This window comes from Aythya marila, assembly GCF_965140915.1.
Source record: "Aythya marila genome assembly, chromosome: 1".
Classification (NCBI taxonomy): domain Eukaryota; kingdom Metazoa; phylum Chordata; class Aves; order Anseriformes; family Anatidae; genus Aythya; species Aythya marila.
In genome coordinates, this window is record NC_139042.1 from 193226546 (window position 1) to 193297315 (window position 70770).

The 70770-nt window shown below is 41.0% G+C and overlaps 4 protein-coding genes across 12 annotated transcripts in view; 2 read left to right on the forward strand and 2 right to left on the reverse strand.

Moving 5' to 3' along the window:
- Positions 1 to 1974: 1974 nt before the first annotated feature.
- Positions 1975 to 4491, forward strand: EFCAB10 (EF-hand calcium binding domain 10). The gene is made up of 4 exons (XM_082781393.1): positions 1975 to 2881; positions 3126 to 3290; positions 3557 to 3641; positions 4139 to 4491. Exons 1-4 carry the CDS (start codon positions 2293 to 2295, stop codon positions 4173 to 4175), a joined length of 876 nt encoding a protein of 291 aa, XP_082637519.1. The 5' UTR covers positions 1975 to 2292; the 3' UTR covers positions 4176 to 4491.
- Positions 4492 to 4612: 121 nt separating this feature from the next.
- On the reverse strand, positions 4613 to 14569 carry RINT1 (RAD50 interactor 1). The gene is made up of 14 exons (XM_082781259.1): positions 14248 to 14569; positions 13655 to 13850; positions 13244 to 13485; positions 12854 to 13027; positions 12627 to 12776; positions 11303 to 11459; positions 10659 to 10769; positions 10250 to 10475; positions 9430 to 9567; positions 8518 to 8717; positions 7495 to 7709; positions 6690 to 6870; positions 6488 to 6606; positions 4613 to 5325 (listed from the first exon to the last, which is right to left on the reverse strand). The coding sequence occupies exons 1-14, from the start codon at positions 14265 to 14267 to the stop codon at positions 5109 to 5111; spliced, it is 2346 nt and encodes a 781-aa protein (XP_082637385.1). The 5' UTR covers positions 14268 to 14569; the 3' UTR covers positions 4613 to 5108.
- A 404-nt stretch (positions 14570 to 14973) lies between these two features.
- Positions 14974 to 36227, reverse strand: PUS7 (pseudouridine synthase 7). Of its 5 annotated transcripts, none has more exons than XM_082751509.1 (18): positions 36144 to 36227; positions 35227 to 35395; positions 34271 to 34349; positions 33201 to 33594; positions 31230 to 31332; positions 31019 to 31120; positions 30021 to 30165; positions 25426 to 25537; positions 24062 to 24139; positions 22262 to 22390; positions 21899 to 22024; positions 21562 to 21623; positions 21248 to 21408; positions 20258 to 20384; positions 19676 to 19777; positions 17056 to 17185; positions 15922 to 16013; positions 14974 to 15462 (listed from the first exon to the last, which is right to left on the reverse strand). In XM_082751509.1, the coding sequence occupies exons 4-18, from the start codon at positions 33563 to 33565 to the stop codon at positions 15326 to 15328; spliced, it is 1971 nt and encodes a 656-aa protein (XP_082607635.1). In that variant the 5' UTR covers positions 33566 to 33594; positions 34271 to 34349; positions 35227 to 35395; positions 36144 to 36227; the 3' UTR covers positions 14974 to 15325. The 5 variants fall into 5 exon arrangements, with proteins under 5 accessions (XP_082607635.1, XP_082607636.1, XP_082607638.1 ...); XM_082751510.1 differs by lacking the exon at positions 36144 to 36227 and adding an exon at positions 35845 to 36024 and having other exon boundaries at positions 35227 to 35392; XM_082751512.1 differs by lacking the exon at positions 36144 to 36227 and adding an exon at positions 35845 to 36024 and having other exon boundaries at positions 31248 to 31332.
- A 16921-nt stretch (positions 36228 to 53148) lies between these two features.
- The window catches only part of SRPK2 (SRSF protein kinase 2), a 146897-nt gene continuing 129275 nt past the window's right edge, over positions 53149 to 70770 (forward strand). For 2 of the 5 annotated variants that reach the window (XM_082766982.1, XM_082766981.1), the window contains exons 1-3: positions 53150 to 53170; positions 53275 to 53359; positions 57762 to 57840. Coding sequence is in view for 3 of the 5 variants with exons in the window: in XM_082766981.1 (XP_082623107.1) it covers positions 53299 to 53359; positions 57762 to 57840 (140 nt within the window). In the remaining 2 variants the exon portion in view is untranslated. Of the gene's footprint in view, positions 53171 to 53274; positions 53360 to 57565; positions 57651 to 57761; positions 57841 to 70770 lie in introns of those variants that run through there. The other 3 variants (XM_082766979.1, XM_082766980.1, XM_082766983.1) reach the window with 3 other exon arrangements.

Here is a 70770-nt window from a genome sequence, read left to right on the forward strand (position 1 = left end):
GTGGGGGTTGGCCTGTTCTCCCACGTGCCTGGTGACAGGACGAGGGGGAATGGGCTTAAGTTGAGCCAGGGGAGTTTTAGGTTAGATGTTAGGAAGAACTTCTTCACTGAAAGGGTTGTGAGGCACTGGAACAGGCTGCCCAGGGAAGTGGTGGAGTCACCATCCCTGGAAGTCTTCAAAAGATGTTTAGATGTAGAGCTTAGGGATACGGTTTAGTGGGGACTGTTAGCGTTAGGTAGAGGTTGGACTCGATGATCTTGAGGTCTCTTCCAACCTAGAAATTCTGTGATTCTGTGATTCTGTGATTTGTTCAGCTCTAAGGTAAGGTTAAGAGGGGGAGAGTTCAAACTGCTCTATTCAGCTACATAACGGGTGAGTGCCAAGATTCTCAGAAGAGTGCACCAGACTCTTCGTGATGGTGCACGACAAAAAAAAAGCAATAGGTGTAAGGTACAGCAATGAGAATTAAACACAAGGGAGGAAAATAAAAATAAAAATAATTTAAAAAGGGCCTTTGTAACATAGACGAACAACAGAAGAGGGACCAATAGGTGTTGTGGAATCATCTCAGAGACTGTAAGAACTTGATACGGAGGTGAGCAACCTGATCTCAGCTTTGAAGTTAGCCCCAGGTTTGTTGGGTTTTTGTTCGTTTGTTTGGGGGGCGGGGAAGGGGAAGGAGGTGACCCAACAATCTCCAGAGGGCCATTTCAACCTAAATTATTCTGCCACTCTATACACTAATAATAACAATAATACAATAAATAAATTTATCAAATAAGTAAAAGGGTTCTGGCTGTTGAGATTATTAATACCCAGAAACTTGGCATTTCTGCTGTTAAGCACTTCCCTCTATAAATGTAGTGTCCTCTGATGAAGCATTCACTGGGATCTTGGAAGCCCTTGAGGAACAGCAGAGGAAAACACTACACACGGTGGAAGGGTAGAGCAGAGGTTTTCCAGAGCATCTACAGGAGCAGCACAGCCCATTCACTGCAGCTCCCCCTGTGCTTGCTGATGCCCCTGGTGAGAAGAAGCAGTGGCAGGTGAAGCACCCAGCATTAACAAGCCCCCTTCTTATTGCTCCTGTCTCATCCCACAGCCCTAGACTTCTACCTTCTACAACCTGATTTGGAAAAACATGTCCATTGATTCAGTTCCTCAGTGAGCCAAATACTTCTGCAACCAGCTTCACGTCTGACCTGCAGTCCCTGTTCCTCTTTGTCAAATCTTTTAAGAGTCTTGGTAGTTTATCCAGTCCTTTACAGTTAGGTAGAAGGTTTAAGTTATTAGTCATATTTTGTAGAATGCTCACCTTCTGTTATAGCAGATATTAAATCTTTTAACCAAATTTAGTTTTAAATAACCAAGACACTTTAAACACACAAAAATAGATGTGAGCCTTGCAGTTGTGATTGAAACTTAATTAGCAGCATCGCTATAATGGAACCAGGAAACTTTCAGATGTTTTGTCAAATCCTGTTTTTTTAGTCACCAGAAATTTAATTCCTCATACAATAGTCCATGTGAGCTTCTCAGATATTATCCTAAATTATCACACATTTAGAACCCTCATTTAGCAGATAATATCACATGAACTGTGGCTAATAAATCCCCTACACGACACATTATCTTTTCAAGGAAACAAATTGTGCTTTCTTAACAGTGAAATTAATTTTAAAAATACATACATTCCTAGTAATAAATCAAACTGGGGTTTGCTTTTAGTGATTTTTGGAACCGTTCCTCATAGAAACACACTTCAGCCTGTTCCTGTGTGTTTATGCTTAGAAGTTCAGCCTTCAGCATGCGTTTCATGCTGGTTATCTTTGTTGACCACTGAAGGAGAAACTTTGCCAAACACTGTTTCCCTGCCCCAGACACTGACCTTTACCTACCTTTCTCTCCAGGTCGTCAGTTGTTCCTTCCCGTCAAGTCAATCATCTTCTTATGTTCTCATTTTCAATAGGTTTTCTGTCATTATTTCTCCCCTGCTGGCCGGCTCAGACACTTGTTTGTACTCCTCTGCACCTCAAACTACTCTTTCTCCCATTGGTCTTCTTTAGGGGGGAAAAACAGCAAACAACAGCAAACTTTGCTAGTTCAAAATCTTCTGAAAGGGAGTAGAAAAGTGAAATGCAGGAATGGGTTGGGTAACCATGAACTGTGTCTTTTTTTTTTAGTGGGACATTCTGCTTCATTATCTTTCTCCTCACAGTGGGTAGCACAGTAGAAAGGGTACTTGATGTCTCGTCCCTGTTTGCACGGACTGTGCTGCAAAGCGAAGTAAAAATGTTTAAATCTTTCTCCCTCATAGCTGCTACTCATTGCTTTTGCAGGCAGGAGGGGGACTTTTCTGTGGGATCTTGTAAAACCCCGTTGCAAACGGAGCGCGCCTGCGATGCCGCGGTTATCTGCGCTGAGGGGTTGGCCTTCTGCGGCACCCTTTCCCTTTCTCCTGACAAACATCTCGCAGAGCTGCACCGCAGCTCGCCAAGCGCGGCAGACAGGCGACAGACCCGATTTCCCGCAGTTTTGCCGTGTAATTTTGGGCTGTTGTCGCCGGCGGGCCGCCGCTTTCAGCCCTCCGCCCTGAGGCGGCGCCGTTCTCCCGCCTTCCCCGCGGCTGACGGAACCCGCCCGGGGGCCCCGGCGGCGGGCAACGGAGCAAAAAAAACCCCAAAGGTGGCGGCTGGGCGGCTTCGTTCTCGAAGCTTCTCCCCCTCAGGGCCAACGGTTTTAACGGGCGGCGGCTGCGAGGCCTCCCCTGGCAACGGCGAGATGGCGGCGGGCGAGCGGGGGGGCCGCGACTACCTGGAGCGCCACGGGATCCCCGAGCTGCTCCGCCGCCTCAGCGCCCTGCTGCTCTACCACCAGCCCGGTGCGGCTCCCCCGCGGGGCCAGGGTGGGATTTGGGGGGAAAAAAAAAAGGAGATTTGGGGTCTTTAAGGTGGTGGCCGCTGGGAGAGATGCAGCAGGGGACCGGGCGGGGGTGCTGAGGGAGAGGAGGAGGCAGGAGCGGGGTGAGGGGAAGTTGGTGCTGGTGACTTGGTGCCTTTGGAGAAAGACCTCGGTGGCTTGGTTCCCTTGAAGAAAAAGACCTCGGTGGCTTGGTTCTGTTGCAGAAAGACCTCGCCAGTTCCTCATCCAGGTGCTGGAAACAGTGAAGGCCGGCAGGCAAGGCGAGGGGACATACCCGTGCCTGATGGACGAGTCCAACCTGGTTGCCATGTTCCAGATGCTGGACGTGGCAGACCTGGGCTACATCACCCCCGCGCAGTACCGAGAAGGTCAGTCCAGCCCGGACGGCAGTCAGCACGCTCCCCTCTGTTCAAACAGTTTTGTTAAAACAGTTTCAAAAGAATTGCATTAAAACAGCTTCAACCCCATCTGTATGTATGTAAAAGCATCAGCACTTCTGACCACACAACCTGGACCTTGGAAAGTTAAACAAAGTTACTTATGTTTGTTTTATTTTTTGTTTATTATATCTAGGCCACTTTCAGATGTTATTTTTTTCAGATTTATATAGGAAATTCTGTTTCCTTAACTTTAGCTCTTAAAACCTTGGGACTGAGCACAGACAACCTGCACGTTGGTGATGATGAGAACGTCACACTGGACACGTTCAAGGAAGAAGTGTAAGTATAATGGAACGGGTATGTGCAGAGTTGCTATGCACAGATCTTTTGCTGTGGCTTATGTTTTATTTACAAAAGCATGTCATTAAAAGACTTACAGGTGGTTTAAGCTTACCCGCTGTGCACTGAAAGATTTAAACAGGCACTATTGCTCTAGCCTGATGGGTTTGCTCAGCACTTCCCTCAGCCATCTCACATTAGGACCCACACAAAGCAGGCCTGTCAGATTTTCTTCCCTACAAGCAGCCATCAGCTAGCCCAGGACTGAGAGCACTGGTCCAGAAACGTCAAGTACTCGAGCTCCACTGTTGTTTCTGCCTGATATAGCAGAGGTAGTAACACATAGCTGAAACAAGCTTAGAATTTTTCAGTACTTTCTCATTGTTACAATATGGTTCTAGGGAGCATATTTCGGTAACTGTGACAATCACTGAAAGAGTACTAAAACTAGTTATCCTAACTTATCTAACTGGGCATTATTTTACTTTTTTTCCTAGGAAGAAAAGGTTGCTGGAGATTTGGGCTGTGTATTAGATGGAACAGCGGTATGCTCTATGTATTAAAAATAGGCATTTTGCTCCATTCTTTCACTGCTGTGTCAGCTGCGAACAACTGATTTTAAACAGTGCTCTCTTCTCTTTTTTTCCTCTCTCTTCCCTGTAGTAGCAATCAGCTGAAAAGGACAAATGACAAAGATTTGTTTACATTTACCAGGGACTTGAAAGGTATCTTTTGAGAACTGTCTTTCTTAGTAAGATTATTTTGTTAAAAATAAGTAGAAACCTCTTTAAAAAGAAAAAAGTATCCTAGAGTCTCCTCCTTCAGCTAGTAGCTTACTTTGTTAATCATTGGTAATGAGACAGCAAATAAAATTAATTTTAAAAGTTGTGACAATACTTTTTTTTTATATATATATAAAGAGGTTTAAAAATCAGTTTCAGGAAGAAGTGTTCATGGTTGAAAGATAGCAGTGCCAAGTAACATAGCATTTATTAATTTTTAAAAGAGTCTCAAAAACAAAAGAGGTCTTACTAAAAAAAAATGGGAGAGACTTTGGGACAGAAGAAAAAAGAACATAAATATAGGAAACAAATTGACAAATTCCTTCATTCCATCCCAGGTCCTGCATAAGCATATTTTAGATACAGATCACCCATTACCTGTGATTTAGACATGTAAAAACGTGTTTAAGTGAGAGTGTCATAGTCATTAGTAATGAAGACTGTTAGCTTTTAAATGTAATGACCAAGTGGTTACATTGAAGTAAGACCTGTGCAGTTAGAAGCCAAGTCAGTAACATTTTCAAATAATTTAAGAGTATATACAATAAATGGTAAAGATTAGATCAAACCAATTATACAGCATACAGTGTTGAAAAAAAATAACACAACTATGTTGTAACTTACTTCAAACAAAAGCAAAGCAAATAAGTAATCTAGATCAAGTTATTAACCAATTCTGAAGTCTTTATTTTCCTGTATTTGGCCAAATAGCTCTCAAATTGAGAAGAATCTCAACATCCCGTTGAGCTAATTTGTAAACGCCAAGTTCATTTAATGCTGCTGTTGCTGACGGCTGGTTTGGCTTCAGTGACGCTTCATTTTCTGAGGCTGACTGTAGTACATCCTTCAGCAGCAAGGCAGAGCCAACATTCAAGTTCAGGATAATGCAGGCTTCTTTTATGCTATGGGAGGGAAAAAAAGTTATATGAATTAGTAAAAGACTCACCCATAAGATACACTTAATTTTGTATGCACAGTGACTAAGAAAAAGGCTTCCAAGGATTTCTGAAAAGGATCTAAGTACTGAACTGAAAAGTGGAAAAGTGCTGCCTAGCATACTTGGTCTTGCTCTCTTAGCACTTTGTGTTACAAGCACCAATATTTGCCATGCTTGGCTTGACTTTTACTTCTTAATTTTTCCACTAGTTTAAAAAATACAGAAGAGAAGTTACCATATAATTACCTGTCTAGCCTTCCCAAGCTAGGTTTCTAATTATCAACAGAAAACATTATTTGGTATATTTTTAAAAAACACTCCTTTACAGAAAGCTGCTAGAGTCTGAACATTTTCTCTTATTAATCTCATTAGAGAGCAAACAGATACCCTGCCACATTGTTTCTAGTACAACAGCCACATACCCACTACACATTACTTTTAATGTTCCTTTCTGCATCTCTTTTTTAAGCTATGAATACTACATAGGTATCGATTACCTTTGTAAAGGTAATGTGCTCAAAAAAACTAAGACGCTGCTACAGGAATATTCCAATTAAGAATGCCAATATATAACCTTCATCTTCAAGCGTTCAGGACTGAATAACACGTTCCATATTGATCTTTAGATGTGTAGTAAAATTTCTGTCCCAATTAGCCCAGGAGTTTAGCGTTGGACTCTGCATAAGACTGTCAGCTATTTAAAAAGACTAACCAGAAAGAAGGTTGCTTCTCACCAGCCAAAGCAACTGGACTGCTAAGCAGAAACATAGTTTAAAATAGCCTCAGGATAAAGAAAATTTGTTGTGCTGTAACTAAATCTTTGAGTAGTTTCTTTTGCCCCACTTTTTGAATTCTGCTTACATTCCCTAAGTTCATCTATCTGCGTGCAGTAGACATCCTCACTGTGCTAAATACTCCAGAACATACATCACAGTCAGTTGCTATCTGAAAACGTGCTGCAGAATCAAAACTTGGGCTGTTGTAAACACTGAAAGATGATCCACATACATGTAGTTCAAGTATTTCTTACCCACTCAAAACTGTAAAAAAAATGTTGGTGATACAGAAAACATTCATCTGGATGTTCTGTTCTGAAACACTAATGGATCAGAAGTTTGCCTACTTACTGCTTGAAGTAGTTTTCTGGCCTCTTACAGTAGTGTGAAAATAAAGGGAAGAGATTTCTACTCATGTCAAACTGAAGTTGTGCTGCTCCTCCTTCATTGAAGTGATTCGCCATGATTATCTGCAAACACAGAGGGGGGGATCTTCTGTTTAGGCCAGTCACCAACACCCGCACAGTACTGCATACACTTCGTAGATACCTACCTCCTGATAGATGAATGTATCCACTTTCTCTGCAAGCATTTGCCAGAATATTTTGAATAGCGAGTGACAGAGCTGCTGTTCCAGTTGGAGCAGGCGGTCTCTTAGGGTCAACAACATTGGGCAAGCTGTGCTCGACAGAGACATTACTGCTTGCTCTGCTTGAGACGGTAAAGATAGCCACCTGAAAGAAATTTCACTGTTATGACTTCGATGTGATAATTATTCATATTACAATAACTGAAATTGAAATTATCCTGTAAGGAAATCTTAGCCAGTTTCAAAACCTAAAGGTAATCATAGTCTAATGCTTTATTTTAATATCCTTTAATGTTAAGCTGATGCTTTAGTTATAAATCTGAACGTGTTTTTTTTCTTAAAAAAAAAAAAAAAAAAAAAAAAGCTAATCTATAAAATCATCAAGCAGTTGTGTTAATTTTGAAGTGCTTCAGAAACTCAACCACAAAAATTCAAGAAACCCTGTGATTCCGTGAGGATAGAAGCAGTAGTTACAGGCCATTTTTAATACTACTTGGAAGAAAGTAACTCTCATCTGAACTAGAGTGACCCAGCGTTCTTCCTAGGGTTTTCAAGACAACATGCCCGCTCACTGCAGAACTACTTTAGAAAGCATAACATCAAAACAGGCTTGAAGTGAGGATAAAAAAAATTTTCCAATACTTACTACCCTGTGCCTTTCCTATCCAGGAAACCAGTTTCTCTTATTAGCTATTCTTGCCTTTATTTACCTCAATGTTTTTAAACAGAAAATAATATTGGAATATGAGAAGAGAGCAAACAGAATCACCTCTCTTTTTTGTACAGCTTTGCAGCATCTGTGACCTCTTTGAAGACATGATGTACTTGACGACTCAACATATCTTGTTTCAGGCGCTCCAGGAGGTTAATCATCTCATCAAAGACAGAGCTCTCCATTGAAGCCAGCTGCCCCAGCTGTAGCTGGCTGACAGTGCTACTTTCTGCACAAACCTCCAGTTCAGCCTGCTGTAGCTGCAGGAAGAACTAGGGGAACAGAAGTAGACATAAGTACTAGCAAAAATCATCTTATTATTTGAACTCTGCGTTTGTACTTTAACAGACAGGGTTCTACAAAACATGCTCCTGACACGTTTATAAACGAAGTCTTGAAACTTAAAACATTGTCCTGATTCAATTAAAACTGTTTTAATCCTAGTAATGCAACTGATACGGGTCCCAAACACAACAGCAGATAGGTAATGGCATGTTTGCTAGTCTGACAATAGCAAGAAGTGGACTGAGTTGAATGTGACACAGCGGTAATGAAGTTGGTTTTGCTTTTAAGCACGTCAAGATACTTTTGTAGATGCAGCTGTACAACATAAAAGCTGCTCTCCTATCAAGTCAAGATTATCCTCTGCTACAGACAGTTTCCTGTCAAGACAAAAACAATTTGGAAGCTGCCCATCTCCCACAAAATGCTTATTTCTGCAATGACTACAGAAAAAGTTGACATACTACAGAATAGCTATGGTGCCACTGGGCTATTACAGAAAATAACTCTACCCAACACCCTGTTATCAAAGAGTGACTTTTCCAGACACCACCTGAACCAAGCTGTAATGCAGGCACCCACGCCAAATCCATTTAAACTAGCTCAGCATAGGGATAATTCAAGAAGCGTGCACATGCTACTGCAACACATGCACTTCAGCAGCAATACTATTAGTACTATTAGTTCTATTTTTTCCATAATTAATTCTTCTAAATACATTTACATAAATAGTGCTGAAAATGTAACATTTGATTATGAAACAAACAGAACTAATTTATTTTTAAAAAATTTACTTACTACATTGTCAGCCCAGTCTGCCAGCACTGTTGCGATATAGTTAACGGCATTAAGGATCGCACAGTACCGGAAGCCTAAAGAAGCTCTGCTCTCTTCCTTCATTACTTGAGTTAATCGTATCCTGAAATCATCAACTAGCTCCTTCTGTAGCCCCAGGAACTGCAGTTTTCTGGAAGCTGTTGGAAGGTTCTTATACCTGTCTAGAAAGACATTATCAAAATATTTAACGTTTCCCAGCACTGAAGAAAAGGTTTTGAACACGAAGCATTATGGTCATCTTTTTACATGATGTTACTCCTACAAAGACATCATACAGTATTTAATTTTTAAAAAGCTGACTTATTTTTAGCAACCTCAAGAAACTACTCAATGCAAAAGCTAAATATGTGAAGAAACAACATATCTGAGATTCCCCTCCCCCTCACGATTCCACTAGCATATTGCATCCTAATACTTTAGGAAATATGTTATCATACCACACCACCTAGCAATATCACGTGGCCCCTAAAGCCAGTCACAGTGTAGGATAAAGCCCTTCAATATACAAATAAGCACCTCCTGAAAAGGTACATCCTGCAGATTCAAGAGGAACGGCAGGATATTTTTCTTATTGAATTGTAACAAATCATATTCTCTCCATAATTAATGGGTTTGAATGTGGTAATTTGCAAATTATCAAATTTTTAAAAATGCATTTGAAAATACGTCACTACTAGCTCAAGATTATTTGTGCTAGATAATTTCCTGCTCATCTTGTATTTTGGACAACTTTTATTAAATTGTGAGTATCACAACTTTGCAAAGTTGTTATTTGCTGACTATTGTTGACACAGTAGATATTTAATAAATAATATCTGCAGTTTTTCTACTAGTCATTACGAACAAGAGCAATGTCCACAGATTGGCAGTTACCTGTTATAACTAACAACAGAGTCATAAAAGTTTCAGCGCAGTCTGGGACTTTCATTTCATCTATGTCGGTGATATCTTTGTATTGCGATATCCACGCAGCCTCGGATGAAAGCATGGAGTCCATTTTCTGAAGAGCAACTGAGCACAGAAATTGTAAATTGTTTTAGTATTTAATAATGAAAAAAAATTTCTAACAACAACAAAAAAACAACTCTAAAACCAAACAATATATAAAAATTAAATCTTTATCCCTAGTTAGTTAAAATTTACGTTTTCAGATGATAAAAAACTAGTGATGACTGGCTTCATGCAGAAGCAATTCCAATAACAGCATCACAAACGCAGGTATAAGAATTCTGTCAAGGCTATTTTTTTATTTATTTTTTTTAATAGTTGGCTTGTTCTGTTCCAATGTATTTCTTCTCTGATTCTCAAAAATTAATACCCTCGCTCCATTTCAATTTAAAGTCTATCCTTGTCTGCACACTTGTCTGCACACTCTGTCAAAATACGCAGGCTAGATCCCATACAGCTTGGGGACAACAGTCCTATAAACTTCAGAAGCACTATTAGAGCCAAACCATTTTTTAGTCAAAATAACTGCAAAGTATAAAAATATCACAGAATCACAGACCAGCTTAAAAAACAGGGCTGGACGCAGCATTAACCCCCGGGGCACTCCTCTCATTACTGACCTCAAAAATACATCTTTTGGCGTAGCCCAGTCCAAGTGACTTATCCTGTTTGAGAAGACTATTTGTATTCTGCACAATCAGAAAGAAAATGTGTCAAGGCCAACAAAATCCATCACAAATCTTACATTTTTTTTCCACTGTTAGCCACCTCTGGAAGCAAGACTCTTCTGAGAGAATATGCATGCAACTGGGAAGGGTGCTGAGGTAGCCATGAACACTGTAGAGCTCTCTCTCAAACTGAAGTACCTCATCCACAAGGTGACAAAAGAGGGCATCATCGTATAACAGGAATGGAATATCTGCAGCAAGCTTCTCCAAAATCAGCATTACCAGAGCACGAGAGAATTCAAGCTTTTAAAAGAAGAAAGTGAGTAAAGTATTAGAGATATGGACAAACATGGGCAAAAATGTATGATCTTAAAACTGTTACTAGACTCAGTTAAGTCTCACCACGAGTTTAGTGAAATCAGCAGAAGAATGCTTGTACAAATTGACTGTATAAATGCTTACATATAAAACACACAAAGTGCTTACCCCAGCATTCACTGAAGATCCTGCCTTGTCCAATATCGGCTGGATTTTGTCATCAAGGAACTTGGAGTGATTTCCAATCCACATAAGCACTTGTGTTAAATACCATTCAGGCTTATTTAAAAAAAAAAAAAAAAAAAAAAAAAAAAAAAAAGAATGAATCCCCTAACATATGTAATACTATTAAAAATGCATTGTATTAGCAACTGTAAGAGTGTGAATGTATTTATATTTACTCAAGACTGTTAACACAAACAGAGACTTGTGCAACTACAGTATTAGAAAACAGCTCTCCAAGTCTGCTGTAGATGTATTACAGCAACATTAACATTTACCTGTAGGAAACCTGCTTCAGTGACAATTCTCAGATAAAATACTCAAGTCTTTGAAGATAACTCATTACAAAAGCAGGTCAGTTTCCAACTGGCGAAGTGGACATCTCTCTGGCCCAGAGAAAATGTTTATGCCTCTGCAAGATCTTCACGTGTTACCTTGGCATCTGTCCCCACTAAGGGACACACAAGTACTGCACAATTTAAGAATCCTAATTTCAGAGAAGAAAGTGTCCAAGTGACACAATTTAAATACAGTAATGTATCTGTTGCTTAGAAAAATAAACAAATAAATAAAACTGCTTTCTTCCATACCTTGTTTAAGACATTGGTTGGTTTATTTCCAGTGAAATGATACTTGAATCTTTTCTGCAGAGGATTCAGCATGATCTGGATTGGAAGGATAATGGGTGGTGATGGGGGTAAGGAATACTTTTCTGGAAGCTGTTTAGGTTTGGTTAACAATTCATCGCTAAGTTTGACAGTCAAGGACAAATTTAAGTGTTGATTCCTCCACTGGTAAAATTTCAATCAAGTGGGTTTACAGGAGTGAACACCTTAGCTCTACCTTGTTGGCTAAAGGCAGTATTACACAAGGCATACAAGTCCTCAAATACAAACAACACTCAAAATGCTTCCGTTTTATAAGTTATGTTAAATAACTCTGGCTGCTAAGGATAATTTATTCAGTGATAGTACAAGTCACTGAAGTCAGTTTGATTTAGGAAACCAGAATCATTTAAAAAAAGAAAAAGGGAAGAAAAAACACCATCATCAATACCAAACCCAAGGGCTATCCAAGAGACGTGCATATTCACGTTTCCTAAAGAAGTATCAGACTCACAAGATTACTAAATGGTATTCATGATTTTCCACTTTGAAGCAACTGATTTAAGTGGCCCAGTCTCTGATAAAATTGTTACTGGCTCCAGGTTGCCCTGAATGACCTTGTTTCTTCCCGGTCCAGTCCTGCTGATTTAAACATCAACAAAAAAGCTACAACCACTCCAGGAAAAAAAAAAAAAAAAAAAAAAAAAAAGAGTAAAAATGGTTGTTTGAACTTCAGCTGTGCTTGATTTCACCCACAAACAAAATGAACAGGATGAGCAGCAGTGCCTTCTGACTTACCTCAGAGGCAAGTTACTATTTCTGCTCAGTTAAAATTGTTCCATTTTTTAAAATTCCCTTCCGAGACAAACATCTTGAGTTTTCTCTCTCTTCTTTCTGGGACTGCATATATTAAAGTGATTAACACAGATTTCAAGTAATGCTAGGAAATTAAAAGCATTAACTACGTCTAATTAAAAAAAAAAAAGCATCATCATTTGTATTAATATAGGTAATCTTGCTGAAAGTATAGAACGTAAGGTGTGCACATCATGAAGCCTGAACTGCAAGTTACCATGAGATCACTGGATCTGATGACTTGGAGTTATGATCCTGCTACTGCTAAAAAGAGGAACTTGAATTTTAACTGAAAACGAGTTTTAAATTCTTGCTCCGGCCACCTAGCATTATCTATATGTAAAGTACCTTATAATGTTAATACAAAGTAACATAAATTCGACTTCATTTTTGACTTTCGGGAGCTCTGAAATCCATTATCCTTACTAAAACACGCCACTATTTAAAAGGATACGAGGTTTGCAATTTCAGAAGCTGACAGAACAACGTCTCCAAATTGTTGTATATGTCAGGAGCATTGGCTGGAGCAGCAAGGCCAAATGCCTGAGACTGTGGTGGCCCCACAAATGGCCAGCGAAGCTGGGTCAGCACCTCTTCAAAGTCACTGCAACATAAAATATGTACCTTAGCACAAACCTACAGTACCACACAAAGGCGAAGCAGTGACAGTGCATCCCTTACCTTGACAACTTGTCCTTAAGAATTTTATGCCAGAATTTAACAGTGGATCTTACAAAAGCAAGAAGATGAGAACAAGATGATTCCTGAAGTTTAATATCCAGTTCTGCCATAAAAGCTAGAGTACTGGCTGCCTCTGGAACATTGTTGGTCATCAGATACTGCTGAATGTTATCACTATAAAATTCAAGAAAAGTTGAGGTCAGACATTCACTAAGAATCATTTGTGCACTGAAAAATTGAGATAAAACTTAATCTAAAATATTTTAATGAGACAAACATGGTTACCACTCTCATCATGTATATGCAGTGCTAAGCCCTGAAAAGGCTGTGTGATAACATTAGTGAGAATATTCTTAAAGTATATAAGATTTTAAAGTATACCAACTTTACCTTAACTCTTCTATTCGTGAAATCCATTTAAGATAGGACAGGTGCCGTTCAATCTCCTCTACTTGACTAATCAGCACACCAAGCTCCTCCATCCATGGCTCAGCTTTCAGTAAGTGGCTATCGATTGAATCAGATAGAAGAGCTTCTTCCTCTAGAAGCCGATTCAGGGATTTTTTAGAATCTTCTGCATTCTTCAAGGCCTTCTGAATTCTTTTAGGAACTTCAGATGAAACTGTAAGTACCTACAGTTACAGAAAAGTATTGAAACTCACATGAAAATATTGCATTATATAGAGCGGTATCTTGAAATTTCAATACTTTGCTTCAATTTAGTTAAATCTTATGACTGATTTTACTACTTAATCAGTCATAAGGCACATTCAGCATATTAAAAAAAGGGAATGTGCTTACCTGTTCTTCTAACTGCTTTTTATTTTCAGATAGCTTATCGATGAGGCTGCCCAGCTTCCTCAGAGAATCATAGTCGTTTCCAACTTCTCTTTCCACAAATTCAGAAACATAGTACGGGATATCGCAATGGTCTAGATCTCTCGTGACTTCTTTCTTTGTAACGTTAACAGTTGCCATGTTTTCTTTATCTACAATACTAATCATACAACTTCAGTTACTCACCGCTACGACAGCACTACCAGCTAGAAACCTCCCGAGGATACAAAGCTCAATGAAGAGCAAGGCAGTTCAACTCAAATAAGACGTTTAATAATGATCCTGCATTACACAAGATGAGATGTTAGCTTAAGTCTTAGCTGAGAAATCTTACTTACATGCGTTCCTCTGGTGGTTTATTATATATTAACTAATGAAGTGGGACATGAGTGTGACTGGAAAAAAGTCCCAAAAGCATGACTTAATAATCATTGCAAATAGTTCGGCATGTAGGTGGTTTCTACTTAGGTAAGTTAGAAAACATGGAAACGCACCAATAAATAAATAAATAAATAATTTTGTGAAGTAGAAAGAGAAACCACGATCCCCCTCTTTACCTGTTCACACACAGAAGCATCAAGTGCTGAGGGATTTATAACTGGCCAAGGCTCCGCTCAGGTCTGACGTTACCAATCATCGCTTCTTCTGCCAGAGCGACGGGGGGGGACACCCGTGAGGAAGCCCCGGCAGGGACCAACAGAGGAGCACGGCATCGCCTCGAGGAGCTCCACAAGGCCCTGGGCGACCCCACAGCCGGGGAGCCCCGGCCCGGCCCCACAGCCGGGGTGCGGGCACCGGGTGACCGCCACCACCGGGTCCCCGCCGCCGGTCCCGGGGCCCTCAGCGCCCCCCGTCCCCCTCAGCCCGTGAGGGAGCCGCGGCCGCGCGCCCCGCCCCGCCCCGCCCCTGCCGCGTCAGCGCCTCGCTGCGCAGCCCCAGGGCACACTGCGCACGCGCGGCCGCTCCCTCCCCACCCGCCCGCTGCCGCCTGAGGGAAGGGGCGGGAAGGGGAAGGGGCCGCCCCTGACGGCCCTGCCTGTGCCTCATGGCTCAGCCCCTGTCAGGGGACACAGCGAGGTGGTCCCGATACGAGGCTCTTCAGGGCGTTTATTCCCACTACCTGTTCTCGGTACAGTTATGGGAAAGCAGGAGAATAGGCACAGATATTTTCCCAAGGAGGTTAAAGCAGCTCTACCCCGTTACAGCCTTGCTGACAGAATCCTCGACCGCACCAGCACAAGCTTCTTTGAAGATATTAACATCTCCGTTCAGTTTCCTGATCTGTAATTTAATAGATCTTCAGAATTCGCAGAAACATTCACTGCTCACCGAAAAGAAAAAGTAAGCTAAACGTTCTTCCAAGTCTGAAATTATTATAAGCCCGCTTCTTACAGATGCAGCCGTGTTAAAGCTCAAGCAACGCCTTTATTCGTTCGTTTAAAAGCACCAGTCACTAAAACCTGTAATTATATTACAACCACCATCTTGTAAATGACTACTGAAGTTAAATGCTTGCACTAATAAAAACTTAAAAAAATACAAATCTCTTACTAGCAATCTTTAAGATTTGTACAGAACATGTAAATAGGAAAACGCTTTATACATGTTAAAAGCTAAGACATTTTAGCAGCCCATTCAGCGTAACCAGGTGGTGTTCAGTTGTGTCTGGTTTTTTATGCTCGTGTCCATCTTCAGAACTTCTCGAATTGCCATAGTAGCGTAGGTGGATGGGGGAAGGGAGAACTCCATCTTCAGTGCCCTGAACTTACCATCTGTTGTGAGAGGAGACACAAAGCAAAAAAAAGTTAAGAGCGTAAGTAAAGCTTATTCTGGATGTCATCTGAAGTAGACCCAAGTTTTCCACCAACCCCTAACTCCATAGAACAGCCATTACCACCACACTCAAATATGCAAGCCACAGTGTAACATAGAATTTCATAAAAAATAACTTTAAATAAAGGTTTTCTCACAGCAGAAATGATGTCTTAAGTACTTATTGGTAATGACGGTGATGTTTGTTAAGAATGGGGTTTTCCTTGGTTTGTGTGGGTGTTTGTGTTGCTTTAAAAAACAAACAACAACCAACACTAGGCTTTTGTTCCTTCAAGATTAAATTCCTAGCCCCTCTTCCTTTCTCCCCCCCTTCACCCACCTCCCAGAAAGTAGTGACAAAAGACTTTGTGACGAAATTTATTTTAAAAATTTAAAGATCAGCAAGAACACTAACTTACCTGTAGGAAGAACTGGTAATGGTTTTCCTTCCAACTTATCCAAATCCGTAGTAAATAATGGGATTTTGGGATCATCATATGCAACAACTTCCCTTTGTAACATACATAAGATTTATCATTACTACTATTATTCAGATTTGCCAGGTACAATCATACAACTGGGATGGAATGATTTTCTAATGAAATTGTTATGAAATATATCTTGCAATAACTGGTAAAGCTTTGTATAGAAAACTTGCCTCTGTTTGATGAAGGTTATCACAAAATAATGAACTAGTGAGAAATGACTTTGCATAAGTAACCTCTTTCCTCCCATGGCATATCAGGATTTCCAGCTATACAAGAAGTATAGTTCATGAAATTAGGGGAAGAATGGTGTAAACTCTTAAGAACACTTGGAAAGAAAATAAAAAGCATTCACTTTGAAGAAAACCCTCTAAACTTCTTTGAAAAGGCTTAAATACATATTTATGTATTCATATCACAGAAATCATTCCATATGTAGTGACTAGGCTGAAAAAAGTAACTAGGAAGTATATAAGCTTTAAATATCAATAGTATTTAAAATAAAATTAAATATTTGAGGTTTTTGACTCCCACCTAAACCCTCTATATTTTGTCTGTTTATCAGTGACGAAGTCTTTCTGCACATTTATACGGTTACCTGTTTAAAAGGTATTTATCTGGTTGCTGTGTGACAAGTAGGTTGTGTCTCTAATACAGTAATTTAGTATATTGAAGTGATATAGGTCTTTCTGATTGACACACAGTTAATTGGAGACCAACTTTCTCAGAGCAAGATCACAACAAATAACTATTTTGAATATTATCTATCATGGTTTCAACATGAATAATTATCTGTGAAGTGTTTAGGCAAGCCCTTGCAAGGAGAGCAACAACCAGATAGACATTTTGACACTAATGCATCTGAAAACCAGAGGACCACTGTAGAAATAAGGCTGTGGTTCAATTTCAGCTGTATAAGCAACATGAGGAAAGCACACAGATTTCTCCCTACCCATGCTTCAGTCTATACGTACATGCCATGGGTCAATCTGATGCTTCTAACTTAGTCATCCCACATAGACTCTATGCTGCCAATTCACATCTAAGTTTGTTTACTCTCCTACTTACCAATTGACATTCTGAGGTCGAATAATAATCTTTCTGTATGCTCCAGAAAGCGAATAATCTCTGATCTTATGCCTCATGTTGTTGATATCAAGGTTGTCAGCTACAAGCATTTCCTTGTAGGCCTCACCAACTGCAAGAGAAAAAAAATATTTCAATCAGCTGCACTACACTCTCTGATTAAACAGATAGCTTTCATAGAGCATTTCTTCCTTTGTATTTTAACAGTTTTCAGCACGTATGGTTATATACGGGTTAAACATTAGACAAAAGTTTCAAATTATATATTGCAAATCTTACTACCTACAATGTTTGCTTATACAACCTGAGTAGTAATGGCAAGTAACCAAGAATCTTTTTTGGCAAATCAAAATTCAAGCTGAAAACAAAACTTAAAAAATACTTTCGATAAGTGGAAGACGTGTGTAAGATGTCAGTGAAATGTCAACGAACTTCAGAAGACTAACCTCAGGTATATGGATTTTAAAGACGGGGGGGGGCAAAACTACCCCTTGTTCTATTTTTGAAAATGCAGAGACTGAGATGAGTCAAGGAACTTAGCTGATGGGTACCTGTAAGTAGCTCTGACACTGCCAAAAGAATGAGTAATTTTATTACAGTCTTGCATCCCTAAGTAAGGGTGTGAAGCGTTCTACACTAAGCAAAGACATGGACAACGGACACATAAGAATACCCTGCAGCTAAAATGCTGTCCGATGCCAGTAGTCTGCAGTGCAATTGTCAGCGTCACTTCCATGCAATGGGGAAGTTTGAACAGGAACAAATTAGGCTTCCCATGGGAAAATTCCATTAAAAATACACTGAATACAAAAAACTTTCAGCTTTTCTTTCCAATCTTTTAGTTCAATGTGGTTCAGCGCCATACATTGTAAACAGACCTTTGCTTTCCAAATGTTTCAGAGATGGGCTATGAATGGGATCCAGCTCTGAGACTCAGTTCTGGCAGCCAAAGAAAATCAAGATCGACCAGTCTTTTAGGGACAGCAAAGCACAAGAACAGTTTAACCAAATATTGGAAGACTGGCTGGGTTAAGTAGGGAATTTGTGACTAAGTTTGTATCTAAGAAAGAGATATACAGTAGGTGAAGGCTAGGACAGACTTCAAAGACGGGATATACAAGCACTGCCTAGGCACACGGGGGTGGCATTAGGAAAGCCAAAGCTCAGTGAGAGCCTTCTCTAATGAAATTATTACATCAGAGGATGAGTGGAGAGCCGTGAATGTTGCTCGTCTTGCCTTTAGCAAGGCTTTCAACACGTTCTCACAGCATCCTTGTATCCAAGGTTAGAACATCACAGTAGGTGGACTGCTAGATGGGTAAAGAACTGGTCCCAAAGGACAGTCACTGCTGGTTTGTGCTCCGCCTAGGAGTTTGTTACCAGTACAGTTCCTCAAGGAACTGGGACATGATATGTTAAATAACTTTGCAGCTCCTCCTCCATCAAGTTTGTGGACAAAATTAAACTGGGGGAACAGTCGATACACTCAAGGGCAGGACTACCATTCAGAGGGACCTAGGCAGAGGCTGGAAGAACGGGCCAAGAGCAACCTCATGAAATTTGTTAAGAACAATCCCGTACCTGAATGATTGTAATGGTAAAGGCTACAGAGTAACACTGCTGGCAGTTACTTGGGAATCCTGGGGGAAAGGAGACTTAACAGAGCAAGCTGGCAGCAACAAAAGCTACATCAGTAATAATGACTGCCCCTTGCTGGGCACTCATTAGATTGCACTCAGAATAGGGTGTCCAGGTGCAGGCACCCCAGTCCGAAGGGGACACTGATAGACTCAAATGAGTCTAATAGAGGGCCAGCCCAATGGCAAAGGGTTGTAGCATACACCTTGTGAGGAGAGTCCGAGACAAATGGGCTTCTTTAGCTTAGAGAAGACTCAGAGAAGACATTAGAGACTATTTGTCCTTGGAAGTTTCACAGCTGACAGGACAAAGTTGGCCTTGGTTTGACCAAAAGATTGGACCAGATGACCTCCCGAGTCTCCTTCCAACTGAAATGATTTCTACAACTCTGTCCCTTAATAATAACATAGGGTTTCATGCAGATAATTATAGATTGCCAAAACTATTCCATTAAAAACAATTTAAATCCAATATACCTTATATACAACAGATGAGAGATGCATTATTTTTTTTAGCATTAATACTTATTAACATTTAATTAAGCCAGATCTGTTTTTTGTTTTGTTTTGTTTTTTTCCTAACATCAAGCTTTTGGGTTATGTATTCTGTAAGTTTAACTTGTTTTGTAATTTAAAAAAATCAAGTGTGCATACTTTTTAAATGAACTTTTCACCAATTTTTCCCTTGTGCCAAGATAAATCATTTTGCCTCATTAGAAGTTTTCTGGAAAAACTATTTGCTAAAAAGAAATATGAAACGGATTTATGTTATAGAAATTATAATGAACATTATTATCATAGTGGGAGAGGTTGACAGTAGCGTACCTACTACTGGTGCACAGCTCTGAAATAGCTACTTTTTAAATGGTCAGGAAGGTTGCACAGATCTCACCTTCCTTTTAAGAGCAATCTTAAAGCAGATCTGCAGTTTCAGAGTCATTATGTAAGTCAACAGTCAGACTTACTTTTATGCTTTGGATAAATAACATCAAATCCAGGCAATGGCATCACAACATCATGGATGGTGTAGTTATGAACATCTTCTTCTTCAATGTGAACAGCTGTGGCTACAATCAGGACAGAAAAGTAAAGAGTTACCAGTATGGGTGCCTGTGACAGTTAACATTAGCCAAATTTAAAATGAGCCATTTGGTTGAAACAACCCTACTTAGAGGGGGCTAACTACTCGGTTTTATCTCCACTCTAATAGACGACATTTCCAAGAAAAGAAATAATGGTCTTCAAGGCTGTCAGTTACCAGTAGACTCACAGCCTGGTTTCCAAAGACTTTTAAAGCTGAATGAAGTAAGGACTGCTAGATAAGCAGTCCCCATACCACATATCAGGCATACGTGAAGGAGAAATATCATGGACAATCTCACCACAGCTAAATGCAAATCCAAGTGAAGAGAGTTTTGACTGAGTGCAGTCTCAGACTGCAGAGAAAGCAGATCTGTTTATGTGATAATGGATATTTGCACCTTGTTTTCCTATGAATTTGTACTACAAAGCATCACCAGCCTTTTGTTGTTGTTGTTTGATATTACCTCCTTTAAGTGTGAGATCTCCCGGTACAGCTTTAAGCCCATATTCTTCTATTCTCTTGCTCACCATGTTATTCCAGACATAACTCTGGTAGCTATGAATATACATTAAACGATTGTTTCTTGGTATCTGGAGGTTAAACAAAATGAAAAATCAGAAATACGTATTTTTAGGTTTTTCTGTTACTCATAAGCCAAAAATGCACATATTTGAAATGTTACCTTCTCCAGCAAAAGGACTAATAAAACAACTTTATATACAGACTTGTGGTTTTTATTTGTGATTTGGGAAAAAGGTATGTGAAGAAATAATGCTTTTATACATTTGAAATCCACTGTGAAAAGCACTGTGGTTAAATTAAAAATGAGATAAACTTTTTGTTTGTTTTTTTTTTTTTGTTCAACAGCTTAAACACATGGGGCTGTTAAAAAAAAACACACTGAATTCGTCGTATTCAACAGTCTGAAATCTTAAGTAAACTTTGCAGATATTGAGACATAGCATTATTCTAATTGTGTTCTCCATAAACAAGAAATTATCCCCAGCTCCTGTGCTGGGCCCAATAATTGCTGGTTATAAGCTATCTTTTCCAAAGATTTCAACTTAATTACAGAACTTGAAAGTGATAGTGAATCCACCTCCCATACAAAGCTGCTTCATTAACATATTATCAGTTTGATTTATACTTTTTAAGCAACAAGAAGAAAGATCATACTGAATTTCTACAAAATCCTCAGTTCTGTATTACACACGGTTACTAAGTGTAGCTGTATTGCTTCCAATTTAAAGAGACCGTTGTATAAATTGGAGAGCTCATTATACATTGATTGCAGATGTCATACGTTACCATCAGCAGTACTTCAAGCAGAAACGTAGGATAAAGATTTTACACTTAGAGCGAGAGATGCCTGATGAGAGTATTTCTAATTCATCATGATACCATGAAAATAATGTTTATTCAAGTAAATAGCCCACAGCACTTTTACACTCACTATGCCAAATGCAGAGATTATGTTCTTCATTCCATACTTTAAGAGTCCGCGTAGAAGCTGTCCTTCCACGCACCTTTTTACAGGTAGTTTCTTGAGGGCTGCTGCTGGATCTTTAGTCTTTGCCCATTCTTCTCTGCATTTTACTAAGTATCCCTTTTCAGCTAGAACAAGAATGCAGAATAAAAATGTTTTACCTACACGCCAAAAAAACATTCATTTCACCTTTTGTTAAAACAGTTGAGTAATTAACACTTCACTCATGACAAATTACACAGGTTAACAGAATCACAGAATAGTTGAGGTTGGAACCTTACCTCCTGGTCGTGGTTTTAATATCAAATCCATTACTTCATTCCAATTGTTCTGTAGAATAGCTCTAAGATTCAAACGGGAAAGTTGATTAAGAACTTGACAAATATATTTTAAGATTGAGCAAACTTATTTGAAATAAGAAGTATTGTTTGCGTTTATGCAATATTAGAAGTAGTGGCATTATGCAAGGTACCTGCTGAAGCTAGTTCAGAAACAAGGCCTTCCTTGAATCTAAAATTAAAACTGGTACATGCAATAGGGCAGAAAAACCTTCCCAGAAATACACTAGAAGTTATATGGTGATTAAAAAAAATAAGAAGTGATGAAAACAACACGTACCTGCCAATTTGGTATGTAGGAACAGCTGTAGTTCCGAATCTTTGCATTCCATAGTAATTAATGAATCCAATTTCCCTGAGAGAGTTCATTGCTTGCTCTATCTGGTCATCAGTCCCTGTTATATTTCTAGCATTAAAAAAATAAGATTGTCATAGACAGATTATTAAGGGCTTACATGATTTCATAATCCCCAAAATATTACAGCTCAACATTAGTGTTATGCAGTACTTAATAAATTGAATAGCCTTTTGCCAATTGTTTTTTTCTTCTTTCTTGTAACATAAGATACACTGACATCCCTTCCCTGTAGGGAGGGGGTGGGGAATCTAACAGAACTGTCTAAATACACACTAACAATATTACCTGAGAACAACAGTGAAATGGTTCCCTTGCAGCTCTCCTAATTTCAGTGGGTGGTTCTTGTAACTGAAATTTCCTAATTTAAAGTTCATCAGGCATTTATTCAGATGAGCAAGTCTTTGTGCAGTGATTCTAAAGAGAAACAGACCAACAGTGACCACCTTATGCTTAGAAAAACAGGTAAGTTAAATAAATATAGAAATGCCATCATTTTGAAACAAAAAAGCAATGACTATCTAGTTGAAGAAGAGATTCTGTAAAGAAGAGAACATTCTTAAGGCCTACTTATTCAAGAGAAAACATGTACTTCGACAGTGTTAAGACTGTCTTTTCACACCTATGTTAGCACATGCATTCAAAAAAAAAAAAAAAAAGCTTTTAATATTGAAGTACAGTGGTACCCCACACCACAAGCCTAACTCTGCTTTATTTGAGTAAAGACACCATGAATGCACTCAGGTTAACTCTAAGACTGTGCTATGGAACTAGCCACTGTGTGAGCTCAGTGGAAGTGAAGGAGTATGAAACCGTCACTGATTTCTGTCGTTTTGGTTGCGAGGTCTTTCAGAAGTATGTCCTGTTCTTTGCATCGCAGAGCTGCTCCTTGACGCTTCTGCTACAATTGATACCAGGAGAGACAAGTTTATCAAACAGTATGGGCAGCACACTCAGCTCAGAGGGGGCTGGTAATGGGTAACCTCTCTGTCCCCATGACATCTGTCCCCAGTGATCTACAGCAGAGTTTGGTGCTGTGATGCTACTGAACGTGCGCCAGAATGAGTAGGTTCCTCCCTGGGAAGCTGGCAATGCTTACAACACACCGAAGCTCTTGGACGCAATGTTAGATGTGACTGTGTTAAAAGTAAACAGAACAGCCCCCGAGATGGTTACACCACAAGTTCAGTGAATTGCCATCGATGGGTGAACTTGTTTTCAGTAACGATAATCTGGGTTTCTCACATAGTTCACAAATGAATTCCTTTAATATGCACAGATGTATGCACATGCAAACCACAGGAAGGAAAATTGTGAACAATTAAGTAGTGAATGCCCTCCTTTTAACAAGAACTTGATAAATTACTGGCTCTCAAACCTCAGAATTCCTCCACTTGAGGACTGTGGTTTTGAAAGAGCTGTAAATATCAGTACAGGCAGAATATTCCAGCCAGCTAAACAGATATTGTAATACACGACTGTGAGGCATCCATCATCTTCTGTTACTAAAGTAGCACTAATTTCAAGTGCCTAGGAACCATGTAATTATCTTGAAGTATGCCAACATAAGTTGTATTATGGGAGTAGGTTAAGGCAAGAAAAATTCCTTGTCTTTTCTTCCCCTCCTGGCTACTCACAGATGAGCAAAGGCAGTGGTTAAGCCTTCTCTGGAGCTGTTCAGAGTTCAGTGAGAAAGGAAATGGGATTCCAGCTGGAGGAAGGGGGAAACAAAAGTCAGGAAGGAAATGCAACGGGATTTTCACCGTGTCATTCTGCTTATCTGCTGTTGCACGAGGGCCCTGCAGTGCAAGAGCACACAGATAATTTGGCCCACTGCTTCAGCCAAACATTAGCTGCATTTACACATACCTAGCCTATGACTCAGAGCACCACTGCCTGAAAATATTAGCAGTCTCCATGGAATAAAAAAAAGATTATAGTTTATTCATTAACACATGCTCAAGCACGTAACAAGATCAGGACATGAATTTGCTGTTCATGTTACGTGCATAACGAGTCTTAGTTTTTTAGGGAGGTAGCCAAGCCATCGTGGTAGGAGTGCAAACACTCCAGGGTATTTTCACTTACCTAAGAACAGCAATTTCTTGAACTGTTATAGCCCTTTTATCTTTAGTTCCCATGTAGGAAAATATGTTTGGCTTCACTCTTAAAAGCAACAGTAAAAGATATAAAAACTGTTAAAGTAGCCACAGATTGAACACAATTTTCAGTATAATTACCCAAATTATTAATTTATCTTTTATGTGGAAAATACATCTATTTAAAATAGAACATACATTTATATAGGCAGACTTAAACTCTTCTCCAGAAGCAGACTGCAATTCGACACTCCTAAATATGTGTGACATTTCCTAAGCTCATCTGTAAGTAAATAAAAGTTAAACTTTCCTGTTTTAATTTTATGTAAAAAAGGTCCACAACTGTGCTTTCGAAATATGAGCTTTGAAATTCTTTTCTCTATATATCCACTCAGTTCACAAATACGTAGCCATTATAATAAAAAATAAAATTAGAGCAGGTCCATTTCTTCCTTAAAATTTCAAATAGCATTTCCATTTGAATACCATGCATACATATTATATGAAAATACGTGAAGTTAACTTAAAATTTGTTCCGTTTCTTCCCTCAAAAAGGAAATTTCCTTTCCACTTTGTGTACCACAACCTGTGTTACCCAGGAAATACATCCCGTTATTCCAGCTATGGGCACCAGGTGGTAGCAGGATTGCCACTAGGTATGTATTTCCACCAAACTATATTCCTAATGTTCTCTTCTCAAATGCAAATGTTAGTATTGTATTGCACTGGTTACAGTCTGAAGTGCAGATACTTATTTTTGAATAGGAACAGTGAAGGGCAGTGGAAAAGCAGGGAACGGATCACTGGCTTGACCCTATTTGGAAATAATTCTTTGTCCGTAATTCATTGTGTTCACATTATGCCTTTCACAAATCTGGGTGTTGTTGCACTTTGTAGGGTAAAAGGACTTAAGGCTGTTTGTACTGGAGAAATTAATAAATGGAATGACAGTTTATCAATTAGTACTTAGCAACTAATTAGCATATCATCATAACAGTACCTGACACAGACTCATAACATACCTGCATAAAACACACACTTACTCACACACCTGAATAAAACTGGCTTTTAATTCATGTTATTTACATTGAGGCTAAGAGCTGCCTAGCCCTTGTCCTATGGGCCAATTTGAATTGTGTAGCCTTTTAAAATCACTTGAGATCACTTTGTACTTTCCTTCTGAAACGTAGTTTCAAAGCTGTTTTTTTTTTTTTTTTTTTTTTTTAATGTCTAAAGATTAGGCAATAGTAAATAACTGCATTTCTCTTACCTAACCCTGAGGCTTAACATTTTCAGTGACATGAAGCATGCAGTGGGAAGACAGCGTGCTCGACAGGTTCACAGCAGCCTTACCTTAAAAATTTTGACAGGACGTTAATGGCATCCATAGTATCCTTGTTCTCCTTGTACAGTACAAAATGGCAGTAGCTTCCCCTAGATTTTGGCCAAGAGTGTTTTCTTGGATCTTTAAAAATAAAAAGGTTAACATTTTAGAAGTGTCACTTTTTTATTACAATGAACATGGTTGCCATTGCAGTTCCATTTAAAACAAATATGTAAAAGTCAATTTCTGATAACCTCCATCTGCTTTAAAAACAAATAAATACATACTGACAGCAAAAGCTGCAAAGCACATTGCAAAGTACCTTCTCTCCTTCCACTGGCTGTAAATTTCTGTTTGATCAATCCTGGCACCTAAAAAAGCTTGAATGAAATGGTGACAGCTCCTTTGTCATGAAACTACATAAAATTATCCCCTAGTCACTTAATTGCCATATTACCTGATTAAACTCCTCAAAAACGTTATAATTATACTTACTTTTAGCCAGTACAGTAAAAGCCACTCCACTTTTCACCTGGTGCCTTCTCTAATTAATAGATTTGGACCATTGGAGCACTGTTTGTATGATGACTACAGTAATATTTATAGTACTAATATATTATTTATTTTTGTAGGATTTTTTTCTGTATGTAATGAGAAAACGTGAATTGTATCTCTATAAAAGCTTTAAAAAGTTTATTATTAAAATATTAAGGTGAATAAGGAATTGGATTCAAAAGTCCTTGTGGGTCCCTTCCTACTCAGGATATTCTATGGATATTTTTTAAGTCATATGGGAGAGAAAAATCTGGCACACTTACAACGTTAACAAGTAATTCAAGGCAGATACTGTGCCATGTCTAGAGAACACCAGAGGGAGAGAACTTCAGCTCTCGCAGACTATCAGCTGATTTACAGTTCTGTACAATTATTTGGAGATTGCTGGAGAGGGAAGCAAAACCGTCAATATATTTGTGGAGCTTCTGCTACACACAGGAGCTTACAGGGATAAAGCTTTCCTCTGACCTTCATCCACTGCTGAAGACATTACTGGGAATGAAGGTTCATTCTACAGGCTTTAGCAGCCTATTTGGAGGTGCTTTGTTCATTAATTATTTATTTTACAAGAACAAAACTAAGGATTTTTTTTTAAATAAGAAGCACCTTATCTCTTGGTAGCCACCAAGCAGACATTCATTGTTTTGAACCAAAAGAGCTTTTCTTTACAAAAAATAAAAGCTATCTAAAAAAGCCAGTCCTATTCCAGTATATAAACATCAACACCAAAAAGAAGGTCTTGGAAAACACTGCTGGTTTTTTTCACATTTGTTTAATAAACCTCAGATATCCCATGCAGACAGTGAATTTGTTTAAGCTTCATTAAACATTTTGCTAAAGGACAGCTCTTCTTGCCTTTTTTTTTTTTTTTTTGAGAAAGTGCCATTCACACAAACACTCCTGTCAAAACAATTTCTCATGTTACAGTTTGACATACTATATATGTAGTTTTTAATCACTAAAAATAATTTCAATGATTGTCTTGTACCATTGCTTCCTAAGCAAAGTCCTCCCACAAAACCAGTATAAAGTTTCCTAGGATCTACACTGAGTAGCATGATCAAAAATCTTTTAGAGACCTCATGCTGCTACTGGTCTCTGTTCTGAGCCACCATTTTTCTTAAGCACACTCAATGAAATACTGCATTCAGTTTGAAGAACAAGATACCTTCATGAAGAACTCATTAATTTGAAAGAGGGGAGAGAAGAGGGGAAAGCAGCAAGTGATTCACAAGGAAGGTCTTCTCCAGCTGAAACAGTTCTTCAAATTTAACTAATTCATCTTGCACACAGTTATTTTGACACCCTCCTAAAAGAGAGCCCTAATCAAGGCAAGACTAAAAGGACTCTGCACAATATACCCACAGGCTTCTCACCTCCAGGCATCACAGCCACATCCCTATCCCCAGCACTGAGTCCTGGAAGGCTGCAGCTGTAATCCCACTATTTATCCACCCCTGGCTCAACACTTCAAAGTATTCATTTGGGTAGATGGACTGAAGGGGCAGCCTGCATTCCTTATTACTATTTTTTCAGAGTCTCATTATGTATTTCACAGTAAAATTGTATTTCCAAGATTTTTTTTCCAAACCTTTTGCTGCAACTTGAGGGCTAGAAGCTCTCTGTTAAGACTGGGACGTATGATACATACTTTTAAAGTTGTATACATCTGGAGAATGGGTTTTGAAATATAAGGCTGAAGGGTAAAGTTTTAGCTTAGTGAAATCAAAGGGAAATTTACCATATAGTATGTAGATAGATAAGTATGGTCAACCCCAATAATTCACTTCACTTATTACTGGCAGACCCTCTCTGCACCAAATGACTACTGCCTATACTGCACTAGTGAAAAAGAGACAGCACAAGCCTAATTCTTCACTGTTTCTGGGAACTGTAATCATTATTTGTGTATAGGTTGGGGTTTTTGTTTTGTTGTGTTTGTTCTGTTTTAAATTAATTGTTACTACTTTGGCCAGTCTCATCACAATTTAGGAGGTCGTAATGGTTGGCATTTCATTTTGTTAGCATGAAATGTCAACATCTCTTACCTGTTGCAGTTCTGACCTCTGTCCCAATGCATAGCGTAAAGAGCACAAAAGAGTAGCATTTAATTTTTAGACTGTCAAAGGGTTTTTAGAGGTGAACATGCAGGTTTATGGTTATGGGATCGTTTATGCTTTAGAGAGCATCCAACAGTTAGGTGGTGGATGACAGCAATTTAGACAGTTATGCAATGGAATCGTGCAGAGGCAAACAGTGAACATATGGAAAGCTTCAATCGGAGATGCAACAAACTTCATTTGTGGACAATGATGAAACAGCAATTAACTGACAATTTAGTAAGGCGGTATTTTAAGTATTTTGGGTGTGAACTTAGTAGAAACAGACAGCAGCTTTTGATTTTAAGATTTTAGGAAACTATTTTTGGCAACCTTTATATTATAAACAAAAGTAATCAGGTATCTCAGCTAATTATTGAGTATTATACACTTCTGAAATATTTCTTGCCTGCAGAACCTGCTCAGGACTGAGATGTGTTAGTGGCTGTATAAGCATGAAGGCCATATAATCCTGACTAATAGGAACTTGCACTCAAACCCTGCATTCATTAGCACTTACACACACCCACTGAAACTGTACACATCTCCACCACCTCGCCCAGATGTTTGTAGCACTGTAACTTAAGAGTTCAGCTTTAGATGATGCTCCTCTGCATCACAAAATGCTGCTCCAGAAGACCTTCTAATCCTAGAGATACATCACTAAATTCTCTTTGGTGTATTCCAAACACTTCAATTTTATACAGTATTTGTTAAATCAGACCAGTCAGCTTAATAACAACCACTTGACTGTAACAATGGTTAAAGAATATGTGCAAGCAGAAGGGAAAGGTGGAGGTAAAACTGTTACAAACCAACAGAGAACAAAACTGGTTGAGGAGAATTTTGTGCTGGTAAGTATACATACTCCATGCATAAAGCATGCAAACATAGAGTTTCTAAACGATTAAACAAGATATATAACACGTTATAACTTGTACCAATAAAACACAACACTCCCATACTTGCCTAAAAAAAAGCTTTAGAAGTAATAACTACATTGAATGTGGAGATGGTCTTCTTCCAAATTTTAAATTATCTTATTTCCTTCTATTTTCCTTTCTCCATCTCCTTTATCTTTAAAATGAAAAGGGCTAGCCTTACATACTATACCACTTGCAGTAGGTTGAAATGAAATTGGAATAAATCAGTTCAAACCAAACTTTAGAACCTTTAGTTAAGTGTGCAAAACATTCATTTAGACAATCCTCTCAACTTGCAGGACAATCAAAGTAAAACTAAAATGCATGTAAATTAAAAAGTTAAAACACATTAGAAGATGTGGAACACGTGAATTTATCCCCTGTAACCAAAACAAGATTTGGTAAGAGTGTATATGATACTGCATTTTGAAAATCTTTCAGTACTGTAATTATTCCAAAATAGTAACCACAACATAATCAGCATGGACAATCTTTTGCAAATAAAACACAGCTACTTCTGCTTTCAGAACTAATGACTGAAACTATCTTAAAGACCACCGTAAATATATTATGTTTATATAACACTACAAGCAAACAAATAGGCCCTATCTCAATTTGAGTCATGGACAATTTTATCATGATTTTTCGAGACAGTCAAGACACGCAGAGTGCGTTTCAACTACAAACACAATGCATGCTTGCAGATCCAGGCAAGTCCACGTAAACTACGTTCAAACAATACATATAATAAAGCCCCTGTTTTGCCTGTTCCCCTCGTAATACCGAAAGGTCCTCTCACTTCTACCATAAATATATTTAAGGATTTGGAAAGAAAATCGAGTAAAAAATTAAATGTGAGATACCACTTGTATTCCTAGTTATTTTAGATGCATGACATCAGCACAAACAAAAAGAAAAAGGCCAGGCTACATTTTAGGATGTACACTCCATGTGAAGTGCTTTCTAATGTGTTTTTTTGTTTGTTTGTTTTTCTTCAGGTTAGTTTTAGCATATACTTCACCCAGTTGCTGCAATACTGAAACTCACTTGCCAGTGCTTTCTTCCCAGCAGCATGATAGGCAATGATGTATTTTTTTCCATCTCGATCTTCTGTTTTAGTCTCCAGTCCAGGAAACAAGGACTTAACAGCTTGATGGATGACTGTTCTTTTCTCTTTACTGTCTTCAATTACCTGTGGTAAAACACATGCATACACAAACCAAATAAAATAACACAAAAGAAGAAGGACTCTCTGAGAGTTGAATTTTTGTGTGCTTAAAGAAAACCTACTCAATCACACTAAACTGAATAGATACACTTTAAAAGTCTGGCCTATTCATTAGCTTGAAAAACAGTTAGTAACTGATACAAAGTCTCAGTATTCAAAACCACAATTTTTCAAGACTAATTCCCCTCTTTTGTGCTTAATAAAATTCCCTCTTCTAATGAACTCTGGCAAAACCAAGTTTTTCTACATGTATTAAAGGAAAAAAAAAATCACTAGTTAAGACTCACAGGATTGCTTATTTAAAATTGCCAGACCTAATCTTACTCATTTCTCTAACTGAAATGTAGTTCAAGAGTTGTTCTTCAAATATATCAAATATTTGACCTTTAAAAAATATGAAGTTTTTGTTTTGAATCCTTTTAACTTTTTTGTGACAGAAGACCATATTTATCCTTGGAAATAGTCTTTTTATCAGGATGGATTTTATTTAACCTTCCTCACATAGATACCCTATAAAACACTTCTATACAGAGAACCAAAATATTGCAAGAAAATTTTAACACCACAGAAATTAAGACATGCATTGAGTTCACGTGCACAGTCCCACTGAAATCTTAACTACTCATGCACATGAATTTGAGTGTATCTAAACAGAATTTACAGAATTGCACCTAAATTAGCAACAGTTCAAGTATTACCTGCTGCTACATCATGTTCAAACTGCTCTTATGCCACGCATGCATTAGAAAGCACACACCTTCCAGTCACTCACTCTTATCCCCTCCCCCACAAATGTTATCCCATTTATTAATTTTACCTCGATGGCAACACTAGTTTCTTTATTCTTAAGAAGCTGGAGCTCCTCTAAACGCTGCTTGTCTTCATCTGACAAAACTGTAAATGTTTCTTCTGATGGGTCCTGAAATGCATTTAAGGGGGTTGGGGGGGAGAAAAAACAAACATCCAGTAATCCATGTAAAACAGTTTTCAGTCTCTTAATGTTCTTGCTTAACGAGTTTAGCCATTACCTTTACCTCAGAATTTACCTCATCATCCACTGGGACAGAAAAGTCATCTAAATGGCTCACACGTCCATCTTTGCCTATTTCATGAACAACAAAGTCCGAGTATCTGATGGGAAGAAGCATGCATTAAAGCTGTAAGTTAACAAATAAAAATATCCCACATCACAAAGTCCTCTCCTAAGAAACTATTCACTCACAGAATTCATTCAAGGGAGTGCAAAAGAAACTTCAGCCATGGGAAAGCTGTACCTATTCCCACCCCTCAGAAAGATACCAAGAAAACATTGCAGAAAGTCTAGCGTATGTAAATCAAGTAGACTTCTTTGCAGATAAGCAAGCACCTGCTGTAGTTATTCAGTCATTTTCCCACTATTTTGGGGAGATCAGTAATTTATGTCCTTAATTGTCAGTAGTGACAATTAAGACTCTACAACATTACCACAAGTTGAACACAAATACACTGTCACTTCAAACAACCTGCAGGATAAAGTGCCTGTTAGTCATTCTCTAAGGAAAGCAAGACAAGCTCAGCTCTGTTACATATGCTCAGTTACAGAGAACATCTTCCATCAAAAACTGTTCTGCACCCTCTGTGACAGCAACATAAAATTTCACTGTGACATTTTGGATCGAGTTGCTACACTCAGTAATAAAAACATACTAACATTAAGAGAGTAGAAACAGTCTCTGTTGCAATTGATAAATTATTTTTAAGTAGCAACTGCTTGTAAAGAGGGGGAAAAAAAAGTCCTCAGCTTATGAATGTACGAATGTTGAAAGATCAATAAAAAATTTCAGCATTGGAATGTTTCTATAGTGTCCCCCCCCAGTCCTACATTTGCCATACTTTTGTGCAGCCATACATCTTACTGGTGGAATTCCTTCCTAAGGAAGAGTGTTTTATGTCCTCTCTTACTAACTGTAGCTGTCTAGACATGCTAGTGACGGTTACCATAAAAATGTTAGGATTAAATTAATTATAGGTGTTATAAACTGGGATCAAAGTCAAACTGTGAGTCTACAAACATTTCTAGCACACAGCTACATCTGGCCACCTCAGTTTGAAGACTGGCAAATTTCCCAGCAGGAGGTTCTGCACAGACTGTGTTCACCAGTGAAGGATTATGCTAGCTGTTTACTGCTGCACGTGAAGATTAAACACAAAACATGTACATACCGTTTTATTATATAAAACGTTCTATATACGAAGCTAGTATTTAAAAACAAGGACTTTTCGGCGTGTAAAACAAAACTGATTTGCTAAGGTAGGGCAACAATGATTTTTTGCTTTGGAGTTTTTGTATTTGCACTCTCAGAGTTTTATTCAAGTATGTTATTTAATTAAAAAATCCTAAAAGATTCATTAAAAAAATAAAAGCTACTACAAGCCAAACATCTTACTAAGTTTATAATGCAAGATTTCATACCCTGAGTTATAAAATTCCCTTTTATGTTTTGTAAATGACACTATGGCTGATCAGAGTGTAACTTAAAGTCTAGTTGACTACCTGCCAGTATACATGTACATGCTTAACTCCTACAGCACTAAAAATTCAGGGAAAAGCACGGAAGAGCTGGAGAAGGATGGCTTCAATACTGTTATCAGCGCCTCCTGAACCAGCACTGAAGAGCTGTACAGAAGGCAGCTGTATTGCACAAGGTTTTATGCTGCATGCTGCTGCCACAGATAAAGACAAATGGCAAAGCTTAGTGTAGTCATCAATTTCTATCCACACAGAGCTTCCCTCTCCAGAGTTCCATTTGACAGGAACAAAAAACAAATAAAATAGAGAAACAACCAAGAAAAACGCCAAATTAAACCTTTCTTTCAATCTCAGCATTAGCAACAGAAAGCGATGAACCTCCCAAATGGCCGCACATAATCCAACTGCATCCTGTGAGTCAGAAAAGGAAAATGGAAAACAACAGCTGCTAACACAAGGAATTAACATATATAACAAGACAAAGAGTTACCTCTCTTTTAAGATTCCAGAAAACCCTTTATGAGAGCTAACAAATTTAGTTATGCCAACATCGCTTTCTGTCAGTCCATGCTTCATCATGTCTGCAAAGCTCTCTGGATCTCCATCTTCATCACTGTCCTCTAGTTCTTCATCTTCTTGCTCCTCACCTTCCTCATTGGGGATTATTTCATTTTTCGTGTCCTCAAGCAGAGATTTGTCAGGTTGTTCTTTTACAGTCTCAACGCTCTGCCCAGAGTTGTTCCCTGTCTGAGACTTCTCTGAGATCTTCTGTCTTTTAATATCGTCTGCATTAGCCACATCATCCTCAGAATGAGGACGTTTCAAGGATACGCTATTCATTTCTACAGTTTCCATGTTTAAGGCACAGTGTAGGATAGAAAGCCCTGAGGAGCAAGAAGAATGGCTTATTTCCTGGCTGCTCAAGAGCAATATCAATACACAGTCTCTTCACTCCAAAGACCGCACTCTGCAACAGTTTGGGTAAACCATAACACTTTCTGCATTTACATTAAACATCAAATACAGTTGTGGGGTTTTGTTTTCTTTTTTACAGCTAGAAACAATATGTACTTGAGAAGAGAGAAGGGAGATATCAAAGGGACTTAATACCCACCTGAGGCAGCAAGGATATAAAGCTATAGAGGAGCAGGATTCGACGCCACACAATGCATTTGCCACCACTGTCACTCTTGCAAACTCTTACACAGCTGCAACGAGCCCTGTCCATACAGACTCTGCTGCCAACAGTAATTTAGTGCCTAACAAACTTTCTGTTCCCAAGTCTTCTGTCAGACACTACTGTTCTCAGTTATTCCTTATTCTACCAAGATTTGATCTTGCAAGGATTGAGAGAACATGGCTTGATTCCACCTAAACCTGAAACCTCACCTTCTCCTTTTCTGTGTGCATCTCTTCTAACACACACAATCCCACACAGAACTCAAGATGGCAGGAATTCAGGCCAAAGGATAATAAGGAAGGGGTAATAAATTTTTTGAATGAATGGGACAAATGAAACAACAAGCAAGTGAAATGATTGCTGAGAATATGACTACTCACACTGGTGGAGCAGAGATCTGACTCTTCACTGGCAACTTTAGCTGCCACCCTTCTGTCAGCAGAACCAGAACCTAGAGATCTGAAAAACAAAGGAAAAATATCTATTTGAGAAAGTTTGGGAAAAAACAACCAAACAAAAAAATGACAAACCCCAAACCAAACAAAAATAACCGTAACGTTGCAAGGATGCCCTTAACAGCCCTGTGCTCATCATGGTCACTTCCAGCTGGCTCCATGACAGAGAAAACCCACCATATGCCAAAACTCTACTCAAAAAAGGTGCACACGGTGCCTCTGCTCAGGCATGCTTAAAAAAGACAGGAACTGCTGGTGGCAGCACAACGGGAGGCACAGAATGAGGTTTGTGAGGACATACTAAGAAAGACCTGTGGGGAGGAACGTGGAAGGGAACGCTGTTGGAGATGTGTGCTCCATGCCAGACCAAGGACACCTCTCAGGGGACCGTGGTCTCCCACTAGGGAGCCACGTCCATCACTCTGTATTCCTCTAATGTTCTATTTAAATTTAAAGGGTATGTTTTTAAAGGAGGACTCATGACTAATCATCACACTCTGAGTTGTTAACTAATTGTTATCAGTTTAGCTGTTAGCCACTACCTATTTAAATTACAACTTTCAGTTGTAAGGTCACAAAAGTTTAGGGTAAACAGGCAGGAAAGCCACTTTTAGGAACATCTGAAACGTTTTGCTCAAATGAAGGAGTGACAACAAAAGCTAAAAAAAAAAAAAAAGGAATAAAAAGGAAGTATGTAGAGCCTTATAAAAATGCACGTGATACCTGAAAAGGGGTAACAAAGCACAAGCATCAGAAAGCAAAACAATCCACAAAGCAGTGTACTTCTAGCAGAAAGCATCACTTTCATGTTGTCCTCAAAAATATATAAAAATATACATACATAAAATATATACATAAAATCCTTATTATAAAAATCATACCCAAGAGAAGCAATTCACCAGCATTTCTGGATTCTTCTCATATCTTCCCAAATTCATGGGGTGCTGGCAATAAAGCACTGTTGAGGAAAAGGCTTCTAGATACCTTCTGAGTCTCCTTGCATGGCAAATGAATCCACATTGAGCACGCTGAAATCTTCTGGAACAGCTGCTGAAGGGGATAGCAAGACAAATCTCATGTTTCTAAAGGAAATATGCAATGCTGAGTTACTAAATGATACAAATGGCTAAAAGAACTCAGTGTTGGCTGAGGAGGCTCTGAAGTTAGCAGGCACGACCCGGTCATGCCTGGTGCCAAAATTGCGACCAGCAGCAGGGCAGCCGCTGGCAGGGGCTGCAGTGTGGGGGCACGCAGCGCATGGGGTTTCAGAAAAAAAGGCATTTTATTTCCCTGACAGCTGCTGAGCTGCCTCAGCCCTCTGCCCTGCCAGCAGCTGCTCCTCCAGGCTCTGCAGCAATCCCAGCAGGGAGCTGGTCCTGGCAGAGCCACCGACTTTCCTGCCGCACCAAGCGGGCACTGGGGCTTTGCTGCTCCAGCAGGCAGGGCACGGGACCTGTCAGGGAGCAAAACGCGATGGCAGCAGGTCGCGATACCGATACCGATACTGATGGTGGTGATGAGCCGAGCTCGGCAGGCGGCCTGGAGCCGAGCCCGGCCCTACCCCAGCGGCGCCCCCGCGGGGTTTGGAGCCCGGGGAGCGGCTCCGGGAGCGGGGCGGCGGCGGCGCCAGGCCCCGGAAGAGGCGGGCAGGGAGGGCCCGGGGCCCCGTTACGGTCCCGGTCCCGGTCCCGGTCCTTCCAGCCGCCTCCTGCCCAGGGCTGGGGCGGGCGGGACGAGAAGGGAAGGGCTGCGGGCACGGGGAGGGCTCCGGGAGCTGGGGAATGGGGGTGCCGCTTACCCGCACGGCGGCTCGGGAGGACGGGCCAGGAGGAGGAGGAAGAGGAGGAGAAGGAGAAAGGGGAGGAAGAGGAGGAGGATGAAGAGCAGGGGGAGGAGGAGGAGGAGGAGGGCCCAGCTCGGCTCCACGCCGCCTGTACGGGGGCGGGCCCCGGCTGCAGCTCCCGGCTGCGCCTCTGCGGGCGGGCGGCGGCGGCTGCCTCAGGGCCGGGCCGTGGGGAGAGCCGAGGAGTCAGAGGATTGCTGGGGCTGGAGAAGGCCCCCGAGATCACCTGGCCCAACCACCCCCTGCCACCAGTGCCACCACTAACCCGTGTCCCCAAGCACCACGTCCAACCTCTCCTTGAACACCCCCAGGGACGGTGACTCCACCACCTCCCTGGGCAACCCGTCCCAGTGCCTGACTGCTCTTTCCGAGCAGAAATGGCTCCTCATTGCCAGCCTGAACCTCCCCTGGCACAACTCGAGGCCATTCCCTCTGGTTCTGTCACCAGTTCCCTGTGAGAAGAGGCCGACCCCCAGCTCCTCACACCTTCCTTTCAGGTGCCTGCAGAGAGCAATAAGGTCTGCCCTGAGAATCCTCTACTCCAGACCAAACACCCCCAGTGCCCTCAGCCACTTCTCACAGGACTTGTGCTCCAGGCAGGGCATCCAGGGCTGCCTCCAGAGCAAAAGGAAGGAGCTGCTGTCACAGGGAGGCATCATTAGCAGGATAATTAAAAGAGTTCCCGTCTGGGGCAGCCCAGCGAAGGCTGTGGTGCCCATGGCCAGCTGCTCTGCACACCCTTCCTTCACTGCTGGCCTGCTGAAGTTTTCCTTTGCAAGTAAAAATACTTTGAAGCAGGCAATAATGCACTATAAACTCCTCAAAAGAACAACAACAGCACAGAAAAGCATAATTTCCCTCAGTCAGCTAGAGTCAGTGGCAGGGAGTCACGCCTGTGAGGCAGTCAGTGGCCTTCCTGAACTCTCCTGCTGTGCAGCAGATTGTGCTAATTGAACATCAGTCCCCAGGCACAGACGTGTCTGAGCGCCATTTCAAATCATGGCACCATTTTAAAACCAAATAAGAACTGAGTGGATCTGTACTACAGGTATTCTCTGACTCGGTCAGAATGTCGGTGTCCACCCTCCTTTCTACTGTAAGCAGCAGTGCAAAGAACATCTTCATCATTAACTTGAATACATAGAATTTGTCTCTACTTTCAAGACCTTTTGTGGTATATCATAATCCTAGCCAACCTCATATTTCCTCTTTGTAAGGCTATTAATGCCAATTTCTAGTTTCTTATACTTACTCTCTAGTCATACTCTGTTCATCACATGCACATGTGATGAGACTTACAGCGCTGCATGTATATGAGCATCCCTGGTACTTACTTTCTTACTCTGCTCCAAGAGGGGAGGCAACAAAGTGGAGTACTTTGGTTTGCATTTTAAAAATCCAAATTTTTTAATTTTTTGAATTTTAAAAATTAAAAAAAAAAAAATGCACGTATACGCATTGCTGTGTGACTAGCTTACAAAAGACCATATTAAAGAAACACATGTTGCACTTAGAAAGGAAGGAGCAAAGATCTGTGGCTATCCTTGGGAGGGAGATGGATCCACAGAGCTTTCTTTTGCCAAGTTGATTTGTCCTAGAGGATCAAAGCTGTGTCTTTATTTCTGGCCCTCAGTGTATTTCCTGACCACCCTTCTCACTTGGAATTTAAATATCCTACTAGAAACCAGTAGAGGGAGATGGGGCTTGTGTGCTCCTGCAGACAGGTCAGTGGTGGACTGGACACAGTGATAGACACGGCAGAGTACAGCATTGCTGAGGAATCCAGAGCTGTGACTATTGTTCAATTCCCAGGCTGCCTTCACAGTAGGGGAAATGTAAAAAAGAGCCATGTGTTGTTTGAACATTGCTGTCATCTCACCAATTACTGTAGCTTCTGTACATAGGTGTTGAAAGGTTGCCCCTTGCTCCTCCCCAGGCAGAGACATGATGTTATCTGGCTGAAAATATCTGCAGGGGTGATCCTTCAGCAAGACTTCTCCCATGTATCAGTCCAACTTTTTTCTCATGTAGCTTCTTGCTTCTTTCATCTTGTGCAAGAGAAGTTCCCTAAAACTTTTATTTTTCCTCCTCCAGATTCCTACATTAAGCACCTCTCTTAATCTTTTAGTCTACAAAATCCTTGTCAGTAATTAAGTAGCTTGTACGTTACAACCTCTGCTTGGTATGGTAATTACCCTACTGTTAGTTCTCCCTGTTGACTGTGTTCATGTACCATCCATTACCATTAGCTTGGATTGAATAGAATTTGGAGTGACGTGAAGTGCTTCATACAGTGAAGAACCAGCATTTTGAAGGACCTGCAGGTGCCACCAAAAGGTAAATAGCTAATAATATCATCACTATGCATTTCTCAAGTTTTCTAATACATTCAGCAAAGTTCATTACTCCTTTCTCAAGAACAGTAGTAATCTCCAACATATCAAAGAACTATTTGTCTGTGTTTGATAATCTACAGACAAAATCCTTGAGACTGGCCTTCCTACAGCTCAGGGGCAGGAAGGAGGGAATATCTAGTTATGTTTCTGAAATAAAATGGAGCCATCCTGACAAGCAGAGAGCATCAGACCTTAAAAATTGTATACCCAGTCATGTTCTGCTGTGATCTGCCCCCAGCGTGGTTTCTATGTGCAGGCTGGCAAAGGGCATCTACGTAGTCATCACCACTTTCTCTTTCCCTTAGTCAAATGCCCTTTTTACATACAAAACTGTAAGAAAATAATGATATGACTGCAGCTTCAGCTTGATTTTTTCCCCTGGTTGGTTTAACAACTATTCTGTTATGAATGGTTTTAATATACCAGTCAGGTGGTATTATGAAAATAATATTTTAATCTCAATTAAAATGTGAATATTGTTATGTTTCCATAGAAACTTAAATAATGCAACCTAAAGGAAGTTTGTTTCATTGAAAAACATAATGACCAACAATAGTTATGGCCTGTAATAAGTTCAAGTTTATAATGGCTTCCTATGCTCAGGCTCCCCAGGAGGGGATATCAGGATAGCACGTATTGTCAGGTGGGAGCATAACTCTGGCTACGAGGAGAACACAAGCAAAAAGCATATTGAGTCAATCTCCTACAGGCATGCTCCTTGAAAACCCAAAGGTACAAAGTTGAGCCGTTCCCTATCCATTGGAAAAAAAAAAAACTAATAAAAGAGAGCATCAATAACTGCGCTCACTCTTCAGTTTTAAGTTTCCCAAGGGCACAGACACTCAGGCTGATAAGTTGTAATTTTATACTCTTTACACTTAACTGGTCTGATTTTTACCTATGTCACTAATAGCACCACAGAGAATTAAAACGAAAGAAATTCTAAAAGCCTAATGTATTTTTCATATGTAGGTTGTTTGCATTGCTAATGCTTATTTTGAAGCTGTGCATGAAGAAAAAAGTGGAGGTGATAATTCATTAGCATGCAAAATCTACAGTATTATGAGAAAAACTGTTTTGGGGGGGGTGATAGAGAACTTAATGCTCAAGGTAAGCAATTTCAGTTAGAAGTATGTTGAAAGTATCTTTGAAGTATGTTGAAAACAGTCCAAAAACAATCAAACAGATTTACAAAATAAAGGCAAAACTGTTTTTCAGAGTTTTTCCACTACTGAGGCTTAAATAGGTCATCACCTTTAAGTTGTACTTCCCCTCTTCCCTACCCCCATTCTGTTTTAAAAATGAAAAGCTGCTTATTTTTCATGTTCATCTCTCCAAATCCCTTGGTCAATTAGTCTGCAATAGGAGAGAGGTAGAAAAACATCTTTTCTAGGGATACTGTAGGAATTTTAGGCAGAGGTGATTTTTGATCAAGTTCCTCACTAAAAATGTAATTATATAAAAAGAGCTGTAAACAAAATCATCAGGTACTGTGCTGTACAGGGTAGTTTTAAGTTCAGGATGTTTGTGACTGGAATATTAAGTAAAAACTTTCCATTGAATGTGGGGGGTAATCGCGAAATATATTTTCTTTTTGTACCTTTTGCTTTTCTGTCAGAAGTTTGGTTCAGTGATGGCCTAAAGCTTTGCAGCACTGCAGACAAAACAGGATGTCACTGCCCACAGATCAGATGTTTTTGATTGGCAGCATTCAATTTTTGCAAAGACAGCGAAGAGCAAGTGTTGCAGGTACTAGGAACATGAGCGGGGGGGATAATTATATATTTCTGCCCCCACCCATAATTATCTCAGGAGGCCTTTCTCCTCCAAGGGCTGGAAGGCCTTTTCTGTGTACCTAGGCTAGTGCTGCGTGGATGGGAAGAGGAGAACAGCCAAGACAGGGCACAGAGCCTGAAGCATTACCTGCCAGCAGGGCTGGCTGTTCCTGCTGCTCTCACAAGGGCCACAAAACAGCAAGGGAACCGAGTGGCGCTGGCTGGGATCATCTCCTGCAGCACAGCTGCTGCCTCACACGCAGGAGGAAAAGTAGAAGACTGCAAAGCAGAGCGAGAAAATGAGCTGTGCTGCTGAAGTGCTGCCCTGCTGGGTAGCAGAATGTGCTCTTTATGTGCCTGCCTGCCCTGTCTGTGCCTGCTGTCACACTTGGTTTTCCACGACATTTCTTTGACTGTCTTTGATCACTGTTATTGGTGTGAAATTTTGTATGCTATTAAGCTACCAGCAAAATGCCCGTTGTCCTTTGCACAACTGGATCTGGCCACTAAAAACGCTCTCTAAATCACAGCATTAATGTCAAAGGTTGACAGATGTGAAACTAAATAAATTATGACAATAACTGTGGTATGATTTTAATCATAACTATGAATTACTTTAAAATCTCATTCCCCATCATTCATACAGAAAATCATGATACCTGCATTGGACTAATTTCTGGGCTGTAGCGACATCATAGCATCCCTTGCCTAATTCTTCCCAGAGTTTGCAGACAATAAGATCCAGAACAGAGGCAATCCTTCACCCTTGTATCACCCTCCTCTTCCCTGCTATCTGGAGATCCTGTTGATCCTTCTTTCTCTTGCGGATTTGTCCAAACTGATTAGCACTGGCAAAAGCAATCCTTGTGTCCTCCTGGCTGCTTGCCAGAAGGAGCACAGCTGGCTTCTCTCCACTGCCCAGAAGGGGTACAGTCAGCACTCATGATTTCGGATATGGCAATAAGAACGTATTCCACCACGATGCCATTTCCCAGCAGCTTGGTTAGCTGGGCATTCACTGGGGCAGCACATCACCACTGTGAGCGTGCAAATAAGCTCTCCTGTGCAGCTGAGGATGGAGACCAGAAGCCTGAAAATAGCCCAGCAAAGTGTGCCTGTTGTATGGAATGAGAGGTACTTGCCAATTTTTAATCACTGAGCTTAGTGACTGGCATGACAACATTTTTCTGACGGGGAAATTATTTACAGACAGTTGGAAGGTCAGGAGGCTGGCTGAAACAGTGGCAAAATTCAAGTAAGCCTCTCAGTGAACCAGGTCTCTCAGGTACCTGCCTGAGGGCCCATTTGGAACATGCAGTATATCCTACGTGCAGAAGCCACCTTTCTGTATGTTTCAGCCTAAAAAATTACCCTATAATTATGAAGGGCAATGGTAGGAAGGATTTTGCTTTGAGTCTAAGCTGGGCTGTGGGACACAGAGCAAGCCATATCATGGCCTGTTACAGTGGTTTGCTTGATTTTTTATTTTTTTTTTCATTTTTTTTATTTTTTTATCAGACACTTGCCAATATTGCTATTAAAAGTAGAAAGAAAAAAAAAAAAAAAAAAAGATAAATCCCTAAGCAATAAATTAGAATATTAGTTTAGTATTTCTGCTGCCAGATAGTCATGCAGTCCCTGGAGTTACTGCACAAGGTTTAAAGTGTCGAGAGAGGAAGAGGAATTACAAATATGTTTTTTTCATATTCAGATAACCTTTGAATCTAAGCTCTAATAAAGCTTTTCACCAAAATGAGATGTTAATTACTCAACACTTTCTTCAGACTCTTTTGTTAAACATTTAATTCTGCAGGAAGGCACCCAAAACTGCACTGTTTGTGCTACTCTGTTTCTGTGGAAACTGTGTTCTGGAGTGGAATAGGAAAAACAGGGGAGAAGAGGAGAATGGTAGTGCTTTTGGCTGAAGTCCTGTTGGCCAGTCCCGGCTTCAGCTGGGATAAGTCAGACAAGCAAGCCCTCAATGCTAAAGCCCAGCCAGTTCTCTTTCCTCCTCCCCCTAACTGGTGCCGAGGGAGGAGCCCAGCTCACAGGCACCATTCAAAAAGTGCTTGCTAAAGCAATTTATCTGTCTTCCCCTGCTTTTTGCTCACACTAAACAGGTTGTATTTACAGATTTTTCAGGCAACAAGGATTTGAGTCGGTCAGTAACATTAGTCAGTAGCTACCTGCAGTGGTGGAGCAAGCTTTGCTCTGAAAAGAGCCTTCCATTGACAGACACGTTGCACAGTCTTCTAAAAAGCACCACTGTATCCTTGGAAAGACACTCTCCTCTTCCAAGACTGAAAAGACACTTTTTTTTTTCTTTCATTCAGAGGCTTCCAAAATACGCATGTTTTTGATGAATTGCCAAGACAGACAGACAGCCCTGACTAATAAACTCAGCTCTTTATTTTCTCTTCCCTGATAGCTGCTTCACTGACAGTCATATTGCTTCCTCCTGGAGTAAGATGCCTTTCCTAAAGCTAATATGTGAATTAACAAAATAATGTATTGTGAGTTTTTTTCTGTTGTTACCATAATCAACACTTGCCTTCTACCTGTGGATGTAGGCCAAGGTAAAAAATACACCGTGATAAAGTTGTGATTGATGGCTTTATACTCTAGAAGTAGGGGGGAGGGAAGTCTATTTCTACTGCTTACACCCAGAAAATGACTGGCCTGTCCTTGCAGTCTGAGGCTCCAGGTTGGAGGGCCAGGGCATTTTGCTGTCTAGCCTCAGTGCATGCACGATGCCACAGAGGACCAAAAGGAAATGTGCAGCAAGCATTACATCCAACATTCAGCAGAGACTTCTAAATTGCTGCAGAAAAAGAGGAGGGGAGAGAAAAAAGTAGCTTGAAAGAATGGAGATTATGGAGGAAAAGCACCTAAGGAAATGGCATTATCTTTTCAAATTCAGCTATAAGTGTGACCCAAGAATTTCAACAGTTTCTTACAGGTAGAAGCTGAAGGGAAGAGCCAAAACCATAGTGATGTTAGCCATGTGTATTCATGCCTCTGTATGGAGTGAAGAACACCTGCTTCTTGCTCTGCTGCTGCTTCAGACTCTTGGGAAGACAATGAAATATCTTCAAGCCTTTCTGTAATCTCTTCTGTGCACTGAGTTGGCAGCCACACACAGAGAAAGCCAACCAGAACAATTCAGGGAACCCTGCAGCCCTTCCCCATTGTATGCCTGTAGCGTGTTGCGCTATGCATGGAAGAAGCAGGAAGGGAAAAGAGAGAAAAGCAGAAAAGCAGAGAGCTGGTACCAGGCACTCGTGCTGCCTTCATTCTTTTGTGTATTAATGTTTTCAGGAACTACAGCTGAGTTGCCGTTGAACCTAACTTTTAAGGTTTGTTTGGTTTGTGAGCCGCTCTACATTTTTAGAAGTGCTTCTTGTTTCCAGTTGGCAGGCCTGGCTGCACTCCTCCGTAGGTTATTCAGGCTTTGAGGTTGACAGCTTAAGAAATATCTATTTGTTGAAGGGCTTATGGCTGCTCACCCGTTTGTAATGAATAGGAAGTGCAGGCCACACAAAGACATTATTGATACTGACAGAACATGCGAGAAACACAATGCACTGAAACAACACTCTATTAACACAAGTTACCTAGCGCAGAAAATGATCACATTTATATCAATATATGCTTTAGGAGACAAATTAGCCTTTTATTCACTGTAATCCATAAAATTCATCAGGCACAAAACAGAAGGCATTAATCAGCAGCTATTTGGCTCTACACTCCACCCTACAATAGGGTCTGGAACTGCCCTTTACTAATTCAGAAAATGTGAAAAAAATCTCTCCAGTACTGCATGAAAGTCCCATTCTTTGACAGTCATGATACCCATACTAAGTAAACAACCTCCACAGCAACACTGTGGCTCACCACTGAACTGTAAGATCACCCAGGGGCCATAGTGGCCAGTTTCCACACAGTGACTTTCCTACTTCTGAAGACACACTCTTTCCTACCCACCGACGACACACTCTTCGGTGGGTAGACTGTTCTTCACATAGATCCACTAAGTTTTGGAACCGTTGTTAGCCATCACTAGTCTGTATACGACAGTTCTGTTGTATACTAGGCTGTATACAACAGTTCTAGTCATCTTCTTGCTGTTAGTTTTCCTGCTGCAGAAGCACAGTTGAGGATAGAGCAGCAATTGGAACATGATTCTCTTGGACAAATGCATTGCATCTCCAAGTAACACGTTCACTCTCACTCATAACTATATAGTCTAATAAACCACAAAGGTTTCTTCCTGTATCTTAAAGCCTCCTCCTACACAGCTGCTCAATCATATACTCAAGTAGGATACAATCAGAAGGGACCAATACAGGTCCCTTCAAAGGAAAATTCCATATGAAGTCTATATTTCCATCAAATGCACTTACCAGTGTATGGGCAACAGCTGCATCCTCTAGCAGCTTACAGTACTTGCCATTGATATGAGAAAAACAACTGAGAAAAAACAAATACTCTACAACACACTGCAGGCAGATTTTTAGAAGGGTTCTGCTCTGGGGAGTTCAAGGAAAACTCAATCAGTTCCAGGTAGGTTAAGGGAACCAGCTCACAGTGCTGCACACAAGTTAAAAGAAATTAGGTGCTGGTGATAGGATTTCTCATAATTTTTACCAAAACTGCAGACATGACAAGGGCAAGCCACATGACTTGGGCTCCACGATACCAACATGCTCAATAACAGCTTATTAGCAAAGGCATGCATGTTTTTTCCCAGCAATGCCATGTAAGTACACATTAAGCAAGCAGGCAGCTTGACTGATGGCACGGTTGCCATTGAAACAATGCGCCCTAAGCAAAGTTGCAGCTTGGACTAACAAAACCATGGTTGGTTTTAAAGAACAAGACAATAAATTGTGAATTTCTGCTGTGAGACCAGACAGATGGCATACAGACAGCTTTACTTTAAGAATACTTTACGTATTTTAAGAATACCCACAAAGACCTGTCATTATTTGACCTCAAAGGCACGTTGGCAAAAATGTGAACAGAATTTAGACATTGGGAAGAGTGCAGGCCAACTAGTCTGCAAAAAACTCACTGGGAAGAATTGAACGAGGTGCAGATGAGAAAGTATTATCTTACATTTATTACCCTGTAATTTCTCTTGCATCACTCAATAAGAAGCAAAATTTAAGGCTCAATACTTGTTTTAAAAATACTCCTATTTATAAGTCATGATATGATCATAAGCCGAAAAGAAATCTGATAACATCTGAACCAACTTCCTTCTGATTACTCAAACTTATCAGATTTGGAAACCAGAACTCCTGATGTGCAAAACCTTATTTTCTCAAGTTTGAAAAAGATATAGAAATCCCAGGTGTACAGATTACATGATCATGTATACCAGCTTCTTCTAATTCTAAATATTCATTCACCTGCAATGGGTACATTTTTAAGAAAAGACTTAGAAACCCCTGTCTGAAGTTCCATTTTGAAATGATTTGGCAATTAAGGTACAGACAGGTTCCATTCAAAAGGGCTAAGCAAGTGCTGGCCTTATCAAACCACTGCTTTGTTTCATAAGTAGAAAAAATAATGAAAGTTGCTTTTTGTTAAACCAATATCCTATGTCCCCAACATCTTCCTACTGTTATGTCACCAAAATATTCTCCCAGTCTTCCTTACCTCCTGCACTTTCTGCCAATACTCAGCTCTCTTCTGTATTTCAGATGCCCCACCACAATCTTGCAATATTCCAAGCTCATTTGTACATCCTAGACACAATCTTTGCCCTCTGCTTACCCTTTTTCAACTTGTTGCCTGGACCACAGTAGCAGAATGGGCTTCAGTCACTGGTGAGGATGCAGCAGCTCCTGCCAAATAGGCTCCTGTGTTCTCCTTCCTTTCCTCTCCTGGGAACATTGCTGGTGTCTAATCTTGGTATCTTCATAGAAACTTGGAAAATTCTAACCTTCTCCAGATTCATTTGAAATTGGACAATGAAGTCAAAAATTATCAGATGGAGACTAACCCTTCATACAAATGTTGTTTTTTTAGGAAAAAAAAAAAAAAAAAAAAAAAACAAAGGTAAGGAAAGATTCATGCAATCCTAAGGGGGGAGGGGGGGAATAAAAGGAGTAAAATAGTAATTAGAGTAGCTTTTGGGATGACTCACTTAGATAATTTAATTAGTTTAGAGTATTGGATTTCTTGCACTCAGTACAAATAAATAAATTACAACTTCAGAAAGAACAAAAACACCACATAAGATTATAATTTAGAAAGAGGTTAAATGAGTTATGAAATGAATAAGTTATTCAGAGTTAAAACTTTAAGCACTTATCTTCAAGCATGTGACATTTACAAAAGTTCTGGTGCTAGCATTTGCTGGCATTTCAAAATGACTGTGTTGGGAGCTGGAGTACGCATGCAGGGGAGAGCAATTGGCCATATACTTCTGTTTAGGTTCAATATCTTTGGGCATACAAAAGGATGATTTTCCAATCTAATTAAATTCTGTTTGAATAAAAAAACTGTGGCTGAGTGTCTGAGTTGGCTAACTGAGGAAACCAATGATATGCTGCTTCAAGAAAAACACGGAGAGAGGCTGAAATATCTGTGCTGGGGAGGCATGATTAAGCAGTGTGGTTAAACTAGGAGAAAATCATATTTTACGCACACAGTAAACAACTAATTATTTGTCTAATGTAACCTAAACGTTCTTGAGTCCTGCCTAAAGCGCAGAAGAGTTGTGCTGCACAATATGCCCTGCCCCTGGTCCTGCAGTTCTTTGGATAGGAGCTGGGACCAGAGCATGGGACAGCTGCTTCCTGGCCTCATGCCTGCTGCTCGTTCCACCCATCAAAACCAGGTGGTGAAGGCTGAGCATGGCTGGATCGCGTTTTGGTGTAGCTGTGGGACCTGGGTCCTGAATTTCAGATCTAATCGGTGGTCTGCTGGCCTAGGAACCCACAATGTCTTGCTTCATGGAGGACTGCATGGACACAGAACCAGTTCTCTGCTCTGCAGGTCCTGTGTAACTGCAGTTTGTGCTAACAAATTTAAGCCAACTTTAACTAGCTAGCTTTGGTTTCTCCAGCAGTGTATCCTGCTAATTTTCTAGTTTATTAAATCACTAATTCAATAATTTAGCCCACAGTAGCCACAGGACACCAGTAACTGGCTGCTGCTATGAGCCAAGCTGGGTCATTAGAAGCTACCAAAAACCTGCTTACGCAGCTCATACCTGTATCTTTGTCTGCAGTGGGCATCTCAAAAATTATATTTGGGAACTCATGTTTGGCCCTGACAATAGAAAAGTAAAATTACTAGGCTATGATGAAAAGCTGGACCATTTCTTCTGAGTTACAAAAGGTTAAGAGTTACACAAGGCTGCTGAGGTATGAAAATAGGACAGAAAAGGAAATGTGAGCTACGCTTTCGTACCTTGTGGTCTCTTCCTGAAGAAGTCAGGTTAGGAAATGTTCTTGAAGTCCTCTGAGTCTAGTCCTATTGTCATAGCCAAGGGGATAAATTAAAGGCAAGTTTTGCCCGCTTGATATCCGTCCCATCTATTTTGCAATGTGAACGTGGCTGATGGCATGTGCACTCAGGTATTACTCCAGGGACCCCCACAGTTCAAGGCAAGCTCTATTTTTACCTGCTTACTTCTTCATTTTCCATTTACCTCCTTAATATGAGGGACCATACAGCAGTTTAAGTCCCTGTCTTCACATGAGTTGCTCAGTTTCTGTACAGCTATTTCAATCAAGCAATGCAAAACGATACTCGCAGGGACAGCTGTGTTCCAGCACTGTGAGCCAACTGGAGACTTGCACAACCCTCAGGTAGTTCTGTGGGGTGAGCACAGCAAAGCAGGTCATTTGGGATGGCACACACTTACAGATGATTACTTGTAAATTTGAGGAGGAAAAGATCAAGCAGGGAGTAATTCAGTGCCAGGACAAGAAAATTAGAAGCTGCAAATGCACCTGCTGGCACAATCAGACTGGGCAGCTTTTGAGGCAGAACGGTTCGTCTCGGATTTTAGATTGGGGCAAAAAGGGCTGTACTGCAGGAAAGGCCAGCAGCAGAGGTAGCGAAGTGGTAACCTCAGAGCAGCCAAATGGACAGAGAATCTGTGCTGTGACCATGGATTTATCAGAGGATGGAGTCAAGTAGAAAGACAACTGATGACAGTGCCACCAGGTAAAAGGTTTGTTCTTTTTTATGGGTAGAAAAAAGCATAACCAATGCAGGTATTATTGTTGGGAGGGGGGGGGATAGAAGTTGGTATAGTATGGCCTTCCTTTCACCAAGGACAGAAGTGGCATCACTTCCCTCTTTCCTTTTTCCCCTTGGGCCCCTTGTTCTATGTGGGTATGTGCACATAAATCCCAGCTGGGGAAAATTTACTAATGCAATTAACGATTCACTCTAGCAAGGGTTTAACTGATAACTAGTAAACTTACTCAAAGCTGGGATTAGAAGGCTTAGCAAGAACCAGGGGCATATCTTTTTTTATCTGTAACAGCTAAATTCTGTGAGCAGAGCACTACACTGGTACTACCATTGAAGCACTGTTGCAGGGAGCAGGCACGACAAGTCCCACGTGTATTAAGTGAAGAAGGCATTCTGTGCTTGCTGTGCCTGGTCTCCTGTCACTTTTAGTTCACAGCATGCTTTCCAGCCAAAAAAGATAAGAAGCACATTTATTTTTAGCTAGCCTTGGCATCCCAATTCAGTATCCTGTTAATGTTCACCTGCATATTTTCCCTGTTGCTGTTTGAAGAGTCTTACAAATGATTAAAATATGAGAAAATCATGGTGGTCAGCAAAACTGCCGGAGAGAGCTCTCTTCCAGTGTATGCTCTACAGCTTATTAGCTCTCTCTATTCAGTGCCTTGCTAATTGGGCACCAGATTATAATAGCCTTCTACCAGATGCTGGGAAAAATTGTTCCTTCTTCCAGTCTGGGACCTCCAGCTGATTAATATATTCTCATGGCACTGCTGCTTGAAACCGTAGCTGGTAAGCATCCCTTTCATCCCTTGTTGAGGGACCATCCTCCCAACCATCACAATTTCTGTGTAAGAATACATTAATATGAAATACTGTAGGCTCTGTAGACTGGCAGCATGGAGTAGAACGATTTCTAAGTGGAAGAGAGAGATGAAATGAAGGCATACTAAGCACATAAAATATTAATTTAAGGCTTAGTATTATACAAATCATTACAGGGGTGTTTTTTTTTTTTCCTTCTTTCTGTGGGAAAAATTAGATACATATTTGGTGAAAACGACCGTGATCCAGAAAAGACACTTAACAAACAAACAAAATCAAGAAAATAATGATTCAGATAATGATTCAGGGATAACCTGCTGCAAATAAGCTTTGGATACAGGTCTAACATGAATTTACTACTGAAAAAGGAACTGGGAAGAAGGAAGAAATGGTTGCCAATAATTTAAAGAACAACTGGGAAGCTGGAGAACACAAGTTACAAAATCAAGTCTTGTTCTTTGAGTTGTGTTTTCCCTCGTGCCCAGTAAGCTGCAGAGCAGATGTTGCCCAGACTGTATGTAATATACATGGGACGCACATTTCACTCGGCCCTGGTGAGGCTGTGTCCAGTTCTGGGCCCCCAAGTGCAGGATTGATGTGGGCATAGTGGAAGGAGCCCAATGGAGGGCTACCAAGGTGGTGGGACTGGAGCACCTCTCCTCTGAGGGGAGGCTGGGGGAGCTGGGACTCAGCCTGCAGAAGCTCAGGGGATCTCAGCAGCGTCTATAGGTGTAGTCCTGTAGGCTGTGGGGTCTCCTCCTTGGAGACTTTCAGAAGCCACCTGGACGTGGTCCCGGGCAGCCTGCTCTGGGTGTCCCTGCTTGGGCAGGGGTTGGAGCAGCTGGCTCCAGAGGGCCCTGCCAGCCTCAGCTCTCTGTGATTCTGTTATCTTCAACTGCTTAAGGAATTTCAGAGTTAAGAGGAGGATAGCCCACCACAAATTCCTAAAGTGAAGACCACTCAGACAGATGTACTTTTTTACATGAGGACCAGGCTGGCTATAGAAAAAAGGGGAATGCTATGCTGGCAATGCAGATTTCCATTACCATTCAGATTACTGTTAATTTCACCGCAAATAGGATTCTTGAATATTTTTCTTATTTGCAGGTAGATTCCCAATACTATTTCACACAGTGCTTTAGTCTATAATTGAATTATTGACCTTGAACTATGTATTATTTGGGAAAAAAAGAAGAGCCATGGAGCCTTATCTGAAGTTTTGAACAGGTCAGACAAAGATGATATAACCAGAAGAGTAATTAGATAAATCAGTGTGTGGACAAAACCATTAACAACATCATATTTGCACTTGGGTTCCACGCTACAGTTCAGAGGAAGAGATGGAAAAGGCACCCTCTGTTCTCCTGGAAATCCAGGAGGCATGCTCTGAGCACACACACTGGATTTAGCAGCGTATTGAATTCCCAGTAGCATTTTTGTACCTAGTGTTTGTGCCATAGTCCTTTAGTTTTGTTCATAGTTCTGAGCATGTTGTGCATATCTCTCAGAGCTGCCTCTGTCAGGGCAGCTCACCTAGTAAAGTAGTGAGTGCTTGTGAATGTGGGTAAAAATCCTGATACTGAGAAGTTACTTTGGATGGATGGCGTATTGTGGGAATGTAGTTTTATAGTGTAGTGATTTTAAAGGCCTGGCTTGAGTAAATAATGCAATTAATGCATACTCTTTAGTGACAATATTTACATTCTTAATGTTTACTATAAAGTTTTGCAGCTCTGAAGGTGCAAACGTGAATATTTCCCACCACAGTCATTTATGTGACTACAATGAACAGCAAAGTGGGTGTAAAACATGATTAAATCAAAACCGAAAAATCAAGCCCACTGAATTCATTTCTAACAATGCACAAGCCACATTGCACTGGATTAGTTCTCTGTGCTTTGAGTGAAAACACAGCCAACTGTTTAGAATATTTTCACTGTTATTTGATGTTATGCATCTTATAGTAGGAGCACGGGGAATTTTGAGTGCCTAGAGGTGGATAATCAGTCTTTATTCAGTTCTTTGAAACTAACAAAGTTTATTCATGAGTGTTCTTTGTGAAGGCTGGAAAGAAATACTGCTTAGCTAACAAGCCGAGCCAGTTCTATTTTAATGATTAGCTGTGACATTTTCTACTTTAAAAAATTCATGTTGCTGTTTTATATGGTATAGATATGGCACAGGCGTATCCAGATAGAATGAAACTGCATGGTTAGTTCACAGATGTTACGAACCAGGCTGTTAATGCTAACGACTATTGAAGCTGGCTGACATTTCACTTTGTAAGATCCTGTTACTGTTAACTTTGTAAAATTTTAATCATATGGGATGAAATATCCCATACCAAGTAATGAAATAATTCATACATTTTGAAGAGGGATGTTTTGATTGTACTAAAAGAATCCTGAGATACCTCTTTGAAATGCCCCTCTAGCGCAGTAGTTCCTTGACTACTTTATATGTAATCAAGCCTAATTAAGCAAAAGCAGCTCTATTCTGTGCTTTAATGGTAAACAGTAGTGTACTGTAGCCACTGATGCATGTTGCCTATGTAACTGAGCTATCATTTACCAAATGGTTGCCTCCTACAAAACAGGACAAGTTTATTGTGCTGTCTGGATGAAGTTCTCAGACTATGCCCAGATAAACCAGTTTGGCCAGTGCTTCTTTACTGGCCACTCCACTAACAGGAGTTTATTTCAGAATGCACGGAAACCTGAAACTTCATAAAGGAGCCCTGGTCCTTGCTGAGGTGCAGCACAGCGGGGCAGTGGTTATTCATCACCCAGAGAGGTGTTGGTAAGGGCACTGGAGCTATGTCACACGGAAGGAATTGTTGAGGAAAGGACACCTGGGGCACTGCTGACATAACGTGGCATCATCATGGCATCATCCTACTGGTGTCTGTTTTTTTGAGGGCTGAGGAAACATCCTATATCAAGTAAAAGTACAGAGGAGGTTGTGGGGAAGAAAGAGGCTTTATTCTTCAAGAAAAAATGAGTCAATTGCTTCCTCTTACGCTGAGCTCACAGGCTGTGCCTTGTTGTTTCCATTGTGACTATTGTTTGTGTAGTCCAAGCCAACAGAAGAGGAAACTGGGTAAGCCCACATCTGATTTCTAATGAATTCTCGTCCCACTGGTTGATGATCCCTAACTCTGAGTAGGGAGATTTCTTAGCTAAGACTTCTTAGAAGAAGGCCTTAATACCAAAGATGTGGCTTTGCAAGAACTGATGAAAATCTCCTCAAATGGGGCCAGATTATGAGGCTTTGTAGAATGGCATTCTGCACATGTTGGATAGTGACATGTTAGACTTTAATACTTAAGTCTCTGAGTATTCCACGCTCACGTAGCAGAGAAATCTCTCACAGGCATGACCAGACTGCATAGCTGCTATTCAGAGTGAAAGAGTAGGCATGAGCCCAAACCACAGCTGCATCACTGTTGAGGAACTTTCCCTATAATTGCTTGTGATGTGTTTGGTCAGGAATCTGGGAGCAGTCACTCATATTCTGGTGATCCTCTCGTCCCTTGCTGACACATAATCGGCATGAAGGAAGAACCCAACTGATTTAAACAGAGACAAAAAAGGTAATAGATTGGAACAAGAAGATGAGGGAGGTTGAAATGAGAAGGGCAAGCTGGGTAAAGAGCTGAGAAACAGGAGGAGAGGGGGTAATGATGACATTTAAGACAGGACACAGGAGGAGGTTTAACTGAAAGAGTGTTCAGGAGCCTGCTGGAAGTAAAGGAGAAAGGAAAGACTCGGTGAGTGATTTCAGAAATCTGGGTACTTCAACATTAGATTGACTAAACACAGAAGAAATGTTATCATAAAAACATTGCCACAGTCTATTTTAATCCTCTTTCAGGTCTGAGTTAAGTCATGCCAGTTCATGCCCTATTTTACACTAGTACAATGCATATCTGGGTTGATGCAGCTATTTCTAGGCACAGGTAAGTTTTTAATTTGATGTCAAATTGGTGTTAAGCCAGTCTGCTTTGAACTTCGTGTCTTTCTTCCTTTATTATTAATCCCAATGTACTTGATAAACAAGAATTCTCTACCAATGTTAACTCTGTGCTGCTGGCATACACTATACCATTTTGTAGATGAAGATGAAATCAGATGAGTCACATAATTTGCTTTAGGAAGAACACAATGAATCAATGAATGAGCCAGGAATGTGAATTCAGGAATTTCTGACCTCCTGTTTTGTTTGTTTTGTTTTGTTTTCTGGAAATTCCAACTCTTTCTCCCTGCTATATTTTTCTCCAGTTAAATTTCCAAGATAACAGTTCTGCTTTCCTTGTTTAATGTGTTCATCGCTCCTCCTGTTAACTGGAGTTATACTCACGCTGTGATGAGCCAACAGTCCTCCTGCCTTTAAAAACAAACACACTTTATTATTTGCTGTTGGTAAATACTTCCTATCTTTGTCTCTGTTGTTCAAAACTAAGCAGAGAATTGTTCTCTTTGCTTTGTTTAAATCCTAGAGGGGGGAAAAAAAAACAGTGCGTTGGCAGCCAGAAAATTCTTTAAGTGAACAAGAGGACAGACTCATCGTTAGTATGCACACACTAGTGCATCATACTTAAAGAAATGTGGAATGGGGGTGGGAACTGACGGAACAAGAGACAAACATGAAAGGCGAGAGGATGAGAAGGCTGGACTTGCATATTAATAAGAACTCTCCACCACCCAATGTTTTTTTTTTCTCTCTTTGCCTTATGCAATATTTCTTGTCTGTTCCATTCTGTGCAAAAGCAGCATGCAATTAGCTAATACCCGAATTTCTGAGAAGGTGCAATTCAGAGAGCACACTACCACACACTGGGAAACATAACGCTGAAAGGAATTGGTACAGAAATTAGGGCGAAAGCTTCCAACATCCCTCTGCTCAGGGAAGAGTTGTGAATTATTCTCAGAAAGCAGACTATCATGCTTACAGGATTGCTGCTAGATTACTTCTTATTCTGTACAAATGTATTTCATTCATGTCTGAAAAGTTAATGTCTTCTTGTGTAAGTGGGATATTTCAAAGATGGGTGGAAAGAAAAGAAACCAAACATCTGTGGGGTTTCAGATGTCTGGTCCGAACAACATTATAAAGAAGTAAAATATCATCCCATAATTTGTTATTTTCTCCTTTCCCTCCCCTGATGTTTGCACCCGAGATCACCTAAATCTGATGTTACTCCTTTCTGTGAAGGTCATATTACCTAAATCTCACAGTGCCCTTCCCCACTGTGAATGAGGTCTGTGGTAATCCTTGTAATAGAACAGGCACCTGTTCCCGTATTATGTTCAAAGAGAGGCAGCCAGAAACAGTTGCATTCTGACCTAGTCCACTGTTCTTTATATTGTTCATTGATTTTTGCAAACGTCTTCTTTTGCTTTCCGGTCTTCTCTCTTTATTCATCATCTATTTTTGTAAAGGGTGAGTTGCATACAATAAGACATACTGAAATTAGGATGAAGAATTTCACTGAAATGAGCGGATTCAAAAAGTCATAGTCCGGGCAATCCAAGTGCCATGAATTATTTCTTCAATTTTCTGCATATATATATATATATATATACATACATATATATATTTAATTTTCACTTACAGCTTGGGTTCTCATGGAGTTAGATTCTCAAGAGTCTGAGAAATACATTTTTTTTTTCCTGAAATACATTTAGCCTCTATTTACCTTAATTTACTCTTCAGTTTAGTTAATTGCACATGGTAATCCTCTCCATACATACCTGGAGTCTCAGTGCACTTTTTTCACTTCTTTGTGAGCATTATCCAAGCAGCTTTTCAGGAAAAATCACAACAAAAATCAGGAATACATGTTCATTGAATACAGAGTCATTGACTGAGTGGAATATACTCACCTGGTACTAACATAACTCCTTCTCTGTTCACTAACAAATTGTTCCCAAGCCCTGATTATGTTGCTGACATTATGCTCATGAGGGAAATTCCTTCCTGACCCCAGATTTGGTGAATTTGTAACCCTGCTGATGTAAGCAAAGTTCACTGTAGTTACCTAAGACCCAATTTTCCAATCAGTTCTACATATAAGTCTCCCACTGAAGTAAATAGAATTGCACATTAGTAGCTGAAAAGATGATTGGGGCCCTAATATGATTTCCGCTTTACAGCCAAACCTAAAAGACAACTTTAAGCCAGCAATGCCACTGAAAATAAATAATAAAAAAAGAATAGTCTCACCATTTCTCCATCATCAGCCGCTTGTTTCTACCATTGTCTGTACAGGCACAGGCATTCATGCAAAGGCACAACTGAACCAATGAAATTAAAATTAGCCTAAAACCAAAGGGTAGATATGTAATTTTCTTTCTTACATCCAACTATTCTTAATATTCATGTATCTATAATTTCTAAGAAGAAAGACTTCAACATTCCAGTACAGCCATCTGTTGGCTGATCCATCACGCTGAACTATCACTAAAAGACTAACCACAAAAAGGCAGATGCATAACATACCAACAGAGATTATTATTTTTTTTTTCCGTCTTCCTTTATTATGGAGGATGGAAAACAGAAAATGTGTTGATTTAGAAATGCAGCTGTGGTGCCTCATGTTGGCAGAGGAGAGTTGGAGTTTAGAAACTTCATGGCTCCATTGTTTTCTGTTCACCAGGCTCCCTAGCCAGATGAAAATGTATTACACATTGTGGTATGTCCTCTCTGAGCTGTCTAGCTTTGTATTTCTGTTCCTGTCCCATTTCCAAGCTGAACTAACCACAACTACGGATTCAATTTTCTGTCTAGCTGAAATCTCTACGATCCAATTACTTAAGACTAGTGATTATTGCTTCTCTTCACTCTCACAAGACCTTGACCACAGCTCCCTTTAGATCTTCATCCTTGTGCATTCTTTGGCTTGCCATTTAGGGAGGCAGTTCTGCCTTGAAATTTAGTGACCATCCGCTGTTATCTTTCATTATTATGCCTTTGAATTCCAGTCCCACGCGCAGATAAAAGAGAGGCGAGACAAGCCTCATGCTCACACTGGAGTTCTCGGTCTGACCCAGATCATGTTCAGCATCAAGCATAATTAGAAATTGTGAGTACATGAAATTTCAAAGTCAGAACAAGTGTCAAAAATCGAGGCATGCTATGCACAGCAGATATAGATGACAGCTTTCAACAGGTCAGAACTAGGCCATATCCAAATAGCACCTGGCTTCGTGGGCACTGTGATGCCACGTTACTGTCGCGGTCTGCGGGAAGAAAAAAACTTGTAGAGTTGTCAGTCGTGGCAAATAACTTAGTGAGAATCAGAATTAAGGAAATCTAATTTCCCTGGGTTTGTGTCATGAGGTTAATTGCTTCTGGCACCTGACCCCGCAGTTCCTGATAAGCTGAGGCTGACCTAGCCCTGAGCGGCTGCTGGGGAGGCACAGGGGCACTTTCAGGGCTGTGGGGCTCCTCTCATCCTTCCTTTGCCCTGACCCCGAGCATGGAGCAGCACAGGGACGATGAGGGTGGTGTTTGGGTGGCTTCACTTGGCTACTAGCTGAACAACCCCCTCAGGGACACCCAAGGGTGGACCCCTGGAGGTGGCTGCTGGTGGAGGGCAGAGCTGCCTCTTTCTGAGCTCTGGGAGCCCTGCACATCTCCATCCCTTCCCTGACATCCCTCAGAACCGTGTGCTTGGGGATCTGTAGCACGAGTGCCAGATTTCACACAAATACTGTGGTGCTTGGGGCCGTGTGGTGCTTGGGGACACGGTTAGTGGGTGATAGTGGTGGTAGGGGCAGTTGCGCCAGATGCTGTTGGAGGTCTTTATTCATAATTCTACGAAATAATTCTTTATTAGAACAAGCTGCCACAAAGTTTCCAGCATCCCAGCGCGGGGCGCACCCCCAAATAACGACAATAACTTAACAACACCAAGCCAAGTGGAGCCCGGCCGCTGCCACCCAGGGGCCGCGCCTCGCCTCGCCTCAGGTGCGCTCCCGCCGCCACCTGCCGCCGCCCCGCCCCCGCCTTTCCGGCCCCGGCCCCGCCGCCAGCGCGCCGGCGCCTGCGCACTGGGGGCCGGCACCGAGCGGGGCGGGGCGGGGCGGGGCCGCTGCAGCCGGCCGGTGCCCGGCGCGGGGACGCGGCAGGGGCAGGGCAGGGCAGGGCCGGGCCGGGCAGGGCAGGGCAGGGCAGGGCGCGGCGCCGAGGACCCGGGTTCGAGTCCGGCCGGAGCGTGCGGCGCGGGGCGATGAACTCACGCAAAGGTACCGCGGCGGGAGAGGGGGATTTGGGGCCGGGGGGTGTCTGGCGAGGCAGGGCAGCCTCAGCCGCTGTGCTTAACGCCGTCTCCCGGTTGTTCTTCTCTCCTCGCGCAGTGCTGGCCCTGCAGGCCCGCAGGCGGCGGCCCAAGCAGCCGGCGGCGGCGGGCAGGAGGGAGAAGCCGCCCCACAAGAAGTGAGTACGGGACCCGCTCCCCGCCTCCTTCCCCCGCGTTCGGCTGCGCCCCGTAACGGCCCCCGCGGCTCCTCCTCGGCCCCAGCCCCTCGGCGGCTCCGGGCCCGGCCTGCCCGTGTCGCCGCCGCCTCCTCCTGGCCCTTTCCGAGCCCCCCCCCCCCCGGCCGTGCCCTTCCCCCGTGTGCCGCCATCTGCCCCTGCCCTCGCCCCAGCCGCCCCGTGTTATGTTATTATGTTATTATGTTATTCCGGTGCCTGTCGCGGGTGCTGGCAGAAATCGTGGTGTTTTGCCCTCTTGTCTTCGCGTTCTCCGTCTGTTCTCACTCCCTGATACCCGTTTTTAAGCTCACGCACCTCTCCGTCGTGCTCCCGCTCAGGCGCCTCTTTCCGCGGAGCCCCTCCTGCGATGAGGCGGCGTTGGAGTTTTCCCCGGTTTAGTTTCTCTCCTCGCAGCCTTTCGCGCTTCTTGAGCTGTGTTTGGTTCACGGAGACCTTACCGGTGGCTTAGGACGCGTGACAGCCTCCTGGCTTTGTGTTGTCCCTTGGGGGCCCTGCTTGGTTCTGCCCCGCGCTCCCCTCTCCTCCTGCTTGCCCCGTCCGAAGACCAGGGGAGCTGGATGTAACCACGAGCATGTCTGTGTGGTGGGGTAAAGGTTTGGCTGCGTGTTACAGAAAATAACATAGCTGGATGTAACCGGTGGGCACGTGTATGTGATGGGGTAAAGGTATGGCTACGTGTTAGAGAAAGTAATTGAAGCGTAAGGTCCTTTTCTTTTTGATTTCTGTAGGAAGAAATAATAACCTCCACCTGATCCCGGTATTCATTTACTTTTTTTAGTTACCATAAGTGAGCTTTCTCCTTGTGAGACAGGTGAAACCAGCGCAGGATGAAGTTCTGTGGTAGTGGTCATCAGGCTGTAATGTGGTCTGCACCCCGTTCTGCTGCTCTTTCCTCCAGTGTCATATAGATGCCACGTTACACTGCTGGTGGCATGAAGTTGGAATTATTGCAACGGAAATAAATCTTGGGCACAACATACACAATGCGACTGGGTTGGTTCTATTGTTTCCCGAAACCTTTCTGAAAGTCAGTTTGTAACATTACGTGGTTTGGTTTTACCACTTTGAAAACAGAAATGTGTCAAACTTTACAGGAACTCTAGGTTCCTATAAAAACCTCTAGGGTTTTGTAGCTTTCGTAGAGTCTTAACCAGCAGATTATTAATAACTTTTTGGTCTAGTTAGATCATAGTGTTTAATGATTACTGTTACATTTTTTTTTAAACCAGGGCTGCAGCGGGATGTCTTGCTGAATGAGTCTGTCAAAAGTTTCCTTTCAGTAAGCACAGAGCTGGTACTCTTTATGTTTGAAGAAACTGGCCACTGTTCAGTCAGGGTGCTCAGTCAGGAGCTGGCCACTCGCCCATACTGAGTCGGCATTTCCAGATGCGGTGGCCCAATCTGTTCAGTTGCCTCGGGAAACGGTGGTTTTGCTGTGGTAGACGTCGGAGCCATCATTTCTTTTCTGCTGTGTTTGCTTTCTTTTCTCTTCAAACCACATGTGTGGTATTGAGACCTCCTACTCCGTTTTATGCTTCTTGGGAAACTCCTTGCAAGATTTCAAGTCTCTCTGTATGTAGTGCAATACGTGGTTTAGGCCCCCAACGTAAAGTGAACGTTATTTCAGAAAAGAAATCTCATCAGAAGTGTCTGTTTTTTCCAGTTCTTAGCCTTTATTTTTATTCCAGCTGTTACAGCTTATACCAGTGTGTTAGAGCTCTACAGTGATTGTGGTGCACATCACGTGAATGAAAATGCGGATATCTGGGGGGCACAAATTCTGTAACATAACTTCCAAGTAGTGAATTACTTAATTGTGACTCAGTTTTGAATCCAAAGCTGCTTTTTTTTTTTTTTTTTTTTTTTAACGCTCTTCTCTGTTGGGTTGTAGCTTTATAGAGCAACTTCCATTGTTGCTCATAACAATGTGCTTCAAAGGAGCTGCAGGATTCCTCTCCTAGAATTGGCTAGGAGAGCTACATCGCATTGTAACTTACTTGCAGGCTTTTGTTTGAATAATATTAGGATGATGACACAAGAAGAAATTACAGTGCTCTTTGACGCTGAATAGCTTTTTGTCTGGTGTGACCTTGATTGCCATGAAAGGCCGTGAGATCAATCCTGGGACTGCTCGGCGTTGACCCCCTTAAGTGAGGAATGAGAACTGGTGGAGGTGAATCTGGATTACTTTGGTAATAGGTGGGAAAAATAAGAAAGTAGAAGGTAAATGACTCATGTTCTGAAGTGAAAGCACTTTGTCTTGGATTAAGACTATATCTAAAATTGTATGTAATAACAAAACATAGTTGGTACAGCCTCACTTCACATTCAGTCCCCCAGACTGCTGAAAAAGAATAATATCTCACTATTTAAAAATAATGGTTAGCATTTGCTTCTGGTAATAATAGATGGACTCTCATGCAGCGTGTGCAAACCGTTTATGTATTTTCTGAGTCAGGTAGAAGATTAATCAAAATGGTTAGTTCTGGTCCTTTGTGAATTATTTCTCCTTAAAAGTGAGATCTGCGTTGAGAGAGGTCTGTGAAGTAGCATTTTCAACAGATGCCCGTGCTCGTGTTTGGAGGTAAACTCTCTTACAGATAGGCAAGTGTGTTTGCTGTCCTGTATTTAGCACTGGTAGCGCCTGGGCGCCTGTAAGAGGTGCCCTGAGGTACGTCTGAAGTTTTGCATTCATCAGAGTGATAAGCTCTTCTTCTTAGTCAGACTAGTATTGGCTTCAGCTAGAACAAATCTCTGTCTTGGATTGTTTTTATTTTGCTCGACTTTGTGTAAATGAATGTGACAGAAGCCATATGCAATAAGATGTTTGTGTATTAAACATTTACTCTAAACTTCTACCTAAAGTTAAAGGACAGAGTTTTGCATGTAGAAAGATCGAGGTGATAACGTGAAGCTTATGGATGTATGGAGAGAGGATTGATTCATGTGTTGAATATGTCAGTGCAAATCACAGAAAGTTTTAGGTTGGAAAAGACCTTTAAGATTACCAAGCCTGGCCATCAAATGCTTAAATCCAGAGATTAAGATCACCTTTTCAGTTTTCTCATAGAGTGGATTTTTGGTTTCGTCTTTAGCAGTACTTCTGTACAGGGCATGATGACCATGTGATACTTCTTGGAAGTGGTGAGGGATACGTATCTTAGCGAACTTGGGAAGTGCCAGATTTCTCTATGGCATGCTTCCATATAACTAACTTCTTGGGGCCAGTAGGTATTGCACAGCTATCAAATTTTTTGGATATATGACATCATAGTTGTACCTTTGTGCCTGAAAATGATCCACTTTTGCTTGTCAATGTTTCTCTAGCACAGTGCTTCTCAACTTTCTCTTAATGAGAGTCCCTCTTTGAGGAGGGGAAAAAAATACCCTCTTGCACAGTGTTACGGTGACTGTTATTGGCTTAAATTATTTTTTGCTTGCAGAACTTTTGAAAACCCTCCAACCCTTTTCATTCACTTTTTTTTTTTTTTTTTTTTTTTCCCTCAAGGGTATGTATATGGGAAATGTGTTTTATTTATTTGCATTTTTCTGTATATTTTTTTGACTGCTAGTGGTCTGAGGCTGCAGTATGTGGATATCTGAGACATCCATCCTATCCTGGGATGGATCAATTTAAGAAGTCCACTCTCTGTGTCGGATTGGGTTATTTACTCAAAATGTGATTTTGATGGGATTGCTACCCTTGGCTCCTTTCTAGATAACCTTTTGTCTTCTTGCTACAAATATTTTAGTCAGAGCTTTATTTTCCTATTTCTGTCAATTTTTGTTAAGATTTCATTAAGCTGTGTGTACCACAAGGCTACAAGTGTTTATCTTGGTTATTTGCCCACTCAGTGTATGTAGGCTTCAAGTGCTTAACATCATGCCCTCTTAAAGAGTACAACATAGAGAAGGATTCAGCTGAGAGAAACAAAGTTGATTTTAGTAGCATAGAGATAATACAATTCTTTTGTAAAGAAGTAAATAATTGCATGTATTGATTACAGAAATGTGAGTAGGAGTTCTGACATGCTTGAGCGTGAATGCCTGAGTGAGTCTAGTGTTCACCTTTGTAATGTCATAATAAAACAGCTAGCAAAGACTTTTTTTTTTTTTTTTTTTTGTGGAATCCAATAGAATCTAAAGTAAATTTCAGTGTAAAGCAGCATGTGTGTATTACTAGGTGTGTTCATTTTGACTTATGACACCTTCTGGTGTCATCTAGGAAGAAAATATCCCATAGCTCTAATCAACCTGATTTCTGAAATGGGAATGGCACCAGAACTTCTAATATGCTGCTGAGGTCTTGCAGGTTTGTGTGCTGACAGTAGTTACTGACCATGAACCCGTGGTTATTTTCCCTGAGCCCCTAGGTGAGGGCTGGGGGGAGCAGAGTCCCTCCCGCTGTAAGCGAAGAGCAGGTTCAAGACCACCTGATGACACTGAACAGGTACAAGCCTGTGGGGCCTGATGCCATGCATCCGGGGTCCTGAGGGAACTGGCTGATGGAGCTGCCAAGCCTCTCTCCATCATATTTAAGAACTCCAGGTGAAGTCCCTGGTAACTGGAAAAAGGGAAACATCACTGCCATTTTTAAAAATGGTGGAAAGGAGGATCTGGGGAACTACAAACTGGTGAGCCTCACCTCTGTGCCTGGAAAGATTGTGGAACAGATCCTCCTGGAAGCAATGCAAGGCACACACAGGACAAGGAGGTGATCCGAGACAGCCAGCATGGCTTCACCAAGGGCAAATCCTGCCTGACCAACCTGGTGGCCTTCTGCGATGGAGTGACTGCATCAGTTGACAAGGGAATGGCATCTACCTGGGCTTCTACAGGGCCTTTGACACAGTCCCACGTGACACCCTGATCTCCAAAATGCAGGCGGATGGATTTGACGGGTGGACTATTTAGTGGGTAAGGAATTGGCTTGAAGGTTGCACCCAGAGTGTGGTGGTCAATGGCTCTGTTTCCAGGTGGAGGCTGGGACAACCGCTGTCCCTCGGGGGGAGCGACAGTTGCTCAGAGAGCAGCTTTTTGATCAGTCAGATCAGGACAATGGGGAATGGCTTTAAACTAATCAAGAAGAGATTTAGGTTAGAGGTTAGGAGGAAATTATTCACTCTGAGGGTGGTGAGGCCCTGACACAGGCTGCCCAGAGAAGCTGTGGATGCCACATCCCTGGAGGTGTCCAAGGCCAGGCTGGATGGGGCTTTGGGCAGCCTGGGCTGCTGGGAGGTGTCCCTGCCCGTGGCAGGGCAGTGGAACTGGGTGATCCTTAAGGACACTTCCAACCCAAACATTCTGTGATTGTCATATAAGCACATCTATTATCAAAGAATTACCTGATCAGGAAAATCTGTCAAGATTCGTTCCTTTTTGAACAGGCAGTGATTATAGAAACCATCCTGGCACTTTAATCTCATTTGTAATAATTCTCTTTGATGAAATAACATTGTATAACAGTCTTATTAAGGAAAATGAAGTTCAGTACAACACTCCTGAACAAGAGCGCATTGGTCGGGGAGGGAAAATGCCTACTTTTAGTGTTTCAGATCATATTGAGATGAGCTGTTGGGCTGTTATTTAAGATAAAGGACAGGGCCGCTTGTTCTGCAGTGCATGTTTGTTTTGTTTAACTTGTTCTTCTCTAACTACGGAGCAGTATGGTAATAAATTTTGTGGACAAGGCCTGGGTGTGGAATTTGAAATATAAACATGTCTCTCTTCCTTTCGTTATCAAAATAAGGACAGACTGGAAGTTATTGGCTGCTTTTTTTTTTTTTAAAAACTACAATTTGAAGATACGTATTGGAAATCTTTACTGAATAAATTAGAATGTCAGACGGTGTAATAAATTTGATTTGGTTTGACAAAAATAATGTGATTTGGCTCAGTGTTTAGTTTTGGATAGCCTGATTGAATTCACACGTGTTAACATGAAAGAAAGAATTCCTTTATTACTCGGCTCCTTGATCGTGTCCTAAATATCCTTTTTGACCATTATAAAGATTTAATGTGTGGGCAGGGAAGAAAGGCTGGAGGGTGCACAAACAATTCTTTTTGGTAGCTGTAGATTATCGAGACAAAGGACAGAAGTAAAACGTGGACAGAAACCTGCTCTCACAGCTGTGCTAGATATCCAACTTTTTTGTTGCTGTCTTACAGTGAGACTCTTCTCAAAGCTAGCGTTCAGCCTCAAGCACTGTCTGTAGTGTTTTGTGTCGTAGAAGGAAATGTGCCTAGCAAAGTTAGGAATTCCATTAAAGCTGTAGAAGTGCGGGATGATGAGAGCATTATATCAAAACATTGCATTAGACTGAACTATCTCTGTTTCCTCATGTAGAGAAGAACTGCTGGGCCTGCTGAGGAGCACACACGATACCTTGTTAGCTAAGTTTATTAGTTATCCTTAAGAGACTTAAGATTTTGTATTTAAAAGCAGATTTTTGCTTTAAATTCCATTCCTGTTTTTCAAGGGTTGAAGTCTTTGGTGTTGCCATCTTTTCACGACAGAAGCTAGAGGCAGCGTGGACGACTTCTCCGTTAACTAATGAGCTGTAGGGCAGTAGTGGAAGCCGCACATGCTCCTTGTAAGCACACGGCTATTTTGAGTATGTTGACAGAGTGCAGACCTGTTTGTTTTCTTATGGTCTGTAATAAAAGAGTAAATCCATATCTCTACTGAAAATGAGAACGGTCTCTGGCTGTAATTGCTTAAGACGGACGATGAGCTTTAGGCAGTAAGCCTTATCTAGCTTCCTTTTCCTGCTTTGTCTTGTGAAAATACTACTACATTTTAAAATCGTCTACTGTATGGTGTGTGTGTATGCTCACACACCCACACCCATATATATGTACACGCAACTTTTACATTCTATACGTGTTATTGTTTTAATCCTTTGAAGGAAGCCTGGATCTAAATATGTGAGGAAGACTAGAAAGTTGATGTCAGGATATTACCAAAGTATTTTAGTGCTTCCTCGTGTGCATTTGTTGTGCTTAAACAAAATAATCATTTTGTACTATGGCCACTGTGACAGCTAAGTTGTGTTTTTAAGAGCAGCCTCTATCAGGGAGTTCCCATGCACGTAGGTGTTCACTGGGTGGATTGTTAGCTGATCAAAGGCTACCTGGATACCTCTAAGGCTTCCTATAGAGAATGACCTTGCACCTGTGAAGTTTGAGGTAGTCCTGTATTTGTCCATCAATTGTGACGTGTTCAGGGACTGTAAGACTCTGTAAATGCTAACTTAAAACTTACTGTCAGGTGCCTCGTTGCTTGTCGGCACAGGCCTGTGCAAGAAGAGCTCTTACAAGCAAACTTTGCCCTTGAAGGACACTTCTCTGCAGTACCTCTTTATTTTTGTGATGCTCTCAAGCTCTCTCAAATTCTTCTCTCTTCAGAAATAAACAGTGAGTCCAGTCTATTGATAGAGGTGCCTTCTTCCACAGGGTTGGGGGGAGCCACCTGAAATACGATTTTGTGTTTTTCTTAACCAATGTGCGTAGCTGTGAGCTCCTGAAAAGTCATCATTCTTCCATATGTAACCTCCTTCTAACACGAGCTTGAGACAGAGGCAGTCTTCTACATGATGACATGTTGCATTGTATTGAGAGAAATGCTGTGGAAAAGAGCTGGTCGAGGAAAACTGTTCTACTTCTGTTTGGTTTTGTACAGCTTTGAGGGCAGTTGCTTTCTGTCCTGAATGGTGTGATATGAAACAAAGATAATAATTTAAATTCAGATTTAAGAACTGTGTCAAAAGTGTCAGCATTATTTTTTTTCGGTCTTGGAATGATTCACTGAAGACTGCCGGAGAAAGTCGTGTTAATTTTTAATAGCTTTTAAAGAGGACTAGGAAAGATTCAGAAGGCTAGTACCCCACATTATGCCAGTATCTAAGGAAAGCAAGTGAGGTGATCTCAGTTCTGTACAGAAAAAAGGGATGGGATGGTTAACAAAAGTGTTGTTATACAGCAGTTAGATTTGTAATCATTTCTTTTTCTTACTGATGATTCCTGTTGTAATTGTGCCCAGCTCTTATCTTTGTAATCTAGCCTGTATTCTAATAATCAATAACTAATTCTGTTCTAATTTACTACCAGGACTTTGGGATTGGGGCCATATTTTGTTAGACTATTTAAAAACAGATTTCAAAAGATACTGAAATTTGAAGCAACAAAGAAATGGCCTTTCCACCTGCCTTTACAGTTCCCAGTATTCAGACCTTTAAAATACCGTTGGCTTTCATATATTTGAGGTGATAACCCTTGCTTCCTGGTTTTCCTGTCTGTGCTCTGTTTTTCATGACCCTTACCCTCGCTTTCTCCTTTCTCCTGTTTAATCTGTTCAGCAGTCGTGTTAGAGCACGCTGTGAGAGGGGTGGTGCTGCTTAAAGTCGGCAGAGCTTTGGCAGTATTCTTCCTCCTGTGCCCCCTTCCCTACCCCAGTAGTAGCTCCCCTTTTAGGATGAGCTCCCTTTGGGGGACGTATTGGATTTGAGTGGATTTCTCTTTGATCATATGCAGGATATCCGTGGAGAACGGGCTGGAAAGAAGCATAGTGTAAGAAAGCACACGTTACAGAGCATAATTGCAGCAGTTTCTATCTGCTGGAGCAGACAGAAGAAGCCTCTGTGTTTAATGGAAGACATTGGGAATAAGCTTTTGGGATGAAAAAAGATGGGCTATTAAGTTTCAAAATGAAAATCTGTAAATACAGAAACTTGTTTGAGTTGTGTGTACAGTTTTAAATTCAGGTTACCTATTTGGAAATCCTCTGATGAAAACAGGGCACACATTTAAATACCACACGTTTTGGTTTTGTCCACCAACCCAGCTGGCATGTTTTTGGCTTTGATCTCAGAGTCCTGCGTAACGAAGTCACGTTAATGCTAAAGACGACCTATCTTGAACCTGTTGGTTAAAGGCAAACCACAGAACAGACTTCTGTGAGATAATGTTTCTTGATACTGTTTTTCCTCAGCTAAGGTTAGTCAATTAAAAGTCAGTAATTTAAATGGAGGAGACTGAAAGCATCAAGGGCTTCAATTGCCTTGAGCTATTGTCAATGCTTTGTTTGCAGGTTCTGAAAAATGGAAGGGAGAGCTCCACAGTTAAAGGTCAATTATATTTTCCTAGCCCTGAGGAAAAAGGTTTAATATCTCTGTTGTAGAGATAAGAGCCAGAACTAAGTACAATATCTCCATCTTAAATTCTGATACTGAAGTCAATTGTTTACTAATTTTCAAATTGTTCTAGTGATGTTTTTCGTGTATTTACGGGTCTAAAGAAAATTCTCTCTTGAGGCTCTTTTTCTTAATTGATCCGTTTCTTCAATTTCTCTTCCCTCATCACAGTAACTTTCCTGTTTGGTTGTTTGCTTGTCTGCTTGCTGCCTTCTGCTGCTGCTCACCTCTGTGTGTTGTTATTCTATCTTTGTAGGCTGAGCTGCATGCAAGGGTTTGTACCAAGCACTTAGAGAAGAGCTTCCTAGGTGGTTGCTCTGAGCTTGCAGATGCATGTGACTGCAGTGCTTCTGTGAGCTTGCGGTAAGAGGAGGAAATGCATAATTGAGCTGTGTTTTCAAGGGGGTGCGTGCAGCCTGGAGAGCAGGATGGGTCCTTCCTCTTCCAGCACGCTTAAGAAAGAAACAGCTCTTTGCTGTACAGAGCTGCTTTTGATTCAGGACTTCCCCGCCTAGACGTTTGTGAAAGCAAAATTCAGACTGGTGTAAAATGCTGAATTCCTTTTGAGAGACTTCAGAAGCTTGGGATTTGGTCTGGATTTGTCCTGCTGAACTGTGGGCAGGCAGCCAGGCTGGGTTCGGGCTGTCATTTAAAAGGGAACTGTGAAAGTGCCCTAAGACTGCAGGTTTTATTTCTCCCCCCTACCAGAGTGGGAGTAGCCAGCGGTCACTTGCTGCCTTTGGCGTGGGACATTCGGACAGTTTGAGGTCATGCATCTTGTAGAAAGAGAACTGAATCCCTGAAGAAAATAAGGCAAAATAAGCGACTACAACGCAGGTAGAAAGTAATTGAAAGAATGCCAGTTATGATGTAGCTAAGTGTAGATAAGTAAGGTACACAGCAAAACAACTTTATTTAAACAAGACAAATGAAACACAATAACTGTACACTAGCATGAATGAACTTGTATTTCTGCTTTAAAGGAGGCTGGTGATGCAGGACCTCGTAACTGTGACGAACAGAAGGGGATTTTGTCGTAGGGAGCGAGCTGGTGACAGTGGTGGAGTAGCTGGAGAAGTCATCATTATCACAGTGGAGCATGTTAAGGATTAGCAGCCTCAAAAGATTATTTGTCTTTGTGGGTTGCAGTTCCGTGGTGCTTGGTAAATGGAACTTGTTTTAGTGTTCTTACTGATTTGACCGACTGTGCAGGGAGCCTTAGTCACAGCCGAGAAGGAAAAGTCTGTGGGTGGAAGAACTCTGCAAATTAACTATAACAAGGTGTAATTCTGAATGATTGTTAAACTCTACAGAGGAGGGCTGTTTCTGGGAACACAAACAGACGCTGCAAGAAGAGAAACAATTCTTAATCCTGAGCAGAGCAAAATGTCTGGTTCACAGTATAACTGCTGAAAAGCACTCGTGTGAGAGGAGGCTGATTTAAAAATAAATGGGTAAAAATGGTGGAGGCATTTAGGAACAACTTAAATATTCAAACTAAGAAAACCCCTGAGTAGATGAGCTTGGCACAGCTTATTTTTTGGCGCAGCCATTGAAATGTTTGAGTGCTAATCATAAATTTAAAATAAGTCATGCTACTATGTAAATAGTTCTTTATATTTGTGCTCATGGTACATCGCTCTCATCTTAACCAGCTCAAAAATGATGTAGAACAAGAAATTGCTCGAAGGAGGAGACGCTGAAGGTGATCAGGGATATGGGACAACTTCATTTATGATCAATGTTTTTCAGACCTGTAAAGATGGTTAAGCAATATCTTGTAGACGTGCCTGAAAAATCAGAACTGGTACAGAGTGTGAATAATGAATAACTTGCTGTTTTTCATTACAAAACAATGGTACACAGAGATGACTTTAATACAAAAATATTTTTTTATGCAGTACAAACAACAGAATGTGTCTGCCATATGTTGTAGAGGCCAAATTATAAATGAAAATAAGAAGGATAAGGCTGGATACTAGAACCATCAGTAGCTTTTAAGGGTATTATAGCACAGGTGCAGTTTGACTTCCCAAGAGTTTGCTGAAGCACAGCCATGTAATTTTTTCCTAATATAGAGCGATCCACTTCTATACTTATCTCTAAACATATGTTTGTCACCTAGTGGTATGATACTGGCCTAGATAGGTATTTGATCTGAATTACTGTGGCAGCTCTTTGATTTTTAAGACGTCCTCACAAGATGACTCACAACATCTAACAGTAGCTGTAAGCCTGACCACTGTCCATAAGCCTAGATCCAGAAGGGGCTGGAGTGACCTAACGTGCTGCTTAGTTTTGCAACTCCTTCCTGCTTACAGGAAGCTAGCTAAATCATTGAAAGAGCAGAGTTTGTGTTTGAGAAGAGCATTTATAAACCCAAGTACACAAAGGTAAAGAAGAAGAGGCTGAAAGGCATGCCTTAGCCAAGGAATACAATATATCGAAGGAATAGGACTGCCCAAAATGCTGCTTTTGCCATACAATCAATGCCAACTGCAGCTTAGAGTTTGATGCCAAGGTGAGATTGTGAGTTCAGGTCATCAATTTCAAGTGTTTGGGTTTTTGCCTCTTGCTGTGAACAACTAGCTCTGCTTTAAAGCTTCGGTTCTCCTGTTTATGTAGTAGCTCAGTAATTCACTCACCTGTGAAATAGGAGTTAAGATGCCTGAGGAATTTCAATCTTGTTATTTCAGCCTGCCTTGTGCAAATGTCAATCACAGGATTATAGGCTGTGCTAGGCTTTGGTCTCAGGGAAGGACAATAGCTTTATATCTTTTCTGCTGAATAATCAAGAGCAAAAGACCGATGGAGTTAGAGGACAAGTGATTAAAAGGGAAGCTTTGCTCTCAGGTTTTTCTAATAAGCAGGTATCAACTTGTTGGTTGATTGCGGCCATGTAACTCTGAGTTACAAAACAGAGGTGGTGATTTGGTCAGACTGAGACTGTTTAGATGATTAAAATTATTTTTTTCCTTTTAGCTGCACAGTCACAATTCTTCATTTTCATGAAGCAGGGAGCCCTGAGGAAATCAGAAATGTAAATTTCTTTCAAGTTCCCCTTCCTGGTGTCACAAAGCACAGTAAGACAGACCTCCAGTTGCCAGAATCTCTTCTCAGGTGAATGCTTTAAAATCATAGCAGCATCAGGGAAACTAGAAAAAGAGCAGAAGCTTCACAATCCTATTATGAGATCTAGGTCAAAAGAATAGGAATCATCTTTCTACATAATAGTATCTAAAAACATTTTACCTTTGTGCTTTTTTTTTTTTTTTTTTTTAAGGCAGTCTGTTGCTTGGGGCTACCTGTCTTGCATATTAGTAGTACAGTGTTCCAGCACATGTTGTTTTCCAAGTCTCATGATACTGATTGTGGGCATTTAATCAAATTCCAGTTGGATGCTATTACAGCTTTACTTCTATTTTTTTTTTTAATGTAAATTGGAAGTTTTCATATACTTGGTGTTTCACAGAATTGCCTCGCTATATATCAACTTGTAAGTCATGAGTCGTGTCAACAATTTTAAGAAGATAACACAGCAATTTTAGTAGATGCTTCCAGCACTGTGCATTTTATAGAGTCGCTCTTTAATCAGGGACTGGCACTCATGGGAACTGCAGGCTTTGTGATGAACTCAGTGTTGCTGTTGTGGGTAGATGTAATCTGGGCGTGCTCACAG

Bases quoted from the DNA above. Each gene is read 5' to 3' on its own strand.
- EFCAB10 (XM_082781393.1), top strand. From the start codon at position 2,293: ATGTTTAAATCTTTCTCCCTCATAGCTGCTACTCATTGCTTTTGCAGG. The intron at 2,882-3,125 runs GTGCGGCTCCCC...GTTCTGTTGCAG, and splicing joins GCTGCTCTACCACCAGCCCG to AAAGACCTCGCCAGTTCCTC. The intron at 3,642-4,138 runs GTAAGTATAATG...TTTTTTTCCTAG, and splicing joins GACACGTTCAAGGAAGAAGT to GAAGAAAAGGTTGCTGGAGA.
- RINT1 (XM_082781259.1), bottom strand. From the start codon at position 14,267: ATGCTTCTGTGTGTGAACAG. The intron at 12,777-12,853 runs GTAAGGGATGCA...TTTATGTTGCAG, and splicing joins CTTAAGGACAAGTTGTCAAG to TGACTTTGAAGAGGTGCTGA. The intron at 6,607-6,689 runs GTAGGTATCTAC...CTGTGTTTGCAG, and splicing joins ATACATTCATCTATCAGGAG to ATAATCATGGCGAATCACTT.
- PUS7 (XM_082751509.1), bottom strand. From the start codon at position 33,565: ATGGAAACTGTAGAAATGAATAGCGTATCCTTGAAACGTCCTCATTCT. The intron at 31,333-33,200 runs GTAACTCTTTGT...TCTTCCCATCAG, and splicing joins TCTGGAATCTTAAAAGAGAG to ATACTCGGACTTTGTTGTTC. The intron at 24,140-25,425 runs GTAAGGCTGCTG...GTTGCTTTTAAG, and splicing joins GTCCTGTCAAAATTTTTAAG to AGTGAAGCCAAACATATTTT.